Source organism: Aspergillus undulatus (assembly GCF_047715775.1).
Source record: "Aspergillus undulatus strain CBS 261.88 unplaced genomic scaffold BDV17scaffold_61, whole genome shotgun sequence".
NCBI classification, from domain to species: Eukaryota; Fungi; Ascomycota; class Eurotiomycetes; order Eurotiales; family Aspergillaceae; genus Aspergillus; species Aspergillus undulatus.
The window spans coordinates 1-60662 of NW_027396665.1; the positions used below are offsets into that span (position 1 = coordinate 1).

At 51.0% G+C, this 60662-nt stretch overlaps 22 protein-coding genes across 22 annotated transcripts in view; 11 read left to right on the forward strand and 11 right to left on the reverse strand.

Moving 5' to 3' along the window:
* Window positions 1–167: 167 nt before the first annotated feature.
* On the reverse strand, window positions 168–2340 carry aspE (septin). The gene is made up of 4 exons (XM_073755248.1): window positions 2240–2340; window positions 2098–2165; window positions 1418–2008; window positions 168–1375 (listed from the first exon to the last, which is right to left on the reverse strand). Exons 3-4 carry the CDS (start codon window positions 1936–1938, stop codon window positions 250–252), a joined length of 1647 nt encoding a protein of 548 aa, XP_073611697.1. The 5' UTR covers window positions 1939–2008; window positions 2098–2165; window positions 2240–2340; the 3' UTR covers window positions 168–249.
* A 1258-nt stretch (window positions 2341–3598) lies between these two features.
* Window positions 3599–5076, reverse strand: BDV17DRAFT_199451 (uncharacterized protein). Its single transcript, XM_073755249.1, has 5 exons — window positions 5034–5076; window positions 4641–4968; window positions 4536–4592; window positions 4324–4485; window positions 3599–4274 (listed from the first exon to the last, which is right to left on the reverse strand). The coding sequence occupies exons 1-5, from the start codon at window positions 5068–5070 to the stop codon at window positions 3887–3889; spliced, it is 972 nt and encodes a 323-aa protein (XP_073611698.1). The 5' UTR covers window positions 5071–5076; the 3' UTR covers window positions 3599–3886.
* A 2406-nt stretch (window positions 5077–7482) lies between these two features.
* BDV17DRAFT_273265 (uncharacterized protein) lies at window positions 7483–8584 on the reverse strand. The gene is made up of 4 exons (XM_073759002.1): window positions 8462–8584; window positions 8231–8363; window positions 8118–8175; window positions 7483–8032 (listed from the first exon to the last, which is right to left on the reverse strand). Exons 1-4 carry the CDS (start codon window positions 8530–8532, stop codon window positions 7692–7694), a joined length of 603 nt encoding a protein of 200 aa, XP_073611699.1. The 5' UTR covers window positions 8533–8584; the 3' UTR covers window positions 7483–7691.
* A 14-nt stretch (window positions 8585–8598) lies between these two features.
* BDV17DRAFT_273268 (uncharacterized protein) lies at window positions 8599–10323 on the reverse strand. The gene is made up of 2 exons (XM_073759003.1): window positions 10015–10323; window positions 8599–9960 (listed from the first exon to the last, which is right to left on the reverse strand). Exons 1-2 carry the CDS (start codon window positions 10146–10148, stop codon window positions 8934–8936), a joined length of 1161 nt encoding a protein of 386 aa, XP_073611700.1. The 5' UTR covers window positions 10149–10323; the 3' UTR covers window positions 8599–8933.
* A 100-nt stretch (window positions 10324–10423) lies between these two features.
* BDV17DRAFT_273271 (uncharacterized protein) lies at window positions 10424–11622 on the forward strand. The gene is made up of 3 exons (XM_073759004.1): window positions 10424–10732; window positions 10787–11006; window positions 11055–11622. Exons 1-3 carry the CDS (start codon window positions 10511–10513, stop codon window positions 11474–11476), a joined length of 864 nt encoding a protein of 287 aa, XP_073611701.1. The 5' UTR covers window positions 10424–10510; the 3' UTR covers window positions 11477–11622.
* BDV17DRAFT_273273 (40S ribosomal uS4 domain-containing protein) lies at window positions 11600–12680 on the reverse strand. The gene is made up of 5 exons (XM_073759005.1): window positions 12602–12680; window positions 12496–12533; window positions 12408–12426; window positions 12231–12329; window positions 11600–12166 (listed from the first exon to the last, which is right to left on the reverse strand). The coding sequence occupies exons 1-5, from the start codon at window positions 12613–12615 to the stop codon at window positions 11755–11757; spliced, it is 582 nt and encodes a 193-aa protein (XP_073611702.1). The 5' UTR covers window positions 12616–12680; the 3' UTR covers window positions 11600–11754.
* Window positions 12681–12913: 233 nt separating this feature from the next.
* Window positions 12914–13608, forward strand: BDV17DRAFT_284325 (60S ribosomal protein eL21; the record flags this gene model as incomplete). The annotated part of the gene is made up of 4 exons (XM_073760514.1): window positions 12914–12949; window positions 13010–13077; window positions 13136–13183; window positions 13284–13608. 4 exons carry the CDS (start codon window positions 12914–12916, stop codon window positions 13606–13608), a joined length of 477 nt encoding a protein of 158 aa, XP_073611703.1.
* A 6121-nt stretch (window positions 13609–19729) lies between these two features.
* On the forward strand, window positions 19730–20542 carry BDV17DRAFT_273286 (uncharacterized protein). The gene is made up of 2 exons (XM_073759006.1): window positions 19730–20187; window positions 20265–20542. Exons 1-2 carry the CDS (start codon window positions 19962–19964, stop codon window positions 20396–20398), a joined length of 360 nt encoding a protein of 119 aa, XP_073611704.1. The 5' UTR covers window positions 19730–19961; the 3' UTR covers window positions 20399–20542.
* BDV17DRAFT_273288 (WD40 repeat domain-containing protein) lies at window positions 20532–22379 on the forward strand. The gene is made up of 4 exons (XM_073759007.1): window positions 20532–20782; window positions 20853–21224; window positions 21273–22032; window positions 22083–22379. The coding sequence occupies exons 1-4, from the start codon at window positions 20552–20554 to the stop codon at window positions 22292–22294; spliced, it is 1575 nt and encodes a 524-aa protein (XP_073611705.1). The 5' UTR covers window positions 20532–20551; the 3' UTR covers window positions 22295–22379.
* A 660-nt stretch (window positions 22380–23039) lies between these two features.
* BDV17DRAFT_200510 (RNA-binding protein) lies at window positions 23040–25059 on the forward strand. Its single transcript, XM_073755252.1, has 4 exons — window positions 23040–23042; window positions 23231–23816; window positions 23874–24487; window positions 24545–25059. The coding sequence occupies exons 2-4, from the start codon at window positions 23347–23349 to the stop codon at window positions 24661–24663; spliced, it is 1203 nt and encodes a 400-aa protein (XP_073611706.1). The 5' UTR covers window positions 23040–23042; window positions 23231–23346; the 3' UTR covers window positions 24664–25059.
* Window positions 25060–25228: 169 nt separating this feature from the next.
* On the forward strand, window positions 25229–25827 carry BDV17DRAFT_294964 (uncharacterized protein; the record flags this gene model as incomplete). Its single annotated transcript, XM_073762960.1, has 2 exons — window positions 25229–25401; window positions 25452–25827. The coding sequence occupies 2 exons, from the start codon at window positions 25229–25231 to the stop codon at window positions 25825–25827; spliced, it is 549 nt and encodes a 182-aa protein (XP_073611707.1).
* An 802-nt stretch (window positions 25828–26629) lies between these two features.
* On the forward strand, window positions 26630–27878 carry BDV17DRAFT_273298 (sorting nexin-3). Its single transcript, XM_073759008.1, has 3 exons — window positions 26630–26948; window positions 27141–27462; window positions 27559–27878. The coding sequence occupies exons 1-3, from the start codon at window positions 26871–26873 to the stop codon at window positions 27585–27587; spliced, it is 429 nt and encodes a 142-aa protein (XP_073611708.1). The 5' UTR covers window positions 26630–26870; the 3' UTR covers window positions 27588–27878.
* A 1290-nt stretch (window positions 27879–29168) lies between these two features.
* BDV17DRAFT_200064 (Zn(II)2Cys6 transcription factor domain-containing protein) lies at window positions 29169–31228 on the forward strand. The gene is made up of 4 exons (XM_073755251.1): window positions 29169–29350; window positions 29407–29949; window positions 30042–30185; window positions 30263–31228. Exons 1-4 carry the CDS (start codon window positions 29291–29293, stop codon window positions 31130–31132), a joined length of 1617 nt encoding a protein of 538 aa, XP_073611709.1. The 5' UTR covers window positions 29169–29290; the 3' UTR covers window positions 31133–31228.
* An 826-nt stretch (window positions 31229–32054) lies between these two features.
* On the reverse strand, window positions 32055–33325 carry BDV17DRAFT_273313 (telomere repeat binding factor family protein). The gene is made up of 2 exons (XM_073759009.1): window positions 32212–33325; window positions 32055–32157 (listed from the first exon to the last, which is right to left on the reverse strand). The coding sequence occupies exons 1-2, from the start codon at window positions 33201–33203 to the stop codon at window positions 32124–32126; spliced, it is 1026 nt and encodes a 341-aa protein (XP_073611710.1). The 5' UTR covers window positions 33204–33325; the 3' UTR covers window positions 32055–32123.
* A 286-nt stretch (window positions 33326–33611) lies between these two features.
* On the forward strand, window positions 33612–34286 carry BDV17DRAFT_294968 (uncharacterized protein; the record flags this gene model as incomplete). The annotated part of the gene is made up of 2 exons (XM_073762961.1): window positions 33612–33676; window positions 33815–34286. The coding sequence occupies 2 exons, from the start codon at window positions 33612–33614 to the stop codon at window positions 34284–34286; spliced, it is 537 nt and encodes a 178-aa protein (XP_073611711.1).
* BDV17DRAFT_201029 (uncharacterized protein) lies at window positions 34202–36332 on the reverse strand. The gene is made up of 3 exons (XM_073755255.1): window positions 35530–36332; window positions 34991–35467; window positions 34202–34932 (listed from the first exon to the last, which is right to left on the reverse strand). The coding sequence occupies exons 1-3, from the start codon at window positions 36154–36156 to the stop codon at window positions 34621–34623; spliced, it is 1416 nt and encodes a 471-aa protein (XP_073611712.1). The 5' UTR covers window positions 36157–36332; the 3' UTR covers window positions 34202–34620.
* A 5113-nt stretch (window positions 36333–41445) lies between these two features.
* Window positions 41446–42957, reverse strand: BDV17DRAFT_199908 (40S ribosomal protein eS4). The gene is made up of 5 exons (XM_073755250.1): window positions 42798–42957; window positions 42531–42668; window positions 42180–42464; window positions 41717–42011; window positions 41446–41660 (listed from the first exon to the last, which is right to left on the reverse strand). Exons 1-5 carry the CDS (start codon window positions 42809–42811, stop codon window positions 41607–41609), a joined length of 786 nt encoding a protein of 261 aa, XP_073611713.1. The 5' UTR covers window positions 42812–42957; the 3' UTR covers window positions 41446–41606.
* Window positions 42958–43103: 146 nt separating this feature from the next.
* Window positions 43104–44306, reverse strand: BDV17DRAFT_284333 (aspartate-semialdehyde dehydrogenase family protein; the record flags this gene model as incomplete). Its single annotated transcript, XM_073760515.1, has 3 exons — window positions 43104–43909; window positions 43966–44223; window positions 44279–44306. The coding sequence occupies 3 exons, from the start codon at window positions 44304–44306 to the stop codon at window positions 43104–43106; spliced, it is 1092 nt and encodes a 363-aa protein (XP_073611714.1).
* Window positions 44307–44886: 580 nt separating this feature from the next.
* On the reverse strand, window positions 44887–46744 carry BDV17DRAFT_294972 (uncharacterized protein; the record flags this gene model as incomplete). The annotated part of the gene is made up of 4 exons (XM_073762962.1): window positions 44887–45036; window positions 45081–45262; window positions 45311–46364; window positions 46430–46744. 4 exons carry the CDS (start codon window positions 46742–46744, stop codon window positions 44887–44889), a joined length of 1701 nt encoding a protein of 566 aa, XP_073611715.1.
* A 744-nt stretch (window positions 46745–47488) lies between these two features.
* Window positions 47489–51516, forward strand: BDV17DRAFT_201212 (uncharacterized protein). The gene is made up of 9 exons (XM_073755256.1): window positions 47489–47711; window positions 47777–47924; window positions 47982–48076; window positions 48186–48800; window positions 48857–49009; window positions 49060–50244; window positions 50300–50428; window positions 50482–50598; window positions 50648–51516. The coding sequence occupies exons 1-9, from the start codon at window positions 47637–47639 to the stop codon at window positions 51266–51268; spliced, it is 3138 nt and encodes a 1045-aa protein (XP_073611716.1). The 5' UTR covers window positions 47489–47636; the 3' UTR covers window positions 51269–51516.
* A 505-nt stretch (window positions 51517–52021) lies between these two features.
* BDV17DRAFT_300749 (RNA dependent RNA polymerase-domain-containing protein) lies at window positions 52022–56613 on the forward strand (the record flags this gene model as incomplete). Its single annotated transcript, XM_073764123.1, has 4 exons — window positions 52022–52251; window positions 52302–52452; window positions 52502–52952; window positions 53012–56613. 4 exons carry the CDS (start codon window positions 52022–52024, stop codon window positions 56356–56358), a joined length of 4179 nt encoding a protein of 1392 aa, XP_073611717.1. The 3' UTR covers window positions 56359–56613.
* The window catches only part of BDV17DRAFT_201239 (DNA-directed DNA polymerase zeta catalytic subunit REV3), a 5475-nt gene continuing 1426 nt past the window's right edge, over window positions 56614–60662 (reverse strand). The window contains exon 2 of the mRNA XM_073755257.1: window positions 56614–60662. This exon is cut by the window's right edge and continues 1008 nt beyond it. Coding sequence (XP_073611718.1) covers window positions 56869–60662 — 3794 coding nt within the window. The 3' untranslated portion in view covers window positions 56614–56868.

Here is a 60662-nt window from a genome sequence, read left to right on the forward strand (position 1 = left end):
AACTAAATATAAATGATATTACATTGAGTACAGGGGGGCCGCGCATCGTGCAGGTCAATTGCCTTGTATGTAATTCAAAGGGCTGACTCAGAGCGGGGGCCAGATTAGGCAGTCTTCTAGAGAGTTTGGCTCACGATCAGAGGTGCGAGCGTAGCGTCATTGTGGCAGGGCCGTGCAGGAAGACGAAATCGAAAAAAGGAAGGTAATCAAGGGAAGAGGATGTCGAGTGGCTGAGTTTTGGATGCAAGATCAACGAGTTCGACGTCCGAAGTCAGGGCCTGTCCTGCCGCTGTACGTCTTGGACGCCGCAGAAACAATGGTATCGTGGCGGTTCAGGCGGCTGGTTCTCCAGCGCTCATACCAAATCACACGGCTAGCCTCGCGCAATTCAGACCGCCAATCGCTAAAAACCGAGTCCTTGAGTTTGAGGAAGTCGCAGTGCTCCGGATCGTAGGGGTCGGCAAAACCCCAGGGGAACTTGCGTCCAATGGGCCCCTCGCTCTCAAGCGAGTATTTGTCGGGGGACAGGACGGAGAATGGAAGGAGAGGAACGCCGACAGTGTCTCCAGGGGAGGTGCTGCCCTGCGTTGGGGATGCTGGGGCTTTCGGTTTTGCAGTCTCAGGACTTTCCTCATTGTTCTCGCCATCTCCAGGCTCGGCAGTTGGTTCTTCGGCCTTGGGGGTCTCGCCATCGTCTTCCTCATCTTCATCCTCGCCTTCTGAAGAGGTGTAATCTTCCTGGTCTTCAAGAGTAAGGATCTCAAGAGGGTCAATGTTGGCCATCTTCAAGCTGGCCCATACTGCTTTCCTGAGATATGCCATGTGCGCAGTGGTGATCGTATCGGCCTTGCTGATTACGGGCACAACAGTGGTCTTGCCAATGACTGTTCGCAAAACCTGGAGATCGAAGTTCTCATCAAGAACTCCTAGAATGCTTGAGTCAGACGCGCGTGGAGTGCCTTGAGCGGCCCGCTCCGCGGCTGCGATATTTTCGTCCAGTCGCGATGGGTCGAGGATCAAGAATGTACAGTGGATATGTGTGTCCCGGGCGCCGGGTGAACGGACGACTTTCATTTCCTCATTCAACGTCTCTTCGAATTTGCTCTCCAGGAAGCCTGTAACACCGCGCAGCTGGATATCGACGACGTTCTTCTCCAGACCCTGGGAGTCCCAGAGGGTCAGGCCAACACGTTCACCATCAATCTCAGTTTCAAGGTAGTGGGAGGTGTATCCTTCACTAGCGGGGTTGTGGCTATCATATTCCACTTCGTCGTATGATCGAGAGGGGTGTTTATGCGGGGGCAGCGCCAGGGACTTGCGGAGAAAATGGAGGAATGAGGTCTTTCCCGAGTTGCGGGCACCGATGACGAGGACGCTACAAAATTAGCTGAGTTCTCGAATAATATGGATGACTTACTTGTATGGCGTTGGGTCCTTGCGACGGCGCAGTCGCCGCGGGTTATTGACGGTGCTGACATAGCTGCTTGCGTAGCTATAACGGCCCCGATGTGTCATGCTCTCGGTACGCGCGTAGGGGTCATTTTCGGGAGGCACGGGGGTACTCATTGCGCTACGGGACTGACGGGGTTGACTGGTAGGTGAAAGAGGGCTGGTAACATCAGCAACAGGGTCGCGCTTTTCATCGCCGCCAAATGTTTCAATGACCGGTTGGCGCGCAAGGTCAGGAAGGCGCGGGGGTTGTTTCGGCTGAGCCGCCCGCTGGCGCCGGAGTTCCTCCTCCATCTGCACTTTCATCTTCTTGCCGCGGGACTTTCCGCCGATGGGCTCGGTTGACTTGGAGCGACGGAGGAATCCCAAGGATGAAGACGTTCTGCGGGAATCCTTGGCCTGCGAGTGACCATTTTCCGTGGGGAGAGGAGGAGCTTCAATGGGAGGTTGGCCCCGACTTGGGGTCCGGGGTCGTGTTGCAGTCGCCATAGTGATGGCCTGATACTGATAGGGTCCGATCTGTAACACGAAGGGGTCTATCCAGGTCCTAGTGGGGTCCCTGTGAATGAGTTATGTCTCAGATATAGATTCTTCGCAAATGAGAGGTATATCTAGTTGCAACTATCCACTGGTCACATCAGGGCTTACCGGCTGTGTTATTGCCTTGGTTTCGAGTGCGATCTCACGGTCAGTCACGACTTTGACGAAATTCTGCTCTATAGCCTGCGGTTGGAACGACTGGTTCGCGGCTGCGCGCAATTGAGGACCGAGGAGCTGACGGAGAATATACCCTGAGAGTCAATCCCAAGGAAGCAGAGGCCAACTCAATCGGCACTTCACGAGTCCAGCAAGCGGTTGCCGAAGTGAACCTGTGCTTTCGGAAAAGACAAGCGCAAGAGTGTCGAACGTGACGGAAGATCCACGCGACGGTTCTTTCTTGCGGTCTACTTCCCCTTTTTTTTCCCTGGCAGAGACTGCAGGGACAGAGAAAGGAAATTGCCTGCTCACAGCGTCCGGCTGATGCGGCGCATAGAAGTGAGAGAATCAACACAACAGGAAGGAAAAGAAGGAATGGATGGAGAGGAAGGAGGGGAAAGAAGGATGGAATTGGGAGAGAAATGAAACGAAAGGATGACGGGCGAGAATGAAGATCGGCCAGTGAGGACGGAGACGTCGATGCTCTTGCGACTGATGCTCTCGTTGACTCTGTACAGCAAAGCACGATGCCCAACCTCGTGGCCAAAGGAGAAGGCGCGAAGGATGAGGGCTCGGTTGACAGCAGACAGTCAGGTCTCTGTCAGGAATGCGTTGCTACTCTACTCTTGACGTCTACGCAGCATTCAATAATCGCATCAACATCCTTTGTTCAAGCTCATGAGCTCAAGCTGGGTTGATTCAGGGGCAACTGACAAGGAGACTAAATCTAGACTCCCCACTCGCCCGTTTAGACTGGCTTGGCTGGGATTGGGCCATCTTAACCGGAAAAGGAGAGCGCTGCTTTTTTGCTTTTGCGTTTCATCCTTATTTCATGAGACTCAACATGGTCAGACTGCTTGATTCTGACGATCCATCCAAGCAGTTGTTGATGATGTTAAACAGCCCTAGATACTCAAGCAGTTCTGCAAAGGACCATGGTGTTCGGGAACATGTTCCTCATTTTTCCCATGGGAAACCACTTTCTCTCCGCCTGCGCATCCACAATAATTCCAGTTTCGACACTCACAGAGTCATCCAGGCATCTAGAACGGCTTCATCCGGGAGGTGGTCAAAGTTCGTGCGTGCTCACACGTGGGGTCGGTCTTTCTCCGCCTGTCACTTCCTCCCTTGCATTATTTCATGCTGCCTACGATCATCATTATAGATGTCGCTCTTTTCATGCCCCAGCGACTAGATTGCCTCAAATTCGACAAAGACATCGCGCATTGGTGCGGTAATTATGCGCATGAATTGGACGTCGAACTCCTGCGAGAAATTGCCGTGCGACCTTCAGCTATCCACACGGCCGGCACACCGAAAATTCGCTGACTGATTGGCTGCACCGACCACGGACGACCGAGCTCTGAGCCTGTCCCAAGCTTCTCTGTAGAGCACGCTAACAAGGGAGTTTTGCCCAGTTCTGGCTCAGGCTGTTCCAAACTTCCTCCTCATCTGGGCTGCCCCTGACTCCGATTCTGAGCACAGTGCCCAGTCACGTTAGCCTGGGCTTACGCCAGAGCGACCTTACACGAGATACCACAATTGCACAGTGAAGTCCCCTGCAAAACATCATTATTATTCGCTATCATCTCTGGCTCTCGCATTATTTCCAAATCAACCCACAAAAGAAGTGATCGTTGCCCTCTACTCAACTTCGAAAACCTGCGCTCCTTCATAAATGCCCACCGAAACGCCCAAAACCCCCCATGGAACGAGAGACGTCCGTTCTGAGGTCATGCCATCATGCAGAAGCGGGCTGCGATGCAGTGGCATTTTCTGCAGTATTTGACTCGATGCTGTAAGTTGTGAACGGCAGGACGGTGCATGGAGTGCTCGGGCACACCTCCTCGCGCTCGAGGCTTTTGAACTTTGGACCATTGGGCCCGCCGGTGTACTTCGCTTGTCCAAACAGTGACGGTCCTCCCTGAAGCGCGTCATCACCCCATCTCCCGTTGAAGTTCAGCCAGTTGACCGGATTACTGGAGTCGTAAGGCTCGAATGTCTGAGTGTCCCGCGCATAGCTATAAGCATAGGCGCCCAGGGTGGGATCCCATAAGATTCCCTTGTCTGTCTGGTCGACGAGAGGACCGAACGGCAGGTTGAGGCCAGGAATCGTGTGGTCGTGGGGGCTGCAGTTTGCATGTCAGCAACCGGCAGAAATAAATATGAAGGACTCACCCAGCGATGGAGTAGACGGCGTGAGTGCCGTTCCCCGAGTACGCAAGCGGCCGGTCGCCCTGCTTCTCCGTCGCTTCATATGTGAAAGCTTGCCCTCGGGCATGTTGGCTGTACCAGATCGCCTGCGGTTCACCGTCCTGGAAGCGAATCATATTGTGTTCCCTGCGCACACTCGTTAGGCCCAGATCGGGATTTCAAACGGCTTGACGTACCAGTCTCCAACATGATTGCCGAACTCCATCCCCAGGATTGTATTGCCAAGGTTGTATCTGTCCGTTGGTCAGAAGGAAAAGCATCCAGGTCATGACAGAACTCACGAGTAATAGTAGAAGTAGAACGCATCTACTTCGCCGTCACCATGATCATTTACGACAATGATTGACGACACATCGCTCGACTGCCCATTCTCATCGATATCCGCTCCATAAAACCATTCAGGCTGTGGGTTCGCGTCAATGCCTTCTTGCGACGTCAAGTACACGCTTTCGTTGCCCAGTGCGTTGAGTTCGTCCAGGTTATCTAGGGTTAGGGACTCCGGAATGCCAGAGATCGCTTCGTAGTCTACCTGTGGTACGACATGGTCTAATTGTTCGCCGAAGCCAGAAGGCCTATATCGGTCTTCGCTATGCAACCAAACAAGGGGCGCTGGCTTCGTCAGTCTTGATATCCACACCCCTTGACGCCAGGATATTTGTGCGAGGTAATCTCACCATAGTCCAGCACGTAACTCGGAATAGCCGTCGCCATTTGGAGTAAGTAGTAGAAATCCCAGACAGACAATAAATGATGAACTCCGACCCAACTAAGGGTGTCCTCCCTGAATCATATAGGCTTGCTTCATCACCCGGCAAGCCCGTCAGGAACCCGACCAGAACCATCATCAGCCAGCCCAGCAGCGCGCAATGCCAACGCGGCATGCCCGTGGTTACATCGCACCTGCATATGCACATCTGCGCACCCCTCAGCTGCCGGTGATCAGCAACACCCTCCACCTGGGCGTTCGTAGGCCAACCTGACATGGATCTCCATTTCTGTTCCATCCACCCATGATCCCCCGTGCGAAAAGAAGCTACGGAAAGTGCGCGTTGGCGAAGGGGAAGGGTTGCAACGGGGACAGCCAACGAGGATTTTTAGTGCTGACTCGTGCGCGGGAGTCGGGGCGCACTGGATGGACTCGGGAGCTTGTTCTTGAACTTCAGGTGTCATTTGGGTTTGTGAATACTATGTATAAGATCGATAAGCATGATTTGGGGACGCTGGGTTAGATTCCTGGTTTGTTCAGCCGGTGCATGTCACTGCATACTGCATTCGCTATCCCGTGATAGATGATAGATAGACTAGGTAGGGTTTGTCTTAGGTCAGATGAACGGATCATTCGCCCGCCTTGCAACAAGCCCAAAAAACGCCAGTACTAGTGTGCTAAAACGGAGATTTCGATGATTTTCACAGGGAAAAAAAAAAGAACGAGAAACAACTAATCGCAATCAACATTGCTACCACCAGGGTCGATTGGGTTCAGCCGCTTGTCCTCCTCAGTCATGCAAAGATCGCCCCCTTCGGCTTTCCAGAATACCACCGCTTGTGGTAGTCGATTTTGCGTGGATCCGCGTCCTCCGGCGGCGCTGGTGGGTGATCGTGACTAGAGAGACCAAGAAGTTAGGAAGGTAGGTCTAGAATATCAGAGAGCTGGACTGTCATACGCGGAATGGTCGCGGCCGGACTGCTTCACTTTATCCGACTTGCCCTTGGGCCCTGAATTGCGCTTGCGCTTGCCCGCGGGAGCGTTCAGGTCTGAACTTCCGGATGTGATGCGTTGATGACCAGACTGGGGGTCTGCGTGCTCCTTTTTGATTCCTGTTGGATAACAGATCAGTAGCTCCACCATATAACACCCAAACAGTCATTAGGTGGAGAAGAGAGAACCGACTCTTTCGGTAGACATCTAATCCTTATTAGCATCGGTGAAGAGAGGGCCAAAGGCAGAAAAAAGAATGAGATATACCCTGAGAACTACTCGAGGAAGTGAGGGTTTGAATTGAGGGGAGTAGGCTGTGGGGGAAGGTCTGAGTCGAAGCGAGGAGGTGGTAGGTGAGAGGATCGCTGAGAAGAAGGTGATGGATGGGAGAATCGAGGGGAAGACGTGGTCGATGAGCCTGGTGTTGTGAGTCCTGCTCTCCAATTCTCTTCACTCAGCCTTCCCTAGACTGCCTCTTTATTCATCTCATCCTAGCAGTTCTCAAACCAAACGCTTCAAACAAGGTGAGTAAAAACGATCCATGAGCATCAGACCTCAAGCATCAGACCTCAAAAGTGCTAATAGCTCACCGTCTTTTCTGTCAGCACACAATGCGCGACCTACCCCTGGCAGGAATGCTAGCCAACACGAAGGAGATGGAACGAAAGGCTATCAAGATCGATTTGCTCAAGGACACGGACGAGTCGAAGAAGTAGGCTGAGGCATCATCCCACGAGACGCTGTCTAAGTTCGATGAACTCTTGGACAGACTGAAGGAGAGAATCATATTCAAAATGAAGCTCACCGTACAACATCAACCCATTAAATCTTAAGAGGAATTTCGATAGAGTCATTGAGAATTCTATCGAGAGACTCGACAACTCGAGAAACCCTGCTCAGTGCCGACAACGATGCTGCTGTTGCAAAGAAGCAGGTCTAGGAGATGGAGTCCACCCTTCGTGGCCGACAACTGCAACCAAAGCCAGATCGGACCTAGATACCCCCATTGGTGAACCAGTCGTCTACTCTACAAACCGTGCTATTACATGCTCTACAAATACTAACCGAGTCGATATTTCTTCGTAGAACGGTCTAGTCAGAGCCAAGATGTTCCAATGAAGGATGTTTGATGGGATGGGGAGACCGCGGAGCACATCGAGGACTGTTGACGATGGCCTGGCTCGCTAAGTTCGCTGGCCGTTTTTCCCTTTTGCTTCATTCCTGGTGGTGGTTCTGTCGACAACCCCATGACAAATGCCTGCAAAACAATGTAGCACAGTGCTCATAGTTCTAGCCAAATCGTCCATGGCCTATGGTCTGGGTGACTTTTTTCGCACTCTCCTCACCTCGGTTATACAATTTCAGTTTACGTACGTAGGCTTTGATGGGTCAGAAATCGAGAAACTCAAATTTGTCTTTTGTATCTAGATTCCAACCACGCATTCGGAAATCTCTATTCTAGCTCTGTAGACGTAGCTTACGCTCCTTCAGTAGCATCACCATTTTGGCAGCAAAGTAACGCAAAGCGGTTGGCTTACGATTTTTTAGACTTTTCCACTTTCCGCTCCTCCTCAATCCACAATTTATCCCCTGAAAGAGAGACTACAACTCCCCCAGAACTACTTTTGAAATCCTATAACTTATCCCCCTCCCTCTTCTCCTTTCCTCCCTCAGCATCGGCTTTCTCCTTCGCCCGCGCCTCAGCAATCCTCTCCCTCTCCTTGAAAATCTTAAAAAGTCTCAAATCCAAGGGAACCCGCTCGCCTAGCCAAACCGCCCGCTGGGTATGATTCCGCTCATCCTCATGCGGCTCCGTATTCGGGTGAATCAATACGCTTAGTGGACCGCGTGCTATGACGAGCCAGGGCACAAAGGCGCCGAACTGTGCGGGCGTGAAGAGGTTCACTTCAAACATGGCGATTGGGTGTGGGCCGACGGGTTTATCCCAGAATGTGTAGATACGGAGCTCGGGGACTGAATTGGACATCTATGTATTAGTTTCTTACCTAGGTAGGGGAGTTGGAAGAGGCGCAGGTGGCTGAGGTTAGAGTGAGCATACATTCCCGTCTTATCCGCTCCCAGAGTGCCCTTGCGTAAGATACTTGGTCTGGGTTGTTCTGCCATTGGCATTGTTAGACAAGGCACCAAAAGAAGTTGAGGGGGAAGTCCAACATGAAAGTGATAAATATGAATATCGAATCCCCCGCGCCTGTCCTTCGTCAAGGGATCGGGAAACTCTTCGTACGCTTTACTGAGTATCCCATGCTGAGGGTTCTTCAGCGACTTCCCGTCCTCGTTTCGCTCCCTGTGTTGCTGGTTAGCAGCCATATCGACGTGTGAGGGGTAGGTATTTCCGTCATCCTCTTCTCCGATCACACCATTCTATCGGTGCGCGAGACTTACTCGGGGAGTGGCTCTAGGTTTTCGTAGCCCTCGAGGGGGGACGGGAATGTAAATGCAAACTGGTCTGTCATTTGGAAGGTGGATATGGGTCGGGAAACAGAGAGATATGGCAGGTTGCGAAAGTTATAGAAATGGTTGATCCTCAGGGCGTTTGTATACGGGAAGTGGATCAACCGGCAGCATATTTCCGCTGTCTGACAAAGTGCGGAATTCGCCCATGGATATGGCTTGGAATTTCTAAGGATTGAAAATACTAAACGCAATATTCCTGCTACTATAGGATTCTACGGGTGTTCGAATATCTGTTGATAGAGAACTTTGGTCCGAAATAGATGCATGGCATGGGACGAGGGGCACTAGAAAGATATATATTTTAGTGTGGATCTGTGACTTGCATAGGCCAAACTTAGAAGACCATTGTAATTGATTCCCAGAATTATAATTGATATCAGGGCGAATACAACGTGATGAGCTACCACGAGGCCTTGACGTTGATATGTCCGTCTTCATCGACGAATTTTCCGCGATCCCATTCTCGACCCTCGCCCTTCGAGGACCACTTGACGCTCTCCATCAGCGCTTCGTCATTCTCTGCTGCCGTAGAGGCGCTGCTCTTCCATCTCTCTACAACGTCACTGTTGAAGCCTGCTTCTCGTAGCCGATCCTCACCTTTCTGTTTCCAGCGAGCCCGATCACGAAGAGCTTCTAGCGCGAGTTCCCAGTCATCATCTCCGGTCATCAGTCCTGCTACAGGTCTGCGAATCAACTTGCTTGTTGGAGATTCGTCATCCTCCGGCTGCACGTCGAGAGACGGATCATAGTTAGGAGCAAAATGAGCGTCAATGTTGCTGGTGTTGGGTCTGTATGCGCCTCGCCCGCGAGAACGAATGGGTGCCTCTTCCTCAGGTAGAGGGCCAACAAGATCCTCCAGCGGATCCGAGTCATCGCCTGATGCCTTGCTCTGAGTAGACTTCTGACTCTCTTTGTCTCGCACATATTCCTTATTCTTGCGATTCTCTCGTAGCTCTGGCAAGCGGGAGCGCGAGCGCCTTCGGTGGTGACGGCGACGGCTGTAGGATTCTCGGCCATGCGGAGAGCGACTTCGCGACCTGGAATATGATCGATACCGGTGGCTCTTCCGAGAGCGTCTGTGTCGGTGGTCACCATCCCGGTCACGTTCCCGTCGCGATGCGCGTGGCCGGTCCCTGTCTGAAGAGGCCGATCGACTTCTTCGCATCCTCCGGTGAGAGCGATACCTTTCCTCACGGTCTTCCCTGTCGCGTCGTGAATCCCGATCGTCGGTTCTATGGGAACGACGGTGGCGATCTCTGCTACTATCGTGAGCCGAAGCCGAAGCCGAAGCCTGGTCCCGTAGCTGTCGCATTCGCTCCCTAGCCTCCCTTTCTTCCTTTCGTTTCAGGGCCGTATTGTGATTGTCCGTTTCTTTGATGATGTGCCGGAGAAACCGAGTGTTGGGCTTGGGAGCATTGCCTGCAGGCCTGTGGCAACTATCGATTAGATCCAAAACATGACATTCCCGCGAGGTCTTGTACCTTGTCGGCATGTAAGCCTCCATTCCCAGAGCAGAGTACTTCATGGAGCTATCGCGAGCCTCTTTTGCAAGTACTTGCGCAACGTAGTCATCGTTATCCGGATCACCAATTGCTTTCCCTAGTCCTGGAGGCATGGTGGAAGGTTGACTGTCAGGGAGTAGCGGGATGTGAAGAAAACCAAGTGTTCTGAAGTTGGGCTACATAGCCCTTGATTTATATGTATGATGGAGCATAGACAGCGCCGGGTAGATGCATGAGAAACTGGGCAGGCGCGTGTGTAGGAAAGCACATTTCACGTTTTGTCTGGAGCTGAGGATGATACTGTTGGTGACGGACCCGCTCACCGCCTGGGATAAAGGCAGCGATGTTTTGTTTACGCCTCCACCCACATTCTGCCGCGGGGTGGAGAGCAATCGAGATCAAACTTGCGCGACATTGACTGCGTCACTTCTTACCCTATCTGCTTCAACTGACAAGGCACCACCCTTTGATCTAAATGACCGGACTGGACGCCGCGCAAACACGCAAGCAGCTGCAACAGCTCGAAGCGGAATACGGTGATCTCAAGACGAGCCTTTCCATTGTCCGAATCAGCGAACCGATTTTCTCCCCAGACACAGAGGCTTCGGAGCAGTCTCCTTCGAAGCGCAGGTCAGATGTCTCTGTTCTTGATACTCCGACGCCAAGTTCTCTTGAGGCAGACTTGACGCATTACAAGGTACAAGCGAACACCAACAATTCGAGCGCCGCGGCCGTCTAACATTGAGTCCAGGAATTATTCTCAAAATTACGCTTCTCGTATGTCGAACAAGTAACAAAAGAAAAATTTCTACGAGCTATCGTTGGCGATCCACCTCTGGTTGTCGGTCACAATGAGAACGTGGAGTTAGAAACACAGCTGGCGGAAGTGAAGGCTGAGCTTAAGGCGCGAAAAGAGGAAGTTCGCTTGATGATAGAGGAGATGGAGAAGATCGCTCGGAGTCTTGCAAATCGTGAGTAGGATATCCTTTCCCATGGGATCCGCCTAACAAAAGTCATAGGCTACAATAACGTCCAGCTACAAATGACCCAACTCGCTACGCTTCCTGAATCTATCGAAAGCCTTGAATCCACCATCGCGGCGCTTCGGGCGAAGCAAGTGGCCAACTCGGATAAATCCTCCTCTCAGAATCTTCCCTTACCTGCGACCTTATCTCTCCTTGCGGAACGTGAAGCTGAACTTGAAGCGCTCAATCGACAAATCGCTGCAGCTCAAAACACCCTGCCACGCAAGACCCGAGAGGCGGAAACTATGGAGCGGGAGCTGAGTGTCTTGGAGAGGCGCAAGTCGGAGGCTATAATGCAAGCGCGGGAGGCCCAGAGAAAGAAACTGGAGGGCGAGAGTGACGGCCTTGAGGAAGCAGGAAGATGGTATAGGAGTGCGGAAGAAGCGCTCAAGAGCCTGGTGGGTGTGGAAGGCTGAATGGTGAAACATAACGACTTATGATACTGGGCGGCGTTCTGGGTTGAGTTGCGATATATAGGGCTAGGGCGTACTACGTTTATCACCGATAATTACGATTACTTTGGAAGGGAAAGGTGCAGATTGGTTTCGAACTGAGCCGTAGGCTACCTAATTGTAATTTTTTGAATTCGTCAGAATTAGGTCGTACAACATTATACGCGATGCTGCAGTGACATCGAAGCCCCGTGGATACATTGTCCATAACGAAACCTATCCATACTCCTATTTTAAATAATCTATTCCTCATCCTCCTCCCCCTCGTCCTCACCACCGCCAGCAGCAGCAGCAGCCTTCTTGCGCTGGACACGACCAGGGCGGCCACCACCGAAGGGAGAGGTGAGAGAGAAGTCGATGTGCTTCTGGGAGTCCAGGCGGACCATGTAGGAGGGGACGTTGACGATCTGCTTGCCGACGCGGATGTGGCGCTGCTTGATCAGGACACGGGCGTGGTGGATGGACTTCGCGAGACCGAGCTTGTAGACGCAGGTCTGGAGACGGCGCTCGAGGAAATCCTCAACCTTGAGGGCAAGGACGTAATCGAGCTTCATGCGGGACTCATCGAGCACACCGATGCGGACAAGACGACGAATCAAAGCGTTACCTTCGAAGAGACGCTTGGGGTCCTTCTCGTCGAGGGTGAGGAGCTCACTATACACAAGCTGTTGTTAGCCCGGCCAATCCTTCCAATTTTTCCTTCCTAGAGCAAACATACCGAGCAGCACGACGAATCTTGGACAGGGTAAGCTGGACACGCCACACCTCACGCTTGTTGCGGAGGCCGTACTCGCCGACAATCTTGAGTTCCGAGTCACTGTGAAAACAGATTAGGAACACGAACACACGACATAAACAGAAGCACGCTTCTGATCAGTGGCCGGAGAGTACTAACAGACGAGCCGATTCGAAGGCTGCGCATCGTTAGCTAATTTATCCTGAAAATCGGAATTTTCTTCCATTTCTTCACGGAGTACACTTACGACGACGAGGGACCTTGTAGGTCTTGGAGTAGACGCGCCTGCATAGAAAAATCGAGAATTAGATTCATGCGCTCGTCGAGATGATCTCGAGGCACTGTATACTCACGGGACGGGGGCCATGACTGCAGATTTCGCGCTGTCGCAAGGGTTGTCGGATACTCAGCTGAACGGTTTCTCCAAGTTCGCAGATTATTGAGGAAGTTTCTTGAGGAAGATGAGTAGCCGAGCGTGGGCCGAGTGGTGAGCGCCGTCCAATGATAGCGGAGCGGCTAGGGCAAGCCCTTCTTGCTGTGGGGTGGACGCACTACCAGCGCTTCGGGAAGCGAGTCGCGACACCAGACTTCGTAGAGGGAGGCAGATCGAGGGACTTCTTCGTTTTCGACAAGTTTCAACTCTCAACGCCAAAAAAACCGTCAAAATGGGTCACTCCCACGGTCTCCGTTCCGGCACCCGGGTATGTTACAATGAGGAGGATATTCGACGCTTTTTCTGCGGTCGCTAACGAGCATTGCAGTATGCCTTCTCTCGCAACTTCCGCGAGAAGGGTATGATCCAAACCTCGACCTACCTGAAGACCTACCGGTACGACGAACTCCGCAGAAATTGGAAATAGAGGGCTTGGGACTGATTGAGATACTAGGGTTGGCGACATTGTCGACATCAAGGTCAACGGTGCCGTTCAGAAGGGGTCAGTGAATTTTCCCGAAAGTCGAGAACCTGCAACCACGAGCAATCAGGATGATCGGTTATCGGCTCAACCGGGGTTATATGCTGATTATTTTGAATAGTATGCCCTACAAGGTCTACAACGGTAAGACCGGTGTTGTCTACAACGTCACCAAGTCTGCCGTCGGTGTCCTCCTCTACAAGGTCGTCGGCAACCGCTACCTCGAGAAGCGCATCAACGTCCGCATTGAGCACGTCAAGCACTCCCGCTCCCGTGAGGACTTCATCAAGCGTGTCAAGGAGAACGCCGCCAAGAAGAAGCAGGCCAAGGAGCAGGGTGTCCACCTCCACCTGAAGCGCCAGCCCGCCCAGCCCCGTGAGGCTCACACCGTCGAGGGTGCCGCTCCCGAAACCATCACTCCCCTGCCTTACGACACCCACATTTAAACGAATCGAATGGTGGAAGCGGGTTGCTTGGTGTTTTCTGGGTTTTTACATCTCCTGTGTGGAGTTTGCATTTGTGACGAGAAAAAATTGAGGGTTCTCGAAACGGGCACAATTTCTATCCTGTGCATAGATTCCCCAAATGAAACAGATCTTCAAAAAGCATTCTCGTTCTTGTCTTGCTGGTTCCGGCATGTGAAGGTGCTCAATTTCTCATCGAGCCGAACCCGGCTCGTTTGGTCCGATCGGTCTCCCGGCGAGCCGTCAAGCAATGGACGATATGTCACGCATTGTATTAAATGAGGCGAATAAACTCTCCAGTGAGAAATAAATCTCGCTTTCGACACTGCTGATTGATCCCCACGGAAGAATCTACTGAGTTCACCCCAGAACCCCAGAATCGCTCAGCCCCGTTGGATCCATCCCGTGCAACGTCGTAGACCCTCGGAATTCCTTCAGTCTATATCACCCCTTATCATTATTACGGCACGAACCTAACGAGGCGCAGTCTGGCTTTGCTTCGCTGACAGCTTACAAGAGAGCTACTAAGCAGCAAAGAGAGAGGCTTGTGTCAACGACCGAGTAGACCAGCTGCGTTGTTGGTTGCTTTCTCTCCACACAAGGTCATGCATAAAATAAAACCTGCCGGGACTCCCTTGCTCGTCAGTATAGAACCCAGTGCTATATGAATCCGTTCGCCCGGGCCCTGACACTGCCACGGCGAACTGTTCAACTGCAGCGCGGATGGGTTCGTCCATAACCTTGGTCTGACGTTACACCCTCATTCTTGGGGAAGAACAACGCAGCAGGGCAACAATAGTACGTGGTAGTAGGTAGGTGATGTTCAGTCCTATAGAGTTTGAGGCGGCCAATGGGAGATTAAGTTGAGGTATGGGGCACCAAAAATCTCCGTGCGATTGAGTTGATTCCTAATATTCCCGCTGGTTCGTGATGATTACTGACGACTGCAAGCCGCAAGCTTGGTCTGGCGGCTGCGATGGATCAATTTTCCCGTGACCTGTGACGCGAGACAGAGAATCGCCCTCACACGGTGCCAGGAGTGATTATGTGGCTGTGTACTTGTGCAATCCGTTAGTGTGGCTGAGTCTGCTCTCTGGAGGTTCTCAGAATCTCAGTTCGGCTGTCGTATGGAGTAGTAAGAGCCTCATCTCATCACTTCGTCTGCCGCGATCTGCGGAGGAGATCTGGCCGCGATCCCGCAATAGAGAGCACATTACGTACTCTTTTGTTCCGATACTCATGCCAGCTCATAGGCCTACATCATTCCGTTACATCGCTTCGAAGACACGAGCTCGTTACGGGTTGTCGTTTAGGGGATTTGGCCTTGAGACCCAAGGCAGTTTTTGCCTCAGCTTGAGGCAGCGAATCCTGGTTTTGTTCTGTCATGTTTGAAATTTCTCCCTCAGGTTGCGCGGCCACCCGCCTGTTGAAGGGATACGAGAATCAAGCAGACGGGGGCAAATGCTGGAGATGTGGTAAGACCTCTGCTGCGTCACTGAACATCAAGCGTAATGCTAGTGTCTTCAACAAAGGATACCGTCCGTATGGAACCGTGACGTAGGGTGTATGGTCTAGAGCACTCGAATGGTATCATGGAGACGAGAAGAGGATGACTGTTTCAATCTGGGCTGGGGTATGTATGGCTTGCAGGCTTGTTGCAAGTTGCAATCTCCAGAAGAACCGCGTTCTAGACCGTTGGAAGCCGTGATTGTTCTTGCTCACTCCCCGACCGAGAGTTAGCAAGTGTGTAGATCCGGTGGCGATGCTCGTGGTCATGGTCAGATATCGACCTCAGAGTTCTCGACTGCGCATCGTGAGGGGTGGGAGGAAGCGCAAGATTGGAATGCATGAGGAAGGAGGTGACCAGTGACCACTGACATCACTGTACGGGAAGAGCCGCAATCTCCGTCAATCTTCGATTGGGAAGTGGACCATGGATCCATGAACAGGGCGTGGAAAGCTTTGTTTACATTTTGGATGCTGTACCTGGCATTGTTTCTCTTAGGTTTAAATTTGGACCCTGGGTGGCAACGAGCGTGAGACTCGAGAAAAGACTCGGGGTCAGGGACAGAGGTTCGGGGATAAAGCTAGAATTAAGTGGCGAATATCGCAGGGTCAGATGAATGTAATTACTGAAACAAACCAAAGGCTGAAATCCCCGTTGTTGGCCGGTTGAGTCGTTGACACGATGGTTCACGATCCCGTCTCCACCGCCGATCTTCAAGTATCCGCGTAGATAGGACCGAGAGCAGATGACTGTTGAAAAATCTGCATCTTCCAGCTGGGTCGTATCCGGAAATTCAACCAGGAGCAGGGGGCTGGATCCTGAGGTACGGACTACATTGATGCCTACTACCTAGACCACTTCAGAGAAGAATGAGGCACAGCCAAGTTGCAAGCGCCCCGGATCCACACATACTCTTCATGCCAGCCAAAGAAGCTTGAGAGCTCTCTTTGGAGGACGTCGAGAACAGTCGCGACCTCTCGAGCACGGAGTTAGAGCAGAGACCGTCGGGTAGGAAGATCGAGATTGCCGCCCAAATGGTGATACCGGAGGTGGCGGCCAGTTGTAGTATCATGAGCGCTGCGGAGTTGAGCCCTTGATAACCCGCGCTAAAGACAATACAATTGCCTAGTATATGCCAATGCATGCAGAGGCCGTTCCGGCAAAACACATCCATCCGACTGCAGGAGAAAAGGGGGGACCAAATGGAAGCGGACTGGAATGCGAGTGCTTCGGCGGTAATGGTTAATTCGAATTACAGTTGTCAGATGGTTTGTAGCCTCACTGTTGATTCCCACCGGGCGAAGGAGATAAACCCAATGCACTAATAGAACGGTGCAACATGCTAATTAATCCTACTTACTATGTAAGTGATTGGCCTGGTACTCTGTTTTTGACAAAAAAACTACACTTATTTGGTTAGCAAAGGGTGCCAGTTCCAAGCATAGGGCAAAGTAATCTGGTTGGTCCCAGTATACACTGCCTCGCTTCATCATGGCGGTCGGTCGTCTTGACTTCAAAAGCTATAATTTGTACCTGCGATAAAAAGAGAGAAACTCTCTTCTTGTCTTTTGGTGGACAAGGATACCCTTTCAACCTCTTTCTCTTAATTTCAGCGACTATCGTGATTGTTCGGTCAGTCAGCACCAGACGAAACAACCAGCGACGGTGCTGCGCATTGGAGTTGCCCGGGCGTCCTGACCACTTCTCTTGTCCTTTGCAAGTCCATTTCTCTTATGATAAGTTTTTTTCTGTTTGCATTTATTCCAGTCTGGAGACGTCGTCACTGCTTCCAGACTTCTTTACCCTTCTCACCCCGGTCGAGCATGGTTGTCTAGCCTTGCCTTTATATGATCTGCTTCCCATCACCCGCCTCGGTTTCGAATTCTTCTAGAGAATCAGCCTTGCTCCTCCGAATCATAATATCTCTGACTTTTCCGAACAGGCTGTGTACTTGGTTATTCTTTTCTTCTCTCACAGCTTGGTCACTCCTTGGTTCAACAACAGCCGTCTACTCACGTTCATTATACATCTTCTCGTCCCTCCTTCAATACACCCTACTTCCACTTTTTCACCTCTTCTCTTGATAGGTTGTTCTCGATTAACCTATTCTGCCTTCTGAGCTCCGCAGTGATGGCCAATAGGAACTCAGAGGCCTATGGCCTGCCTGGTATCAGCGGTCTCGAGTGGGATTCAGCCCTTCTGGATGCGCAAGGCTCTGCAATCTATGAACAGATGGACTCGACTCAAGGTTCCAACGTTTCACCTTCGCAGCCATATCCCAATAATTATTGGGATCAGAGTTTCACGGCCGGCTCTTCTCAGACATTACCCAATCTTCAATCAACCCGGAACGTTCCTACGTACTTCAACAGCGCATACCTTAGTCCAAATGCGGCGGGCATGACTGCTCCAATGGTGAGTGCATTAATGAAGCCGCCTGTGCGTTTGTCGGATACTGACATTGTTTCTCCAAGATCCGTACAGCCTCCGAAACCTCTCAACAGACCCAAAGTTCCCTTTATCCGTCGACGGGCGGGACAGGGCCGACTCCGTCCCCGCAAAGCATGGGAGGCCAGTCTCCTCTGAACACTCAAAAATATCAGGGCAGTTCTGGAGAACTAGCACAACCCGTGATGTCGCCTATTTCGCCATTTGTCGGGAATGATCGATCGTTTCAAACCCTTCTAAGCGCGCTTATCCAGATCATCATGGAGGCTGGACGAAACTTGTATCCTGGCTGCCCAACCCCCAGTCATGCACTCTTGCGTTCTGTTAAAAAAAGGTTTCAAGAGGCAATGGACAAAATTGACGAGATGATCGAGCCCAATTACAAACAAGACAGGAACGCGGTCGACGAAAATAAACAGTTCCAGTGCCTTCTCTGTACGCGGAAGCCAACGTGGTGCAAGAACAGAGGCACCTTCACTCGACACGTCCACTCGATGCATCATCCCGCCGAATTGTATCGCTGTCCTTATTCATCTTGCAATGAAATCAGGTTCACAAGGAAGGACAAGCACCACGGCCACATGAGAGCCAAGCACGCCGGAGTACGATTAACCCCAGCTGAGTTGGTAGCAGTCACCGAGCCCGCCGAGCCACCTCGAAATTGTGTACTCTGCGGAAAGCCTGTCAATACCTGGACCGACTTCCTCAAATGTCTATGCAAGCATTGCTTGATATCCGATGATGAAGACAATGGCTGGGATGGTGGTGACAACGATGATAACGACGATGACGGCAATGGCGGCGATAATGATGGTAGAAACCAGCATTATTCCTCACCAGGCAATGGATACTTCGGTAATGCAAATGGCTTCGGTGGCTTTGGGCCTGGCAACTTCAATAGCAACCAGTTTGATGGCCCCAGTTCATGGAACGGAGGAAGCTCGTATCCATCTTTCGGCGGCGATTACGGAATGTATGCGTACTCCGACCGATCCAAGTCTCAAAAAACAAGCTCTAAGAGCGACGCGACTGGGCTTGAAAAAGATACCCTAGAACTCAAGCCAACCGAGCCCATCGGCGGGAAGTCCCGCGGCAAGAAGATTGACCCTTCCGCAACATGGATTGATGTTGACGCTCGAATGCTTCAGGCCTTCAGAGCAGAGTTCTCCCTTCGGCTCAAGGACACCGTTTGGACACATCAAAGTGGCCTAACAAAGCAAAACTCTGACGAAAAGCAACTTTCTGACAAAGTAGTAGCGGCGGACTTTTTCGATGTCGAAGTTAGTCGAGACTTCCAGCGGTTGCGATACTTCGAATGCCGTATATTTGAAAACCAGCTGCAAGGTTCTTTTCTGGCCTATATCCACGAGACGCTTGTTGATTCCCAACTTGCCATTGTCTCGTCAACCCGAGGTATGTCCAGCACACTTGCTCATTCAATGAAGCGCACATTTGCTAACCTGACCTTATCCAGACATCTTATACCGCAAAGTCGACTTGGATACCGAAAGTCCGCCAGAAATTCCTGCTGACCACATCTTCTATTTGGCAAAGGAGAAAGACCACCCGTCTTCCGAAGCGAACCTCGAAGCGACGAGGCGAACACCCAAGACGCGAGCGCATCTGAGAGTCCGCATCCGAGCGATCGCGGGGATTCTTGCGCTACGCGCCGCGGTCTCGAAGACAGAACCCACAGTCGTCAACAGTGAAGTCGGCGACGGCTGGGAGCTAGGAATTCCGATTTCTTCGCGCGCGACCCAAGAGGAGGCAGTGAAGCTGCTGGTTTGGTTGGTGCAGGTTATTGTGTTCTTTCTGAAGATGCCCCCAAGGCCCAAAGTCTTTGTGTTATTGGAAGAAGGCTCGCTCGACGTACCAAATTCATTGGTCTAGTTTGTTTTGTGTCGTTTCGCTCTTTGCTTAATTAAACCCGGTTGATTGTTTTGGCTTCTTTTTGTATACCAAATGGGCGCTCGGTTTGACGTTCTTTAACAGGGTTATGCGCGTGTATTTTCGATGAATCATGACATGACACTTTCGGGGCAATATATATAAAATTTTGATGATTATGCTGATTCATGTGCATTGTTTGCTGACCACCGGGTACAAAAAGGAATGAGGGTGTTCCTGGCATTTAAGATGGCGGGGTTAGGAGTTAAGCTCGCAAATCCGAGGACAGATGACATAACGCTTCTGGTATCGATAAGCGTCTCCAGCTCGACTCTGGAGAGATCAATTCATACCCCCCTTGACCTCCTGACCGAACTGCTGGCCAATTGTGAGACTGTGTTTGCATTCCTGTCTTGACCTTGTTGTTTGTCTGATATGGTCGCTGCATGCTAATATTTCGATCGCTTGTTCCTACCCCTCATTTTGGCCGACCATGAGTTCTCCACCTACCGCTGGCGGCGACCGACGGGACCGGTCGCCGCATACAGGCTCGGGGAATACATGGCACCCAGCCAGAGCATGGCTTGAGGAAGACGAAACGGGAGAAGAAGAAGATGATGATATGGACTTTGAGCCTGATTCCGAAGATCCCGAAGATAGACCCGACGAAGAATACTTCGACCCTAATGACGACGACGAGCTATACGCCGATACTCTTGGTATTGTTGACCATTCTCCTTGAATCGGTGCATATTCTTTGAGTCCAACACTAACGATTGTGTTCCTTTTTCTCAAGACCCTCGATTACATTTAGGCAATATACAGATCGAATTCAGCATGGATGACGACGATCAGACCGGCAGCGGCCATCAAGCAGGATTGCCGACTCATGGTATATTCTCATTCTTACTGCTTGGTCTCAGGTGCTGACTGCTCTTAGTCTCTCCCCAGCAGTTACTGAACCTACTGGCTTCCAATGGCCTACGAGATATTTTCCGTGTTCATGGATTCACCCCTGGTCCAGCCGGTTTCGACACCGCTGGTTTCGATTATGATGACGATGACGATGATGAATATGGAATAATGCTATCCGGAAGGCGACCCCCAAGACGCCGAAGAGGGCCACCTCAATATCCCAAGGTACCAAGCGACGAGGGCATGAAGCTGATGAGATCGGGGAAATTTGGGACGGACTCCAACTACGTTGATGACCGTATGAAACGCAAGAAGTCACTGGCTGAACGGATAATGTGGCGAGAGCTGGGAATCGAGGGACATGGGTTGCAAAGGAGGAAAGTTTCATCGATAGTGCAAGTAAGTTAATCTATCTATCTATCTATATATATATGACAAATCAGAGAATCCTGGCTCAAGTCACCTACAGGACCTTATACCCAGTTCTACACCAGATAAGATCATTCACTACGACGAAAAATGCTATTCAGGGCAATTTTCAGATGACGGTAACTTCTTCTTTTCTTGCGCTCAAGACTTCAAGGTCAGGATGTACGACACATCCAACCCATACGATTGGAAGTACTACAAGACGGTAGACTATCCTCTCGGCTCGTGGACAATCACAGACGCGACCTTGAGTCCAGACAACAAATTTTTAGCTTATAGTTCGCTTCGTCATCTCATTTGTCTTGCACCAACAGATCCGGCAGACTCTTCAGGCCCGACTATCTTGGACCTTGCCTCACCCCCCGAAAGAAGGAACGGCGGACGGGACATATTTGGAAGGGATGGATTTGCTGTAAGCGCGCTGATTGCACCATCACTATGCTCTTCTAATTTCACCTAGGTGTGGTCAGTAAGATTCTCAGGGGATGGCCGTGAGATCGTTGCTGGTACCGGCGACCGTTCCGTGATTGTATATGACCTTGATACAAGGCAATCCGTTCTTCGTATACGAAACCATGAAGACGATGTGAATGCAGTTTGCTTTGGAGACAAGACATCGCCTCATATCCTCTACTCTGGATCTGATGACAGTACCGTTCGCGTCTGGGATAGGCGATCCATGGGCGATAGGCGAGAAGCTGGTGTATTTGTTGGACATACTGAAGGCTTAACTTACGTCGACAGCAAGGGTGACGGTCGTTATGTTCTATCCAACAGCAAAGATCAGACTATGAAGCTATGGGACTTGCGCAAAATGATGTCTACCGCCAAATTTGACACTCTCGGACCTCCTAGTTCCGGAACCATGTTCGACTATAGATTCGATCCCTTCCCACATGAATACTGGGAACCGCACCCGGATGACTGTTCTGTTGTCACGTTCCGAGGTCACCGTGTCCTTAGAACTCTCATCAGATGCCACTTCTCTCCGCCGGGTAGCTCGGACTCCCGGTATGTATATAGTGGTAGTGAAGACGGAAAGGTATATGTGTGGAATCTAGATGCGACCTTGGCTGGGACGATGGATGTTGAGAAAGCGACATATTTTTCGCGCCCTAGAATTCGTCGTTCACGGGGCTTTATGGGTAGAGGTGACACCAACCGATGGAAAACATGCGTACGCGATGCTAGTTGGCATCCAAACGCGCCCGTCTTAGCCGGTAAGCTCTACTCTTTCTTGTAATATGGCTACCCGACTAATTGTAAACAGCAACGTCATGGAATGGATGGGGCGCCTCGACGGGCACTTGTACTTTACATACTTGGAACAATGGTTCCGATCGGGATGAGTGCGGCCTAGACCCAGTGGGTAAAAGTACTTTCGATCCTGAGATGAAGGTCACTGATCTAGCTAAGCGAGGTTCGGACGAGTATGACTGGGAGAACGAGCAAGCATGGGATGCATATGAAGCATCCTTATAAGCCGATGATTATCGTATATACGGGCATATCTATACACATGTGTACTACGTTGTCGGGAAAATATAAAAACATGTTTTGGCAAGACTTCACGGCGCTCTAGCAATCCTACTTATTGAGCGTATACTCCATAGTTACACATCAGACATCCTTGCTGAGTCAACGGAAATCCCGAATAGACAACCAGGGAAGGGTGGCACCGGAGATACATTTTTGCGGGGCCGAGTTTCAGCGGCGGATGCTCAAGCTCCTTCGCGCTGGGAGCTCATCATCGTCCCTTCTAAGTCCTCGCCTCGCGCCGCGCTCCACCTCAATCCTCACCCTTTCAACACGCCTTACAAGGGATATTCTCTCCTGGATCACCGCTTCCCACCTCATAACCTGCTCTCTCCCATCATTCCAACTCCGAATCACCGGTGGCCATCGTTCAGGAGATACCAGCTGGGCGGTATTCCGGGGTATTCTAGTGACCCTACAGACGGCTTGGTTTCCTGCTCTATATCTTACCCTTTTATCGCATGTGCTCTAACTGAAGGGCTTTGATCGGACCTGTTCTTGGGCTGTGCTACCGAAGACAGCCGTTCCTGTGGAATAACCTCCCATCTCTCATATTGATCGCACTGCCCATCCTATTCTACCTGTATTTGGACTCCACAAACAAGAGGGATCCCTGTGCTCTAACTTCAGAGCCATTATATTTGCGGCCTGGTGAAGACTTTTTTTCCCCTTGAGGCTTTGTTCGCTTCGGATTGTACGTATCATCGAGTTCTTTCTTTGTGTTCTCGTTATATTATGGCCCCTATGTTTTGAGCTATGGTGGTTTCAGCGCAAGCCAGCGGTACCCGGTTTTACTACCTGACTTCCCTCGTGCATCTTGATGCCATTCGTGTTGGAATAATCAATGGTTATGACTTGCTAATTGGTGGCCTGTGTCTGCAGACATGTACTTGCACTGATTCCCGAGAACTGAAACTGAAGAAAAGAAAAGAGAACAAGGACTGTATTTTGACCAGAAAAAATCAAGCAATCAAATCTTGCTTTGGGACCTAAACACAATGGCTACTGAGGATGATAACTTTGATATTGACATCTATGGCGACGGTAGTGGCTACAACGCCAATGACCAGGGTGACTACAAGCAGGAAGATGACATGAAGCAGGAAGACACAGATCTCATCCTCGATGCGCCGGACCACAACCAGAACAGCGGTAACGCCTCCACAACAGACTCCGGCACCATTCAAGAACAACCCACTCCCGCGACAAACGGCGGCAGCGTAACACACTCAGATACAACTAACCAGCAACAAATGCAAAAAGACACAACACCCCAACAGGGTGTCAAACGCAAGGAACTCGATGATCGCCCAGTTGACCCCGATGCCACACCTGCCCTTCTTATCTCAGAACTACATTGGTGGACTACAGACGATGACATCCGGGGTTGGGTTCGCGAAGCCGGATGCGAGGATGAGCTCAAAGACGTAACGTTCAGTGAGCACAAAGTAAACGGGAAGAGCAAAGGGTAGGCCGTCAGCCTTTCTTCTAATATTATTCCCCTCTAACGCCTGATTCCCAACAGCCAAGCATTCTTAGAATTCACATCCCTCCCCGCCTCGTCCGCAAGTAAACACCAGATCGACTCCCTCACTGCAACAGGCCAGAACGGACGCAAATTCGTTGTTCACTACACCAGTCCCGGCCCGAACCCCTTTCGCACACTTCCCAAGGACAACCCCATGCGCAAAGACAACGCACGTGCATCCGGGGGATTCAACTCACCAAACCAAAACAACGCCAACTTCGGCATGGGCAACATGGGCGGGGGAGGTTTCCGCGGAGGCAGAGGAGGAGGATTCAATAACCGTGGAGGGATGTCGAATATGGGCGGCGGCTACGTCAACCGCAACTTCCAGAATCCCATGGGCGGATTCAACAACCCCATGGGTGCCGGTGGGTTCCAGGGTAATCCCATGGGTATGGGCAACTATGGATTCGGTAACCGTGGCGGTATGATGGGCGGAAACATGCGCGGTGGACCTGGGGGGATGCGCGGCCGTGGCGGCGGTATGGGCGGTGCACCGAACATAATGGGCATGCCTAACATGGGCCCTATGGGCGGAATGGGCATGAACCCCATGGGTGGTGGTATGAATCCGATGATGGGCGGGATGGGAGGTAATATGGGCATGCAAGGTACGATCTAGCTTTCTACTTCGCCGTGAACCAGATGTCTAACCGGGCATTTGTCAGGTATAGGTGGCTTCCAGGGCCCAAACCAGGGCTTCAGCACAGGATTCTTCCCCCAGAACCAGGGAGTTGGTGACGGCTCATGGAACCCGCACGGTACCAAGCGCAGTCGACAGGAGTAAACACCACACTCTTCCATCATTCTCACTGCATCGGCTTTGTACTCCTTCATTTCACTTACAGGTGTGCTTCGGCGGTCTCGCGACAATCTTACGCCGTATCTCGATTTTTTTCTGCACTGTATCTTTCTATCTAGCTTGGGACTCCTTTGCTCTTTTCTTTTCTGTATTTGCGATTTATTTTCGGGAAATTGGCTCTTATTGTTCTGCATGGGTTGCTTATTCGTTTCCTTCTCTTCGGGCATTGCTCAGGGTGTATTAAACAAATCAAAATCTTTTCTTGATTAATCTGCTTGCTCCTGTGCACAATTGGTCTCTAGTGCGTCTTTCTCTCCGTTAGGGCACTGCTAGATTTGGCGTTGCTGGGTCCAGCCATGGAGCCGTTGGTTCTGACCGGTCTCCTCGAATGATATAAGTTGACAGAGTTTAACCCTCTACTAAGCAGGATCTCAATCTAGTGGTTTCGTCATGACTCTAACTCTCCTGGTACCTGAGATTTGCACATTTCTGTCGCGACCCCATCACACTACCTTCCGTCCGAGCCTAGTCCCAGGCACAAACCGCGAAAATGGATCTGAGCCAGCCCGTCTATGGAATCGGTTTCGAATACTGCAATGGCGACTTCTGCGTTGTGATTCTGCCTCATCACCGCCATCGCCGATGCACCGTTCGCGAGCTCATCGCACTCTTCAACTCCGCGCGCAAGGACGACAACACCGTTCACACCAAGCCCCTACACTGGTATAGAGCCCAACTTTTGATTATGATTTATTGCCATCAGATGACACAAGGACAATGGCTCAGCGGTTATCAGATGCGCTCCGCTACCACAGGTTGCACATTCCTGAGCATCTAAGGAAGTTGGAGACGGAGTTGAAGAGGGAGTGGCAGAGGAATGTGCGGGAGGAGGCTGAGGATGCAGTCCGGTCTAACCCGAAGTCAGCAGATAGGAATCCCACTACTAGCAGCGGGAGACAGGAAGCGAATGCTGTATCTATTGAGACCGTGAGGCCGCGCAGCCACGAGCTTGGTTTACCGAGTGTCCGGGCAGGGTATCCGTTCGCGACTAAGGGCTCGACTGGCGGAAACCTGAATTTGTCCATGTTGAACTTGAGCATCAACCACTTTGCGGCGATAACGCTGTTGACAATGGTCAGAGTCATATAATCAGGGACGGAAAGGATGGAAAGACAAGGACCTCGAAACAGCCCGTCTTTCCAAAGGACGAAGCCGCAAGAAGTGCAGAACCAAGAAAGTGCGACCCTCCAGAAATGAAGAGTAAGCAGGAAGATCCTGGGGCCGGGGGGAGACAGGCGAGTTTCAAAGTCCAATATGAAATGACAGTGCCAGCTGACAAACAATCAGCAGCACGCGTATGCTTTAGCTCACATGGCCCTGGGCTATCTCAACGGATCTTACAAGATCGGCGCTCAGGGCAATCAAAACTTGCAACTCAAGGATGATCCTTTGCCTGGAGAAGAACAGCATATGGGGCGAATTTCCACCCGGCGACATGGAAGGGGTCTTGTCCATGCGCGAGCGTCCTTGGGATGTCTCAACCTCAGACCATGGTGGCTGTACCTTCGAATGGCGCGGTGTTGACCAGATAGATGGCTGCACATATGCTAGCTCCGAATGCTGGGGAGAAATGAGATTCCTAGGCAGCGACGATATTGAAGGGACCTTCTATAGCGTTTATCTCCGATGACGTTGGGGAGCGGTTTGACTGTGATTTTTGGGCCATCGGACCTCAGGCACGGCTCGCGATGCGTCCGGAATTAAGGACGAGTACTTCCGGTTGGGATCGAAGGGGGCTTGACTCGGCCCTGGAAATAAGATGAAGGATGCAAATGCTAGAAATGATCAGGAATCTCAATGTCTTTGAAGGCCGTATAAATAGTAGCCAATCACGTGCCGCGTAGCGTGGTCGTCATGGGCGTCATTTTCCAACACCAATTAATCAAACTCCAACGTCGTGATACATTTCCTCTCCACAGCGGCTCTCTCCAGCTTGTCCTTCGCGCTGGCTCGTGCTCGATTTACATACTCCGTACAGGCGTCCCGTATTTCCACCAATCCACTGTCAATTGAACATTCTTGGACAGTGAGCACAGACAGGACCGACTTCCCCGCGCACCAGCGATAATCCCCCACCTCCTAAGTTCGCCAACGCTGCTCGACGACCAACATCGCAGTCTCGATTTTTCAAAATGCAGGCCGTACCGGAGTCGCGACAGCAAACCTTCGAGGAGATCTACGGGCCTCCCGAGAACTTCCTCGAGATAGAGGTAAGGCTTCATTCCAGATCCTCTACCCCACGTGCCCGTTTACCCTCAAGCTCAAGCCCGAGCCCAAGCCCAAGCTCCCACCATTCCCAACTCGGACAGAAACAAATCGAACGCCTACTTCTTTGAAATCAAAAAATCCCCGTTCAGGCTTCAGTTGTATTTGATCGCAACGCTAACAATCCCCTCATCCAGGTCCGAAACCCCCAAACCCACGGCACATCCCGCAACATGTACACCTCCTACGAGATCGTCTGCCGCACCAACATCCCCGCCTTCAAGCTAAAACACTCTGTCGTGCGCCGCCGGTACTCGGACTTTGAATACTTCCGCGACATCCTCGAGCGCGAGAGCACAAGGGTCACAATCCCGCCGCTGCCGGGGAAAGTGTTCACGAACCGGTTCAGCGATGACGTGATTGAGCACCGCCGGGAAGGCTTACAGAGGTTCTTGCAGATTGTTGCGGGACACCCATTACTCCAGACGGGGAGTAAAGTGTTGGCTAGTTTTATACAGGGTTAGTGCTCTTTAGCTTGTGGTGGTTGTCCGTTCCGGATATCTACTTTGGTTTACGACCTTCGAGATCGGAGATGATACTAACGTGGTGATCCAGATCCAAACTGGGATCGCAATGCTTGGTAGTCATGATCACCCGGGGTAGCTTGGCGCCGTGTTAGTGTCCTATGTCTTTCTGTCGCCATTCCTCGACCGACGATCCAGTTCAGTTCAGACAGCGTTCCGTTTGTTTTGAATCCGTACATACCAACAAGTTATGCTGCGACATTTGGTTTTTCCTATGTCTATGATTTCCGTGCTGTTTCTGTTATTGGTCGCGAATTCCTTATATGCTCCATTAGTCTATAGTCCCAGCAGTTTATAGTTAGTTTAGTTAGTTGATACCGTGCTGATTAGTCTACTTAGCTTGATTTGAGTCCACTCTGTCTTAAGCATATCTGCATCTGAATTATCGTCCAAATTCCACATACATAGTCTCAGGTCAGATCTCCCGCCTCGGGCAACAGACTCCACAGGGCCACCGAAGATCGGTCAAACTCAATGGGTCATTGTGTCAAGCTGAAAAAAGCGTCTGATCTACTCTGACTCTTGAGTATGTTCAGGTCCACAGCCCAGGACTCCAAACACAGTAAGAAGTTAAGAAATGGCCCCAATCCGCCCAGCCGCGTGCATGGCTGAACCGAGACAACGTCTCTGCCCTTCATTGGCTGCCAGCCCAAAGCATGACGTAGAGACTCCCCTGAGTACGGCGTAGGCTACTTGGCCTGAATGAAGGTTCTGACTGGTTCTCGGTTAGTATTGGACCCGTGTCATATTATAGTTGCTCCTGGTAAGCCGGGAATTCGGTGCTTGGTAACGGTGCGTTCGAAGTACTGGGGTTGCATACTCTGTAGTACCTAGTTGCTTGTGCAAGATCTGGATTCACTGTTCCAGACCGACTTATCCAAGGAGCTGAGTACTTTCTTTCCCATCACCAATACGGTTCGTTTTCCCCTTTGACGAAGGCAGCAACAATGATTGCACCAATGGATGAAGCTTGAAGGCAATAAAGACGGAGGTCGGAGGTTCCGCACCCCGGACCCTGGTAGGCTTACACAGAGTACCCTGGACAGCTGGACAGTTGATACGGGGCGGCTCCCCTCGTAGAAGCATACTCAAAGGGAAAATCGGCAAGGGCGGGAACCTTTCATGGAGACAAGACTGCCTATCTCCATGCCATGGCCTGACCTCAGTCACGGTGTCTTGCTTCGATCTATTCTCGTCACGATCGCAAACCGAAAACGACCCCAGAACGTGGAAGATCTATCACCGCTTCTATCTGCACGACGAACTGCTGCTGCCCACATGTAAAAACGGCCCCCAAACCACACCTCTTAGTATCCTGTGCCAAGAACGCCGCCAGCAAAAAGGGTGCCTGGCAAGCAGACTCCGCCACAGAACACTCCTCAGGTCAGGCCTCCCGGGGAAGGTCGCCTGGCCTTCCTGAAGAAACGAGAGGCTGTCCAAGCAGGGATCGACAGCTTGATTGCTAATCTTCGCTGACTTTGTTTCTTGAAGACAAGAACTCGATGCGCAGAGTGGCATTATTCATCGGTCGTGAGTGTCAGATGTAACACGCCGGCTTCACTGAGCCAGAATTTCAGTACCTATTTATTTGATGCCCGAGAATCTCCTTTTTCCGTGAATTTCCAACGACAGACGCAAAGGGCTCAAACCATTGAAGTCAATCAGCAGATCTTCAGGCTTTCCATATCATTTCACATCTGTTCCCAATAGAATAAGATTTCTACGTCGAGTTAGGGCTAGGAGCTTGCGAGGTCGGACTGAAAATGGTATATCCCGGCGGGCCCAGCAAAGGGTGCTACACATGTCGTGCCCGCAAAGTCAAAGTTAGTCATTCTCTTCAGCGAAAGAAGTAAAGAGCACAACTGATTGGAGAGAGTAGTGCGATGAAGCGAGGCCTGTCTGCAAGCGATGTGTCAAGGGTAACAGGATATGCGGCGGATATCGCATTCTCGACGACACCAAGAAGACGGTCACCAGACGGTCGAAACAGAGTTTGGGAAGGTTTCAAGATGGGGACTCAATAGCTCAGCGGCTCGCGACTCTCGCCCTATCGCCCGCCAGTCTCTTGGGTGAAAATCGGGACCAGGAGCGGGCGAATTTGTGTGCATTCTATAGTCGGCTTGTTTGTCTCCCGCAGGTGCAGGGCTTGCATGGTGGGCTCTTATCAGCGACGACCCTTCCGGCTATTCTTGCCAACTTGAGGCAGCCTGTCATGACGACGTCGCCGCTCCCGTCGGCATTATCGGCGTTACTCTTGACCCTTGCTTCGGAGAAGGGCAATGATAAACATCAAGGTGCTGTGACCAAGGCGATGACATGTTATGGCAATGCCTTGAAACTCACTCGCCGGTTGATGGAGGAGTATGATGAGGACCGGAGGGGCGAGCTTGTTATGACGGTTTTCGTTCTCGGGATGTACGAGGTAAGAACGCCCCTAGCAGTCCGGTCGCTCTTTCCAGTTGGGAGTGCCTTTGTTCTATCGGGCGGCCAGGCAGCTGATCCGTTGCGCGGAAGGACTTGAACAGTAGCGAAGACCATGTCAGGACCACTTCCAACTCTCACCTTGAGGGAGCGATGGCGTTCGTCAGGTCACAAAAGTGCGACAGCTTCGGCGAGGACACGAGTAGGAGGATATACAGCGCGCTGCTAACCCGTGCTGTAAGTCCGCCCTTGCCCCATGTGAACTTGCTGTTGCCACAACCAAAGAAGCAAAGGACTGACTAGCTAGACCACAGCTCCTAACTTGTTTCGATGATATCGGCAGCAACACTCCCTTCATCTTCACCCTCAGGGATCTCCAACTCCTGCACGCCGGTCTAGCAGCCGAGAGAAAACTCGACTACCTCAACCTCTACAACAGTGCCCTCCTCATCGTTCATATACAGCTTCGCCAGGTCGAACAAGTCTTCTGGCTGTCCTACCACTCCAGCGAGGCCAGCACCGTCGACGCTGCCTTTCAAGCCACCGCCCTTCTGAGAACGATCGCCTCAATCGAGGACCAAATTGCCGAGTGGCCAAACCTTCTCCCCCCGGAGTCGAGATACATGTCCATAAAGCTACCGCCGGATGATAGCACTGATTTGTGGAGTATAGATGCTCATGTCTACCCGTCGTTCCAGGTGGGAAATGACTGGTCGAGGTATCGCATGCTCCAGATCTTGGGGTGCAGCCTGCGCCTGCGAGCGTACCGACTCATGGGCAATCCTCTATATGATTATAGCCACTCTGGGTACGATTACGCGGATGCGCAATTACCGAGCCTGGCAAGCGATATCGCGATCACGCAGGGCAGGATTCGTGAGCTGGCAAATGATATTTGTGCCTCAATGCCCTACCACCTAGGGTACAGGACAACTTCGTCATCAAAGCTGCGCTATCCGAACGAGTCGTTTCATCTCGGGAGGTACCCACGCCTGCTATCGGCGAGTCATATCATCTGGCCGTTATATGTAGCCGGCATTGTGGAAGGTGTGGGAGCTGCGCAGAGATTCTGGATATCCCGTCAGCTGGCCTTCATCAACAGTGAGATGGGAATAGGCAAGGCGGCCGTTCTTGGGGAGCTAGTCAGAAGAGCAGCCTTTATGGAAACGCAGAGCATAGCTTGAGAACTGTACTATGCCTTACCATCTACACGGGTCACGACTTAGACTGCTCTTCTTTACTAGCCAGGGTGGAAATATAGATCTTGTTGCTCAAAGTGTTTGAAGTTGTATTGTAATCATAACGTGGCGGCCATTGCTGCCGTCATGATAGCTCATCCCATATCAGTGGAGGGAGGTCTACGCTGTCATCATTGATGGTGCCCTCATCTAGAAACGGAAACCCTAGGGAAGGTAGACCCGTTGAGCTCTCTCTACCTGTTGGAGGAAGTACTAGCGAAGGCAGGATTGGCTCTCCTACCGCAGTGGTACTTGAGTTGAAGCCATCAGGCTTACCGGGACGGTCATCGGAGGAGGCATGCTTGAAATCCTGAGGGTCCAGTTCGCCTTTGAGTGCACGGTTTGCACCGTCTTGCTGGGCACTGCCACGAACAGAGCCTCCATCCCGATATGCATGGGGGAACTTTGTTCTAAATCGGTCCCGTAAATCAGTCGCCCTTCGATGACCAAGATCCAGCTCTTTGTCCTGCTGGATGAGTGTCCACTGAAAGCCGTGGATGGCATAGCCTTTCAGCAAAGCCTCATCCTCTGCTGGAGTGAATGGGCGCCGCAAACGACGCCGGGATTTGGTAGGGTTATATGACTCTGTTATACTTAGGAAACCGAGCGCTGAGTCAGGCCCATTTGACAAGTGCTGTGCCTTTTCCGACAGCGGAACACTTTGACAGCGAGGTTCAGGACTGTCTTGATGTGTCTCGCACGAAGAGAAGCTAGATGAAGATCCGCTGTGGGTAAGATCTGGAGGGCCCGCTGAAGGCCCCGGCGCGGGCTCAGCCGTAGGAACCTGATGAGTAAGGGCCTTCTTCGCCGATGGGTCGCATTTGCTTCGTATTAGAACTTTGGCGAGAGCATCGCGAATGTGTTGTATGGCTTCGTCAGGATCCGCCGTCCTAGGTAGAAGTCAGATTCAAAGTTAAGTTAGGTAGAGAGTCAAATCTCACCGATAGGCGGAAGGACAGCAGACGCGGAACCTTGACAACCATCAGTGGGTGCTAAATCATATGTCGGACCAGGTTATTGCATACCTATCTTTCAAGTTTGACGCGCTCCGCTTGTTAAAATTCGATTCTTGCTGCGCCAGGATCTCCTTCCAGTTACCGATGCCGCACGAAATGACGCCACGTAGCAGAGCAATGGTTTCGTCGTCGGTCCATCTTCGAATGTTCTTTCGTGAGCGACCTCGCGTTTTGGGAGAAAGTGGCGCGTCAGTGTCTTCAGCGGGCTTTGCCTCTGTGCTCTCTGTAACGTCTCGTTCATGCTTTGATTGAGCAGCCTTGTCATTGTCGGAGACAGCCTCGCAGGGACTGGGCTTCTCAGTAACAGGAGAATCCAAGATGTCCGCGATGCGTCCCTCCCTTCTTTCACCACTGGTAGTATCAGAGGTGAAGCTCGTAGTTAACAGCCCTGGCTCCACATAGATACTATCCCGCGACGGCTTGGTCAGCAGCTGCGTGATTGAGCCGGCCTCGATGGGCGGAAGCAAAGCAGCATTCGGTGGAGGCTCATTCAACCCGTTGAGGATAGCAAACGGGCCAAACGGCGGAGGCCGTTGCTCCTTCTGCGTATGTGGCATGGGCAACTGCACATGCTCTCCAAAGGACTCAGGCTGGAGATCAATACGCCGCCGCTTGCGCGATTGATGACCATCGTCGTCGAAAGAAGAATAGGGAAACCGCTCAAGGGCACGAAGGTTGACGAATGCCGGTAAGATCGGTCGTGGAGGCGGTTCCAAGAGTGATTCGGGGGTAAAATCGTTCTTCAATCGAGCTGGGTTCGTTGTGCCCTCTATCAAGTTCGCAGCGCCGGTGGGCTCATTGAGAGGGGGTAGAGTCCCTGCTGGATTGCCATTTTTCGGTATTGTACCAGACTCCCGGATCCTGTTGGCGTTTGGCTCGAGAGTCAGAGGGACCCTTAGATTGCGGGATGAGACCGGCTCTCGAAGAGGAGCAATACGGAGGTGTGGCAGCTCGCGAATCAGAGATTCGTCAAAACTGCGGGTAAAGATGTTGGAATCCATGGCCGGAGATCAGACTACGGGAAGCACGGATGAAACACCGATCATGAAAGACAACTCGCACCGTGTGAACTTTTGAAGGCTCCAGACCCAGACATCTTGCGTGGATTCTGCAAACTATTTCCTTTCGAGAGTGGTGGTCAAGGAGGAAGCTCCGATGTGAATGTGACACCCGGAGAAGGCAACCACACATGTCATGTGAGCCATCGCGCTGAGTCAGCTGTATAAAGCGTGCATAGTATTCACTTGTTCCCACTGTTTTGTTCCATCAGGAGATCTCCTATTTCCAAATGATCCTCGCTTGCTGCAGCTTCAGCTCGTTACACCTCGCAAAATTATTTCTCTTTCCAGTGTAACCCTTCAATAAATCTGAAACTGACAGTTGCCGTGTCCAGTGCAACAGCCACAATAATGCCCAGCACAATCTTCCCAACCTGGCCGCACCTGGTCTTTGCCGTATTCGAGCCCATCTCCCTGTACGTATCTACCTGTCTGCCCAACCAACCCCCTGAAGTAAAGATAACATTGTAGCCATGGTCCATAATAAGCCACCCTGGGCCCGTGAGCCTGCACTATGTACATGACCGGCCAGCGCTGACCGAAACCCACTTCAGGATCGGCGGCTGGCTCTGCCCAATACTCGACCTGCAAGGATTCGTCCTCGATCAGGTTCCCAATAGTCCCTCGCACTCGGGGAATCCGTCGCCGTCAGCGTCAGCGGCAGCGGTGATGCCGGGGCCAAAGGAGGTAGAGATCCACGCGACATCTGTTGCCCTTGCGTACCAATTGGCGAATCTCTATGGCCTGCTGGCTGTTCTCGGCGCCGGCGTGCTCCATGCTACGTCGGAGCCGAAGGTGCTCCGCAATTACCTGGTTGCCCTGGCCATTGCGGATATCGGACATGTTTACGTGACTTATCTTGCCATGGGGCCGGATGTGTTCCTCGATGTGGCGAGGTGGAATGTGCTTACCTGGGGGAATGTGGGTGTCACGTTGTTTCTTTTTGCAAATAGGATTCTGTACTTTCTGGGTGTGTTTGGGTATGCTGGGGCTGATTCTGTGGAGGGCAAGGAGAAGCGGAGCTGATCTTACGAACTTCTATCTCGTGTTCTGTTCGATGCGGGCTTGCTAGTGTACTGCAACCCCGTATGTGATGCGGTCTAGTCCGCTAGGGGTACATACTGATCATATTAAGACATTGTAAATCAAAATACATGTGCGTGTTCGACAACAAAAAACGGGTAAGCCCGAAAAACAGTTCAAGTAATAAGTCCTTAAGAGGCCAACCATCTTCAATTGCAAGCCAATCTCATATGTGAACCAGAAAAAAATCGCCATGCTGTACACCGGCCATCCAATCTCAGCGCATATTGTTGCAAGCATATGTTGTGCATTGTCTCGCATAGATTGTGTTCGCTTTTCATTGTTGGGGGATAACGGCCCTCATTTGCGCCTGTAGATTCTGGAGAACAGGCTCTCCATACTCGCAAGCCTCGCGCAAGTGAGGGATAAGGAAGGGGATTCCAGCAGCTGTTTGGTACTGTTGACGATAGGCGGCGTAGTTTTGGGACGGATCGAGGAGGTAGAAGTACTCGGGAGGGACCACCTGATGCAGAGCCAAGGCAGTGTTTCCGTCGCCTGTGAGAATTGGCACAGATGCTGTAATGCTGTATTTGTACAGCCCATTTAGTAGGGCGGTCAAAGTATGGTAGTTTCGCTGTTCGAAGAGGGTCTGGTAGGAGGTGTTAGCTAATTGAATGCTCAACTCCATGAAAAGCCCTCAAGCCCACCGTCAAAGACTTCTGTATAAATCCCATCAAATCAGGCAGTGCCCTGCAGCAGTCCCAGACCTCTATACTGAGGAGCTCCCAACGAACTGACAGGCGATTAGCCAAATTGTAATCAAAATCTTCCTCTTCAACAAAGGCAAGAAAGACTTGTTCGTCGTTTTCGGTCAAGTTACGAGCAAAGTCCACGTAGTCGTCCGCAGTTCGAATATCCTCAAGGAAGGAGTGGGCAATACTGAAAGGTTTTGTCCAGTTCATTTTCCCGGCACGCAAGTACACCCGTTCGAACCGAGCCCCAAGCACTCCGAGCACCTTTAAGATTGCGGCATAATCGGGCGGAAGCTCTTTGAAGAGACGCTGGATGGGGCCAGCAAAGAATTCGAAGCCCGGCGACGAGTTAGGTAGGTCAGTTTGGAACCCTGCACCAAGTAGAGCCCGAACTATCGCGCGGTGGGCAAAGGGACTTCGGCTGCGGAGATACTTTGGAAACACAGTCAGTCAGTATTGAGAAGCACCGTCGCAACAGGGTTTGAACCACTGACATGTTCAACACTCGTGTATTTCTCAATCTCTTCAGGGTACGCCAATAGGTGACTCAACATATGTGCATAGAAGCGCGTATGCTGCTGCAAAAACCATTCCACCCCCTTTGACGGGTAACCCAGGGAATATGCAACCAGTTCCTCATAAGGTATCCGGGTGAAATGAAGATAGCTTTCGCTTTCGATCGCTTCTGCAATGACCAGAGCGTCCAAATCAATGTCCTTGCGGGCCGGAAGCCAACCCCATAGAATCTTCGGCGGTACAGTTGGTTTACATCGTCTAATGAACATGTCGGCCTTCTGTTCAAGTGAAAGGCCCACACTTTCTTCAGAGCTGACAACCTTGGAGATGATATCATTAACATCAGGCACGCTGCGAAGTTTGAGGGCCATATATGGAAGTTGCCTATCGGTCAGAAGCCCATATCGGATGATTCTTTGCATCGACTCGGCGTCGGGGCCCCAAAAGATACTTTTCGCATCTTCCTCCCACCATCGATAGGGGAACCTGACCTGAGGTCGCTCCTCACTCGCTCGGAATACAGAAGGATAGCTGTCTTGACCGAACGTATACAACGCCGCACCGGTTGCGCCCCCGACGAGGACCCGGGTCGACTTCTGAGACATCTTCGCTCGAGCGTAGCAACCAAACAAATAAGGGTGTAGGCGTAGCACACAGCTGACCTCCTGCGCTTGTTGCGGTCACGCAATACTTAGCACTCTGGCAAATATGCTATCACCATGACCAAAAGGATAGTTAAAGAAAAAGGAGAAAAGGAGGCGAAGGCGAAGACAAAAGAAGCCACCGGATGAAAGAAGAGAGCGTGCCGATACCTTTTTGTCTTCGTGTCCAGCGTTGTGCAACCGAACGATTCGAGGTTTGAGAATCCTGGAACCATGCACCTAGTGCGGGTATATCAAGATACTATTGAGGCACAAATTAATCTCAAGGTGACCTCCTTGGGCAGCAGTCGAGATATCTACTTCCAGTGATGACGGACGAGGTGGTAACGGGTAGGGCCAATTAGAATGAAAAGAAGTGAGCCACCGTTGATGGTTAGGAGAGTCGACGATGGTCCACGATATCTGAGACAGAAAATGTCATGGGCTCGGGCTGGAAACGGAGCATCAAGCGGCTTTCTATACTCGGCAAGTGTCAAGAGAGAAAGGGGGGCCAATCCGGCAGCCAACCCTGGTGCAGCAGAGCATATGGTATCGTCATGGTTTCCTATCATTCGTCACCAAGTATGCTTCCGACTTCGCCTCTCCAATTCTATCTGATGATCCTCGCCCATTCCCTCATTACAATTCTTGCCACGCTAAGCATGGATTGCAGCTGAACCGCGACTGGCGATGGAGATGGTCGTCAACCCATCCCTCGGCGCTGGATGCGGAAGAAATGGATGGCCAGTGGCGCTGCTCTTCGCAGAAGATCATGTCGGGGATTTCCCAGACCACTGGGTCCCGACAGTCAGGTAGCCTGGTTTAGATTGGGTTCTGGAGCCATCTGGACGGGTTTTATTTGGTCAATTGGGAGACCGCATGCCCGGAGCTGAAAAGGATGCAGGCGGATAACTGCTGCGCATGACTAAGAAGAAAACGGTAAAATGAGCTGGTTAATCAGTCCTACTCCTCGGCATACCCTCACGCTAGGGCTACCAAAGAGGAAGGAACCACTCGGTGCAGGTGGCAGTGAGAACGAATCAATCTCTTCATTTGTGGTAGGAGTTTCGTGCTCTGTACACTGACCCAGCGTGGCTTCGACACCAAACGCCTCTGAGGAAACGTTAAGGAAGCCTCTGTCTCCTGGCGCACCACAATCCATACATTCCACTGCATGGTGCAGAGTGCAGACGCCAGTCGAAGACTTGCACTGACGAGCGATGATCGAATAATTCTCCACATGGTAAAAAAAGCAAATCGAACCCATTTCTTCTCCTATCAGTCGTTAGTTGCGGGAGAACATGCGTCTTGATACACCTTCCGGAAGGAAAGACGAATCTAATGCTACGTAATACTAGCAATCATCATCCTCATGATCCGGTCCATTTGACAATAGGATAGCCTGTTGAAAGTTGACAATTGGACAAGCCTGCCCAACTGTAACAGTTGATCTTACTCAGGGGCGTGGGAAGGAGAAGCGGTCAGAACCGGAAAGGCCTACAACACCTCCCACAGAGATGGATGAATGGCCGAGGGGCAACCGCAGGGAACTCGCAGACAAAGATCCCTGTAATGTCACTGAATTTCCGATCAGCGCCTCATCGAGTTCCTGGTGGAAACCACCCTATGAGCAGAGATGATGTTAGTGTTGTAAACTGTCTGTCCGTTCTGGCGGTGTGCCGGCTTTGTCTGAGAGGCAAATTGATGCGTTCGAGTTGAAGGCGGGATACGGAGTGGTACGTCGTACGCGCAGATTTGATGGCTTGAGCTTGATGCTGGAGCAAGTATGAATCCCTGAGGGAGCAGCTCAACGTCGTTTCAATACAGCATCGGTACTATTGACTAGGGTAAGGATCCAAGGCTGTGATAATACTAGTAATAATAGTGATGAGGGGCAGATGTGACTCTCCTCCGTGAGGTTGATCCATCCACAAGGGCCCAGCAGGAGTGCAATCATCCTGGTTCACACTAGGAGGCACGCCTTATCAGCCAGAGCCCTGATGGACGAAATGAGAGATGTCTCCTCTCTAGTGAGCGGCGCTTGTTGCCCCGGGGCTGCCGCTAAATTAGCGGCCATTCAGGCATTGCTCACTGCTCGGTGCTCGATGCTCAGTGCTCGCACTTCAATGATAATATCCATGCTTCACTATCAAATTGACGATCCGAAGCGCCGTAGGGCCTTCTGTTCACAGTAGGTGGCTTTAAATCGAAGATGGGCCGGTCAGTCCAGTTGACTATGGCAGCAAGTTGCACACCCATGAATTATGTAGGCTGGATCCCGAGCGGCCTTCCCGCAAGTCTATATCGTACTGTTCCCCTCTTTTCTTAGATCCGACGACCCACCGCGAGTTTTTATTTGTTATTTCTTTTGGCAAGCTCTGATTTGGTCGCCGGGTTTCACCACCTGAGCATCCTCGAATGACTTGCTGAGACTCTTGTGACTCTGGAAGTTAAGGCAAAGCGGAATTCATATATCATCTGAAGGTGGAAGCAAACTCAAGGACAAGCAAACCGAAGTGAGTGCCCTTGAATGATCGACAGATCGGGTGTAATCTCAGCAATTCCTCTCGGAGTTCCGGAAATGCAAGATTCGTTTTATCTTGGCGCCAACATCGGATTATGGACGGTGGCATCAAGCAGCAATAACAACCTTGGAACGCGCCAGAGATAATCGATGGAGCAGGGTCACCCTGTTGGCTGCTCCTGGCATATCTTTCGGCTTGCCTCAAGCCCTCGGCTTCAACAGTAAACGCTCAGTGTGGTGTGGAGACGGCTCCATTTTTTAGATTGAAGCTGCAATCGGAGTGGCCGTTTTCACATTACCATACAATAGTAAGAGTATATGGTCTTACCTGCTGGGGCGATCGTCCTTACTGGACGCAAAAACTCGATGGAAAGGAGCTGAAGTGATGGCAGTGGGAGACAATGAACCGTCAGAGCCCTTCGCAGAATAGCTCCGAGAATCCAGCCTTCTTGGCTGCTGCGTAAGTGGGGAGGAAGTGCAGGTGAGGGACGCTGCTGCTGCATGAAGCCATGGAATACGACTGCATCAGTACAACTTCGTACTGGCATATCACGCCGGTCCAAATCAGGCAGAGAACCTACCGGGTAGCAGAATGTAGCAGAAGATACGTTGTCAGGAAGTCAGAGCAAGGATTGGACCCCTTGGGGGCAGAGTTCACCATGCGTCGATGGCTTGTATACTCTGTAGGACAAATCGAAGAAAAAGTTCGACGGTCTTTTGCGTGACCGACAGAGCCATTCCAGAAGCGGCAAATTGTGGCGTTGCCTGGTAGATTCCTTTGGCGGGTTTCAGCAGTGAAAGTAGAAGTAGGAGTGTGGAAGATGGACTCGGTGTTGTTGTCAGGAAGGCGCGGGTGATGAGGTGGTGTTGGTCTTGACTGACTCTCAAGATGCAGTGGTTGGTGCACAGAGCACAGAGCACACAACGCCCAAATCTAGGCTCGGTTGGCCACAGCCATGACAGCTCGGTACCATACCTGCATGCATCCTCGCACCTACAGTTGCTGCGGATCAACGGTCGGGTCTGCCAGCCTCGAATCCAAGGGCAGAACTGGTGTGGCGTGCTTGTTTGCTTGATTGCTTGCGTGGTGCCAGGCCGCAGCCGCCAGCGATGCGTTAGAAGTATACTTAGAGACGTCAACGTCTACCACGAACTGAAGCTGTACGAGCTGTCTCGACGGAGTCCTCTCAACTCAGAGGTGCTACAGAACTGCGGCTGGAATGTCCTCGAATGTCGTGTGTGCAGTTGCCAACAGCGCTTCTCTGGTATCAGCACCCCCATTGGCCGTTCATCCAACACCCAGGACATAGTCACCCCACCTCACTCGCACTTAAGAGCCTGAAGCATCCAAGTTTGGTGAAATTGAGTTTGCCCATGCCTCCGCGATGCGTGATGGACTAACCATGCGAACACTCGTCACCCGGATCCTCGAATCGCACACATCACGCTCGAACCGCTCGTCTCCTGCTGAGTTTGGTAATCCGATCTGCCAATATTCTCAATTCGACTTGTCATCTGACTTGCTTGTCAGGAGTATAGTTCTCACAATTATCTTGCCGTGCCCCCTGGCCAAAATGCTTCCATTGCCGGCATATTCACGGGATACCACAACCGGAGATCAGTGCAGAATCTACAAATTCAAGAATGTATATCCTTGTCTCCCGAGACTCAACGGTGCCCGAGATTTAATGAAATCTTGTGCGGAGCCGTCGTCACAGCCCTGCCACCGCGGGCGGAGAATTTTATACCCGTCAGAAAGACGCTCCGGCGGTGCCACTCAGGTACCCGGGACAAAACGAGATAAAGATGACTCGTCAGTTCTTGTTCAATCTATTTCATGCTCGGGCCTCGCATTGACAAATTCATTGAGGCAATTGCGGCTTGATCCATGCAACGTCGTTCTCTAGTTGCGCCTCGGAGGATGCACGAAGATGGGGCTCTCGTATCGGAAAAGGGTCAGAATACGCTTTGGGCAAAGCATGCTATCGTCGCTCTCCCTTAATTCAAAGAATGTGAAGGGCATGACTTTATCGTTCTGCTGCCGTGTGGGGAAACCCAAATCATCTGCATCGTGCATAAACGCCGAGATGTCCCCGACGTGTTCCCCTCCTACTCGTAGAGCGAAGCATTAGATCCTTGCTAGCCACGCTTCGCGGCCATGATTCACGTCAAATGCGTGATTCCATCAGTCACGGAGAATGGTTCCTGGCGCTACTTGAACTAAGAAGCAAGCGTCCCAGGGATGAGGACATTGGGGCATGCCATTCCAACATTGCATGCTTCTCTTCTGCGGCAATATGAAACGTCGGCAATGATAGATCAAAGAGCTAGCACGGATGTGCTTCGTTTGTACGTCAGAGGCAACCTGGAAATTTGGAGTCAGACAGAGTCCAGGCTAAGGATGACGAAAGGACATGGACCTCGAGTGAGACCTGTCGCAAATGCGCGACAGCTTGACAACGGCCTTGGGCCCCCCCGCAGCAGCCAGGACAATTTTGCCACGAACGAGTTATATAGGGCACTAGAGAGTAGCCAGAAAATGGAAGAGCCGAGGACGCAAGATTTTTGACAGTGGTAGACTACGTAAGTGGATGATTGAGAAGCTCCTTGGGCGATTGGAAAACACTATGGAATGGATATACTTCAGAGGTATCATCAAAATCAAGTATCGAAGGAACTCCTCATCCCATATTGATCTGCTCTCTAGGAACGGCGAGCGCCTACACAGAAGCAAGTTTGGTTGACAACTTTTTGTTCATTCATAGTAGCAGACGTCATACAGTCCACAAAGCAAGACAAGAAGCTGTCTCCCTCGGCGGATTTTTGGCTTGTTCTTACATTATAGAAGCCTTTTACTTGCCCGTAGCCTTGATCACTTACCGGACCGCATTTACTGGGCAATGGCGTAGGCACGGCGACGGTCACGCTCCTCAGCGATGGAGAGCTGTATGGCAGGTTAGCGAGATATGTTAGCGTTTCGAGATTAGTTGTATAACATACCTTGACACCCTTGCCCTTGGGGAGAGAGATCCAGGGCTTGTCCTGGCCAATGACGAAAACGTTACCCTCACGGGTAGCGAAAGTGTTCTCAATGGCGTCCTTGACGTGGACAATGTTGAAACCACCATCGTGACGCTCACGGTGGGTGACAACACCGACACGACCCATGTTACGACCACCAGTAACCATGATGACAGCACCAGTGTCGAAGCGGGCGAAGTCGGTGATCTTGCCGGAGGCGATGTCAACCTTGACGGTGTCGTTGACCTTGATGGCGGGGTCGGGGTAGCGGATGCTGTAAGAGGGAGATTAGCACGTAGTGTCCTCGAGATCGAATCCTTACTATGTCCCAGCACAGCAAGGATCCTCCACAAATGGGAGAAGTTCATTCGTCCTCCGCCGATCAACCAAAGCTTGGTCCAACGACTGAATGACGCGGAACTTGTGGAGAGCATGCACTCACGTTCGCGCATCGTGCGTAACCAAGAATGGGATCCCGCCCTTGCCGAGCTGCACCTTCTTGACCTTGCAGAGCTTGTACTCAGCCTCCTCAGCCTGGATGCGGTGGACAGTGAAGCGGCCCTTGGTGTCGTAGATGAGACGGAAGTTCTCGCCGGTCTTCTCGATGCCGATGACGTCCATGAAACCGGCAGGGTAGGTAGGGTCGGTGCGGACTTTGCCGTCGACCTGAATGAGGCGCTGCATCATGATCGCCTTGGTCTCGCGGCCGTTAAGAGCGTACTTGAGACTATAAACCAAACACACGTCAGTTTTGATTTCCTCCAATCATTTTGAAGGTCATTCGATTTCGTACCGGTTGCGGATGAAGACGATCAGGGGCAGGCAGTCACGGAGCTTGTGAGGACCGGAAGAGGCCTTGGGAGCATATGTTCCGGACATCTTGTCCAGGAGCCAGTGCGAGGGCGCACTCAGGCGCTTTTGGTGCTTCTTACTATAAAAAGATGGCAGTCAGCATCATATCACAACCGGGATTGTCACCCAAGGCGTTCTGTCGCGATTCGAATTTCTCGACAGGGCCGAGGTAACGCAGAGAATAATGTCATTGCTGTGGGAAACATACGGTCCGCGAGGCATCTTGACTGCTTTGTCGACTTGAACACGATAAGTTGTCGGAAGTGTCGCGAAGAGAAGAAGCAGCGAGAGCAAGGACTCAAATCTTTGATAACCGGTCCACTCACGAATTTCGCTTAGCGGGCCGGGTTGTGTGCGAGTGCCCTAACGCTAGTCCCAAATCAGCCCCACAAGCGCCTTTCCTATTTAGAAATATGAAGTTTACATAATCAATACATGTAGATGGAGATCGTTCCGATGATTGGAATGACAATGATATCTCACGCTTTCTAAATGGCTATATATTCTTGTTTCCCTAGATGTATCCCTTGATAACTGCAACCTCAGCGTTGAGGATCGAAGATCCAGCAGCACCGATGACGGTGTTGTGTGAAAGGGCCGCGAATCGGATGTCGAAATAACCACCTTGGTTTCCTTCACGAACCCGCCCCACGCTCACGGTGTATCCTCTGTTGATATCGCGGTCTAGCCTGGGCTGCGGCCTGTCAGGCTCATCGAACACCTTGATTGCCTCAGCCGGGGCTGAGGGGCACCCAAACTTCTGAGCTTCGGACTGGTATTCTCTCATGGCTTGCACCACTTGCTCAGCGCTGGGCGCTGGGCGGTTCTTGAATCGCAAAGACACGAACGCCATGTGGCCGTCAGTGACACCAACTCTGGTGCAAGTAGCTCCAATTCTAAGTCCCTGTTGCTCGTCAAAAGCAGTGGCTTCCGCGTTCAAGGAACCGAGAATCTTCTGAGCCTCATTTTCGAGCTTGTCTTCCTCGCCGCTAATGAACGGAATGACGTTGTCCATGATGTCCATACTGGGAACGCCTGGATAGCCAGCTCCAGACACAGCCTGCTCAGTGAACACCTCCACCTCCTCAACAGGTCCGAACTTGTTTTGAAGAGCCGCAAATGGAATAACAATCCCAATGACAGCACAGTTGGAATTGCAGACCAAGAAACCCTTCTTCAAGCCAAATTGTTTCCGCTGGTGGGGGATGAGATCGAGGTGAGTAGGGTTCACTGTAGGAACAACAAGGGGAACGGTGGGGTGTTTCCGGTAGTTCTTCGCATTCGAGAAAACAGGGATTTCGGCCTTGACGAACTCCATTTCTAGTAGAGGAACTATATTAGTACTTTCCGAAGCGCAATTCGAATGTCCATCATACCAAGGTCACCGGCAACATCGCTGTTGAGACCAGAGAACACGAGGTCACAGTCACTGAACTGATCTGCCTTGCAGTCCCGAAGTACGAGATTGGCCAGCTTCTCGGACATCGCCCTACTCTGTTTCCATCGCACGGCATCCTTGTATTTCTTCCCCGCTGACCGTTCTGATGCGCCAACGGCGTGTAGTTCTAGGAAGGGGTGGTCTGCAAGCAACAGAATAAAGCGCTGGCCTACCGAGCCAGTGGCACCGAGAACACCTGTTCATCATGAGCATTCGCGAAAATGGTATAAATTGCGCGAAATTTGTCGTACCGCACTTCTTCTTGGGGAACGACGCCATCTTGATCTGGATTTGGGATTCGAGATTCGTGCTAATTAAGAACAAGTTAGTCAATATAGGTCTCAAGCCAAAGATTCTGAACGGTGAAGATAGAAATCCTGAAGCGCAAAGCATATAGACATCAGAGGTTTAACATATGAACAGTAGACTACTCTCTCTCTGAAGCCCCGCGCTCACAAAAACTTCTGGAAATGCTCAAGACCGGGAATAGGGAACTCAATGGTTCAAAAACTGGCTCGAGGAAACAATTGACTGCCGGGATCCAGGGTTGCTCAGCACTTACCAACAAAGTGCGAATTGAAGCCTTGAATGTTGAAAAGAGATACTTTGTGGCAATCCAGGACCTTGGGCGATATCGGGGAAGTCATCCGCCCCGCGATGAGTCAGCCTTTCTCAGCGCCCCGTACACTTTAATTGGGCGGACGCTCCACTATGATGTGAGATCGCCGGAGTTTTCATACCTCGCCGGAAAAGTAGTTTAGTACCTTGGTAGTAACCAGGCATCACTGTGAAGAGGGGTCGAATGTGGCTTCTTTTTTCTATGTACCTCTATTGAAAACATTTTCCATTTTGGGCTTTCTTAATCATCTTGTGGGTCAAAGATCTTTCCTGGGTTAAGCAGCCAGTGAGGGTCGAAAGCCTTCTTGACATTTCGCATAACCCCAATTGTATTTGGGCCGAGCTCCTTCTTGAGTGATGACTTTTTGCCTAGCCCAACGCCATGTTCACCCTGTTATCATCAGTCTTGTTACAAGTAGAAAAGGATTAACTTACCGTGCAGGAGCCCTCCATGTCGAGGGCGCGGTCAACCATGTCGTACACCACTTTTTCAACGCGTTCCCTCTCGTCAGCAATATTGGGGTCGTACATTATGCTTGCGTGAAAGTTGCCATCGCCGATATGTCCGAGGATACTAGCGAAGATACCGAGATCGTCGAGCTCCTTTTTAGAGACCTCTGTGCCATCGTTAGTAACTTCCGAGGTGGTTGTCGCTGCTAACACACCAATGATATCCGGTAGCCGTGAGATTGGAACGGCAACGTCAGTAGACCACACTTCTGAGCCTTCTTTTCTCAACGCCATCATACTCCATAGAGACTGCTTCCTCGCCGACCATAAATCATGTGCTTCCCTTTCGTTCTTTGCAAACTCAAAAGCATCGGCATTGTTACCCCGGGCGAGATTTTTGGTCAAGCTGATGCTGTCGGCAACACCTGCTTTTGTTCCTGAAAATTTAAAGAAGAGCGTAGGCAGTGTCTTCCACACCTTTCCTGTCCCGCCGGCTTTGTTTATCACTTCCATCTGAACATCATCAAGGATTTCCATGCATTGGACTGGAATGCCCTTTCTTATAAGCTGCATGGCAGTGGATGCAGCGTCACGAATAGTCGGAAATGAGACAACTCCAACCCGAGTCTCCTCTGGTATTGGGGCCAGCTTGAGAGTAGCTTCGGTCACAATACCAAGCGTTCCCTCGGATCCCACAAACAAGCCGGTCAAGTTATATCCAGCTGAAGTCTTGCGAGGACGTCTTCGAGTCTTCATAACGCTTCCATCAGCTAGAACGACTGTGAGATTGATTACCCAGTCCTTCATGGTGCCGTACCGCACGGCGTTTGTCCCACTGCAATTCGTCCCAATCATGCCGCCAATCATAGCAGATGGACCAGGGTCGACAGGGAAAAAGAGACCGGTGTCTTTGATCTTTTCGTTCAGCTCCATCCACTGAATAGAAGGTTGGACCACAACATCCATGTCCGCTTCATGTAGTTCAAGTATCCTGTTCATCTTGGCAAAGTCGATTGTCAGGCCACCGTGAGGAGCTGAGAAGTTTGCTTCGAGACTAGACCCTCCAGAGTATGGAATCATCGGCATCTTATATTTGTTGCAAACTCGCGCGATTTCTGAGACTTCCTCGGTAGTGGAAGGGTAGGCTATCGCGACTGGCAGGCGATCTGCATTGACACTTGACCACTCTGAAAACCCATGCTGGTGTAGATCATCCTCGTCTGTGCTCACCGTGTCCGCGCCGAATCTCGCTTGCAGCTCAGCAATGGCCTAATCGAAGAAAGCAACCATCAGTGATAGCTCAAGAAATTGACTGAAGATCCAATGTCTTTCACCTTTTCAAAGTCTTTCGCAGAGCCATATTGTGGGATGTTAGTGCCCTTGTTCCGCGACTGAGTTGAACTTGCGAGCCCGTAGCCGATCCCAGCCGCAAGGGCAGAGATAAGGAATGTTCGGCCCGATCCTCGAGCATTGGACGAGCTTCCGGTAGACGATTCAGAGTTCGAAGCATCGTTCTTTTTCTTCTCGTTCCTAACAGCTCCAGCGCCAGAGCTGTTCAACCGAGCGAATCTGAAGAGCTGAGGACTTGGCCGGTGGATGATGCGGGGGCTTGCGGGGAAACCCCGAGCCAGAAGAGCAGGTGCTCGCATGGTCTTCATCGAACAAAGCAGGGTGTAATGAGCTGAAAAGCAGCCAAAGGCCCTTCAAGTGGTCGGCAGATGTGAGGTCTGCAATGTGGGCTTTTCAATTCCTCCTGGAGGTTTTTTGGCGACACTGTCAGCCAGCGCAAGGAGGAACTCCATGGGTGGAAATAACAGCGACCGCGGAATTTGGCCGAGTGGAGGAGCCAAAGGCGAATTGTAGTGTAGGATGGCGAAATCGCCCATCTTCCAGTGGAATCCTTGTGGTGGTCTATGCATCCCCCACGCTAAGCTGATCAACTACAGGATGTCTTGCAAGGATTCCAAGGAGTGGTGGTGGTGGCCCCGTCGGACCGAACTCCGACTGCGGATGAAGGCTTCCCCGCACGAGATAAGACAGCCCAGTTTACATACATACTGGGCGTGCACATTGATTCCTCAGAGAGAGATATTGTACATACTTTCCTGAGAAAGGCAACAATAAGTTCATGCTCTGTAGGCATTTCATTCTGAGGACAAGACATCCGGTCGAAGTTACGCAATACCTAAGACCTTTGGGACATTGTATATATCTTCGAGCTGGCAGGTGCTGTTCATACCCAAAACACCCTTGAGAGCAAATTCTACCGACACAAAATTTTATATCAGAAAGAGACTCCTACTTACACCGTTCATACTCATAGATTTTCAGATTGATGGTGAGGACGCCCGCGAGTTGGATGATGTCGCTGACTTGTCTGTTGGGTCGAGGCCGTTGGTGGGGCAACCAGCGGCAGACTTCGCTCATATCAACAAACTTCGCTTCTTGCCTCTGACAAGGACTCAACGACAATTCGGTGTAGAAGCGAGGGCTGCCCTCGGTATTATATATAACACATTGGGACAATCAGATAAGACGACAATGCCAAATACACTTTTCCTCTTGGGCCGTGAAGTGGAACGCTTGGTGAATGCGCCATATGCACCCTCACTCCAGGTGAACCCCACCACCGAATGGATCAATCAAAGGTATCCATCAGCTGATAAAATGGCTGAGTCTAGAATCTATATAACTTGATTCAAAAAGTGACACCGAGAGTGGTATACGCTTGGGTAGCTCGAAAGCCTTGTCAGGTCAGGGCGCTCGTTGATGTGCTTGTTGACAGCCTCGCCCGCTCCCGCTATGCCTTGCCCTTACTTACGACTTTTGGTAAGTTGACGTGTCAAGAGTACAGTTGCTCTTGGTCTAACATTATCTCTAAAATAGCACTTGCACAAGAATTTCGAGACAGCCTGCTTCAACGTTACCCGCATCTTCTTGACCAATTTCTTCGAAAATCCATTGAAAGCAGTGACATTGAGGTGAGTACGTAGGTATCTTCGAGACCTTACTTCTTACTCAAACTACTCAAACCCGGCTTGGATGGATATGTGCTCCATGGACAGTACTGATACAGTCTGACACCCGCAGTATCTCGAAGTATGCATTGCACTTCTCTCTTCTCCTCTACCATGTGCCATCATTCCACCCGCAAGCCTTGCACAATTTGTCATGCAGATGATCGAGAGAATGAGGTCAAATCCGTGCGTGGATACCGTCCGACCACTATACTCAATATCCAGCTGTCTCCAAGCATCCGGCGTTCTATTCGAGCTTCCGCACGAAGTGATGTCGTGCTTCCAGACGGAGCTTACAAAAGCACTTCGCAACCTTGACGACCACAGGGAAAATCTTTTCTGTCTAGCAACTTTTTCAAAGCTCGCGTCTACCTCTCATGAGGACGGTGGAACAGGAAGCGGGATCGGGGCCCCGGCATGGTTGCAGAATATTAGACATTTTTTCGGTCCCAAGAGAGGCCTGAAAACAATGGACCTTGTTGTCCTGCGGGTCATTCTCGCTTGTTCTTCTAACTATGGTAATCTCACAGTTGAACAGGCGGCCGAAAGTATCCGTCTTGCTATCAGAATCTGTGACAGTGTCGACAAGGCACAGCGAGAGTGCTGGATTGGCGGAAACCAGATGAAGGTCGCCAAGCTTCTCGAAAAGATTAACCGCGATAGTATTGACCACAGTGTTCAAATGCTGGTAAGGCACCAAATTGATGACTCCCGCGGAAATAGAAGTGGCCGCTAACTTTTCAGGGTGCGTCATTCCTCATCTCTCTCGTCCCTGGCGCATCATTGCCGCCGGATTTGACGAGACGTTTATTGGATCGCCTCGTGTCAGAAGAAGCCTCAGACGTTCTAGAAATCCTCCCTATCCAAGTTATACCTCGCTTAGTGATGGCACATACCGTGCGTGTAGAAGCTCCCGGCGGACGAGCGTCAATGCTAAATGTTTATAGGCCTGTTCAGAAGAAGCTGCTTGCGAGACCGTGCTGCAGTACCTCAGTTCGACCTTGTCGAATAGCCCGAGTGGTGCCGCAGATTCGGCTAGGTTAAAGATCTCACAACTAGTCCTTCAGGGACTGCAATCTTCCAATCTGCGACTTGCGAGTACTGTGTCTGAGAGGCATGGAAAAACGATCAACAAATTATTGAGCAATTTCCCCAGACAGCCTTCTGGACTGGGCTGTCTTGGAACTACCATCTGCTACGACTCGGTCTTGAAGTTGGAAAATGATCTGTTGTCCGACTTGTTTACCTTTTGGGTCGGACTAACGTTGCCAGAAATGCCAAACCCCTCCGGGCTCACCACGCTGGCTACCTTCATGAATAGAAGCAAGCTATTGCTTTCCGGATCCAAGTGTGCATCGTCGCAGAATAAGCCGCTGCAATTGCGGGCTGAAGTTTCATATCTCAAAGATCGTCATGAGTCGGATGTTACGAGGAATGATTGGAGAGCTGGTGTAAGAGATGTGGTGACAACAAACTCTATGAAGATGAATGACAGCATAATGCAAAAAGTCGAGGATATCTGCTACGATCTGGAACAACGCTGCGGCAGTATTGAGGCCCCTCTGAGACTCGCCGAGGAACAGCGCGATAGCTATCGCTTAGAGGCAGAGCAGCTGAAAGAGCAGGTTCACAACCTAGAATATCAGCTGCAGCAAGCGTCAAACACAATCACCGGGCTCCGAGAGGAAATGTCTCAACTTGCGACACACGCCAGCTCGGCGACTGACCGCGTCGAAGAGCTGTCCGCTAACCTGGCGCAAGCTCGACATGAGATCGAAGAGCTACGACGTACCTCGCAAGACACACTGTCCACCGAAAAAGAGTTATCTAGGACAAGGGAGCTCGATATTATTGCGACATTGACTGAACGAGACGAGCGCATAGATGAACTTCAAGAAGCAATCAAGTGCCAAACAGAAGCAAACGAGCAATTGAGAGCGGAATTAGCCTCGGTATCAGAGCAAAAGGACAATTCTCTTGAGGAGTTATCTGCGACGAAGCATGAGATCTCAGCTTTAAAAGCTGAACAAGAGCAAAACCGAGAGTCTAACGCGCAAAAAGACAGGAAAATTGAGCATCTGTCAACTGAGAAAGGAAACGCCGAGAGATTGACGCAACATTTGCAAGAGAAGGTTTGTATTCGTCAAAAAAGATCTTTCGGTTCGGGGATGCTAATGATAATTATAGCTGCACGAAGAAGCGTCCGAGGTCCAAAGCCTTAGGACTGCCCTCCACAATACCACCGCGGGATTCAGAGTAGAGCTAGAGGAGTTACGACGGGAGTCAGAGATACGAGCCTCAAGGATGGCTGATGAGGTAACACTTTCACCTTGGCCGTTCTCAAAACTTTCTTTTGCTGAACTTTCTAGGCCGCGGAACGAACTTCAGAGATCATATCTCTGCAGCGCACAGTGCGCGACACGAAAGCAGAGGCCACAAGGGAGTTGCAATCGAAAGACAAGCGGATTCAGCATTTAGAGAGAAAAGTAAGAGTGAAAGACCGTCCTGGGACATCGAGTTCTGACGTCTGTAAAGGTCCAGAATCTTCGAGAGGAACGAGCAGCAAAAGCACGCGAATCCTCTGAAGCGCAGCTGCACATCAGTCGACTCATGGGGGTAATGGGCTTCAAACCCGAACAGCCGGAGACCCTAACCTCAGGCAAACAGCGTCCTCGCCCGTCATCTCGCCAGTCGCAGGCCGCCCCGATGCAAACGCAAACAGACTCGGGGGCCGCAACCTCCGATTGTCACGAGGAAGATCTTCTCGCCACTTCAACAGAGTTCAGTACGCCGCAACTGGGTGGCCGTAGCCCTAAGCGTTCCCGCAACAATGCTTTCCCTTCGGCTCAGCCATCACCTCCCCGCTCGCATGCGAGCAGCAAAAAATCGAGGGACTCGACTCCTCGGGCCGGGTACAGGAAGCACCAAGAACGAAAACCACTTGGGGAAGCTGATCACAACAGTCAGCCTAATTCGCAGTGCACGGAAGCCTTATCATGCGATCGCCTCGAGAGTTTCCGTAATGGCCAGCTCAATTACCAGCCAGACCAGAACCATCTCGACGGCATCGATCTGGATTTGTCTCTGGAGTTTTCAAAAGATTTTGTCTTCACCAGCACCTCTATGTCTGAGCTGAACGGCTACGCACGCTCATAAGGGTCGTTGTCTTTCGTATGAAGTCTCAATTGTAAGAAGCCAAAAAATTTGTACGTACAACTTGCCCACCACGGCAATTATACATAGATATCCATCAACTTAAGAATTTAGTTCTATCTAAACAAGGAAGCCACGGTGGATGGAACACTTCGGACCTCTCCCTCGAGGGCCAACGACCTGGAGTAACTGTTCAGTTTCCTGCTCAAAAGACATACACACCTTATGCATATTTTACTCTCATTTGCATAAGTCCATATTTTTGTCTGGCAGGTGCCTGCAGGAATCTCGGCGTCCACACAACACAGAAATTGAGCTTTTTTTCTTCCTCCTACCTGGCGAGAGAAGAGAACCTTCACCTGCCTATTTCACTTTCACTTCCTCTCTCCCATAAGAGCTGCAAGACATTGACTATCTCTCTCAGCCTCTCAATTCCCCGACTAGCGAGCAGGAGCAGCAGCAGCAGCAACATGATAACCCAGAAAGAGCTAGCTGGGTCTCAGCCACGCTGCTCAATCTGAACAGAGAGCTGCCCGTTCAAACTCTCTTCTTTCTTATTTACACTGGCCAGCAGCAACGAGAAGAATTGACCTTTCAGGTTGATTACTTCGACTCCCTGAATTTCACCTTCACCCGTCTCTTCAATTACCTTTTCCTCGGTGACCCTTGCCTCTAGCATCAGCTGGGCTTTAGTCCTTCAGTCCCTCTTTCGCTCTACCGCAAATTCGATTCTGCAGGCATCTTACAGAGTTGATGATGTCTACGCCAAAATCTCGTCCGGGCCCTGTACCTCAAGCCCCTCGCCAGCAGCCAATAGCAAAATGGAAGACGTGGGAGTCTGTGGCCGTCTTCCTCAATAATGTTCCCAAAGAAGTGACAACACAAGACCTTTGGAGATCTTTCAAGGAGGAAGGTAACATTGTCTCCATCGATATCTGGGAAGACTCCCATGGCAACAAAAACACAAAAGGCAAGATACGCTATAGGTAAGCATTTTACCCCGGTATCGCTTCTCGTGTCCCTAAACTCCAAGCAGGCCTCCGCCGTCGAACGACTTCTGGAGAACCAATTCCAGGCGTATCACACTGCATAATGGGACATCGATTTCCATACAACTCGCTCTTGACAGACCACCCGAACGGATTCCGAGCCCAGTCCGTGAGGGCTTTAGCTTTACGACAGAAGTTGTAAGTCAGAAACCTACATCAGGAGCCACCTTTCTCATTCATCACCAAGAAAATACCAATCTCTTCAATGGATATCGGAATTCTCGTGGACGAAACAACAATGCTGCCGATGCGTACCGTGGGGCTGGCAGGGAATGGAAGTGCGTGTCTCGTCTTGAACTTGAAGTACAAGGATTTGCTGGTGTACTTTGAAGTTTCAACACCAAGCGTCGGGCATCGACTGCCTCCGCAGGAATATCGCCTCAAGGTTCCATTTTCGCAGCTTGATAGGATTTATCAAGTAAAGGAACCCTCGACTCGCGCTATCTCCCACTTCACTTTCCTTGGCTCTCCGCCCATGTACCACCGTCGAATCAAGAGCATCGAAAATACATTCACAGAGCAGACATCGTGGCAAGAGTCGGATACTTGGTTCAGACAGGTCAATATTGTCTACAACCCGCAAGAACTAGCCAAGCTGCCCGTCAGCCTGCGGAGGCAAAATCCTATTATCGACATCGGTGAGTTGGAAAACGCGTCTGAAAGACTGCCTTCGACCAAGTTGGCTAACAACAAGTAGGTCGTTGGAATGCGTTTCGGATCAATTACCCCAAGAACTGTGACGATGGTGGGAAGTTCAGCCGTTTCTGTGATATTCTACGCGATTATAATCTTGTCGTCGAGGAGACGGAACGCTTTACCATGCGTAGCAATACCGAAGAACGGCCGACGCCCATATGGAAATGGATTGATCTTGACTCCAATACTTCCGCTACCTTATCTCCCTCCCTGCAAGACCTTATTGACTCCTCACATATTCCCCTGCCTTTTACAGTTCGCTACCAACTGGAAGTATGCATATCGCATGGTTTCCTCTCCGAGTTCAACATGACCCAGGAGTTTGCATTGAAGCTAGTTGAACTGGGGGAAGTGCAAGCGAAAAAGCTTCTCGAACACATTACTCTTCAGAAAAAAGTCTACTATAACCCGATGGATATCTTTGACATCAAATTCTCCAAAGGAATAACGGCTGGAAAGATACCGTCTTACTGTTGCCAAATGCGCTCTGCAAGGATCACTCCGAGCACGATTTACTACAACGTACCTTCTATGGACATCTCAAATCGTGTTACACGGCATTACATCAACCTTGTCGATAGCTTTCTCCGCGTCATGTTCACAGATGAAAAGCATGTTGGCCGCATCAACTCTACTGCCGATAATACCATGGATGAGGTGTTTACTCGCATCAAACGAGCGTTAGCCCATGGAATCACCATTGGAAGCACGCGCTACGAATTTCTAGCATTCGGGAACTCCCAGTTTCGAGAACACGGAGCATATTTCTTTGCCCCAAAAGATGGCGTTACTGCTGCGAGTATCCGCGCCTGGATGGGACAGTTCAGTCACATCAGAAACATCGCTAAGCATGCGGCAAGACTAGGACAATGCTTCTCTAGGACCCGTGCAATCTCTGGGTGTTCCGCCCATGTCAACAAGATTGATGACATCGAAAGAAATGGATACACTTTCTCAGATGGAGTCGGGAAGATATCAAGGTTCCTTGCCCAAATGGCAATGTCTGAACTCAAGATAAAGACGCCCACTGGGGAGCCTCCGTCAGCGTACCAGTTTCGCCTGGGAGGCTGCAAAGGCATGCTCGTCATCTCGTCAGACGCTCGTCGTCAGGAAGTGCACATCCGGCAGAGCCAATTCAAATTTGCCGCCCTCCACCAAGGATTGGAAATTATTCGTTGGTCTCAATACTCTGCGGCCACCCTCAATAGACAACTGATCCTTGTACTCTCCACGCTTGGTATTACTGACGGGATTTTTCACCAGAAGCTCAAAAACATGCTACGAAACTTGGATGAGGCAATGGAAAGTGATCCAAAAGGAGTCTACCTGCTGAGAAAGTATGTGGACCCCAATCAAGCCACGCTTACCCTCAGTCAGATGGTCCTTGATGGCTTTCGGAGGTCAAATGAACCGTTTGTGGTATCTCTTTTGACTTTATGGAGGGCATGGCATTTGAAGTACGTCAAGGAGAAGGCAAAGATAGTCATTGAGAAAGGTGCATGTCTCCTGGGTTGCATGGATGAGACCTCGACTCTTAAGGGCTACTTCTCCGACCGGATTCCTAAGGAAGAAGCCTCCCCCGACGAGAAGCTGGCGGCACTGCCTGAAATATTTGTGCAGGTACAACGTCCTGAGGATGGTGGCAAGTACGAAATAGTTGAGGGATTGTGCATTCTGGCCCGCAACCCTTCTCTTCATCCTGGAGATATCCGCGTAGTTAGGGCTGTCAACGTCCCCAGCTTGCAGCATCTGAAGGACGTGGTTGTCCTGCCCCAGACCGGAGACCGCGATGTCGCAAGCATGTGCTCGGGTGGCGACCTTGATGGGGATGATTACGTTGTAATCTGGGACCAAGACTTGATACCAGACAATTGGTTTCGAGAGCCCATGAACTACACTAGCAAGAAGGCCCATGATCTCGACCACGACGTTACCGTTGACGAAATAACCTCGTTTTTCGTCACTTATATGAAGAACGATTGCCTGCCGAAAATTGCTCTCGCCCACCTCGCATGGGGCGACCGTCTTGATGATGGCGTCAACGAAGCAAAGTGCATCGAACTCGCCCAGCTTCATTCAGATGCAGTCGACTACAACAAGTCAGGCAACCCAGCCGTAATGAAGCGCGCTCTGCAACCTCAAAAATGGCCCCATTTTATGGACAACAAAAAGGTCAAATATCACTCGGGCAAAGTCCTCGGTCAGCTTTATGATGCCGTGGAAAAAATCGACTTCGTTCCGAACCTCGAAATGAAATTCGATAAGCGGATCTTGAATTCTCACTTCGAAGTCCCCGATGAATTGCACGAATTTGTTAAAGGCCTCAAAATTGATTACGACACTTCCATCCGTCGCATCATGGCACGACATGAGATCAAGACAGAGTTCGAGGTGTGGTCGACTTTTGTCCTGAGCCACTCGAACATGAACAAGGACTTCAAATTCCACGAAGATATAGGTGATATTTCCTCCGCACTACTAGAAGACTTCAGGGAGCGGGTCTATGAGAAGCTCGGGGGTCGAACATTTGTCTTAGTTGCCCCTCTCGCCGTCGCCATGTATCGCACCACACATGAGGAGATGAACGCGGCACTGGAGAAACACCGGGAGGAGAATCCACCAGATGAAAAGCTTTTCAATGCCACGCCGGCTCCGAAGGTTGAACAGCTGCCTCTGATCAGCTTCCCTTGGATATTCTCGAAGGTCCTCGGACAAATCGCAGTTGGTCATTACGAGCACCCAAAAACTGGAATTACTCTCTCGACAGGCCAGGACCTCGACCAGTCTGGGGACGTCGAAGCCGGTAAAACGAGGCCCGATGGATCTAACCACGACTCCAAAGGAACAAAGAAGGCTAGCTCTGACTATCAGCAGGATGATGACCCGTTCGGTCTCAACCTACACCAGGAGCCTCGCAGCGCTATCACCATTCCAAACCACATTAGGCTCCCTAATGATTCTAGCATTGATTCGCTGGAAACCCTCCTCGATTTTGGCCTCTCAAACGCGCCGAGTACGCCATCTCCATCGCTTGTTCTTCCGTCAGCGCCGGTGCATGAAGAATTACTGGATTTTGATCGTGATCCTGCTGAGGGCGGTTGGACAGCTAACCCTGAGGGAGCCACATTGGATCTCAAGGAGAACCAACCAGTGCATGAAGGGAGTGGCAAGCAGGACGGTGTTGACAATGAACAGCTGAAAGCTGCCACCGCAGCTAACCAGCAGCAGAGCCAGTCCGCGAATGAACCCAACAAGCAGAGCCGTATCATTGAAGTGGTGGAGGAAGAGTCTGACGGCGGCGATGATCTTCCCGGCATAGATAAGCTCAATAGACTGACTGGCCTTTAGCCTTTGAAGAGGCTTCACTTGTTCTGAATGCAGCTGTTCCAAGCGTTAGCGGGATTTTCTGAGCTTTCAGTGGCATTGAAGTCCTTTAATATTGCATACTGCTAATTGAATGCTAGTCGCGATATAGGTCTCAGCATGAGAACTAAGAATGTCTATTTGTCTATTCGTTGAATGAGGGTTCCCAAGAAGATCCCATCCGTAGTAGAGTACAAGCAAACGTATGACAAATTGCGGTAGCCAAAGTTAGAGAGGACTGCTGTTGCTCGGTTAACAACATGCCATTCGAGGAAAGTGCGTCTTGGTCGTACCTTCCCAAATCATGGTGAAAGTTTTCGATTGCTCCTTCCTGGTTCATGTGCCTTCAGGTCGCGCCTTCCTGAGTCGTAATCCCCGGGCGTTCCTTCCTATTTTGTTGGTTTCCATCGTACCTTCCCATGTCTGGCCTCAGGTCGTACCTGCCCCGGTAGGTTGAAGTAACCGTCTCAGGTCGTGCCTTCCCGATCATGTGGACTACCATTTCAGGCCGTCGCCGCAATTATCTTGCAGAAGATCGATCACAGGGCCCAGCACAGCGTCAGTATATTTCAAATGGGCGACGCTTCTCGTTCTTGCATAGAAAACAGGACAATCCAAACTGTCGCATTTCACATCATCTCCAAACGGAACGTCCATGCAAGACCGACAGACACGCTCAAGGTTAGCGACCTTCTGCTCAGCCTGTCGCTGGCGTAAGACAAGATCCAGCAACGAAATATGCGGTCTTTGCATGCACTCTGCGCAAACAGGTATTTCAGCATCGAAGAGCTTAGTTTTGCAGACGATGCAAGCCGAAGCTTTCATGTACGATTCGAGAGTTCTGATGCTGTTCTTCGCGCCTGCGATGAGAGAACTCGTTCCCTCGACGCGACGGATGCGATGGACTTTCGGCATCTCGTCGTACCATTGCCTGACGTTAGCCCCCACGAGATTGAAGATGCGTTCAAGAGGCGGAATAAGGTTCTTTGTAATGTAATATTCTGCATCGAGATCGAGCTGCGCGTCCCGGAGGAGGGTTTCGGGTGGTACGCAGCGGTCTATGAGCCTTGACCCTGGGGCTCCGGTGACGACGACGTAGGGCACGCGTTCGCCATACTGGGGTTCTGCGCGGGGGTCTTCGAGCATTTTTTTCGTGCTGATGAGGGCTCCGGCGGGGAGTGTTCCGTTTTCGCTGTAGGTTCCTAATTTCACTGCTCGGGCAAAGCAGAAGTCCTGGACTGATACCCGGCCCTGCATGATCTTCGTGCACTGGCTTTGGAAGTAACTTTTCACCCGGCTTAAATCCGCCGTTCTGAAGAGGAGCTTGAGTGCCTTTTCTTCGATCTTCTGCTCAGCCGGGGTGCCATCTCGACGGACAGTTTCGATGCCCTTGGCGTCGAACTCGGGTTCCTTCTGGTCCCTATGTTCGTACTTGAAGCCAACGTACCGTTTCTTTGCGAGCAGCACACATGGATGATACACTTTCTCGAATTTGAGCCTGATTGGGTGTGGGTTCATATCTGTGACAGCCTGGGCGATTTCTTCACCAATGTCAAAGGCCTGGTCTCGCGTTCGGCCTTTGAGGTAAACGAAGAGACTATCTGTATCTCCATATACCACTTCAGCTCCCCATCGCTCGACGGAATGAATGAGAGCAATCGCCTTCTCAAGTGTCTCCCGTCCTGATTGAACGATGCTGTCCGCAATTTCGGAGCAAGGCATTCTCCCTGAAAAAGAAGCCGAGGTATACCCGTATGTGACATTCGCAATCAGCTTGAGTGCAAGCTGTCGATTATTCAGGAGGCGCTGCAGCGCTCGGTCATCCTTGTCCATTTTCATTCCGGTCTTCACCATCACACGGGTCTCCAGTATCTCTGCAAGCATCTTGGCAAGAAGCGACTTCCGCACATCTTGTTTTGTATAGATCATGCCATTTGGCGCGATGTTAATCTTGTCTTTGAGCAGCTCCAGCAGTCTCGGTTGCCGATTATAGTCCATGAAACCCATCTTGTTTCGTCCCCTCCACGAGTGAACCCTCCCGAGGAAAGTAGAGTAACAATAATTATAAGCGATCATGATGCTGGGGTATAATGACTGGAAGTCCAGAACAAGAAGTGGGCTCGTGTAGAAGTCACTCTGTGGTTCCATAACCAAGGGCAGGCACTCGAGAGCATTTTGTTGGCCAACCTGCTTTCTACTCGGCGAAACAAGCATAAAGTTTTCCGGCTTTGCGATTCGAAACATAAGAGACTCAACCTTGAACTGCGATCCTCGCGAGAACACAGAGTAAAAGTCGATACCAAGCAGTCTTGCCTGCTCACTGATCCTCGGTATCAGTTCATTCGCATCTAGGATCTCGACGTTCATTTGAACGCGCGAGACAAAGTAATTGACGACTTTCATGAAATCCCGTGGTCTATCACTTTGATACCATGTAGTGAGATCGCGGAAGGAATAGTGTGGAATCCGTCGGTGTAGGAGATGAAAAACCACGTTTTCCATAGTGTATTGTAGCAAATTCATCTCACTCCTCATGGCACGCCATATATTAATTATGTGCCGCCCAGTGATTCGTACACATGATGTGTGCTCAAAGCCCCATTTATCAGCTTCTTTGCCGAATCGCCCATGAGCTTGCGATTTCACACGCGATAGCTCATCGCAAAGATCAAAGTCGTACTTCTTCCTAGCTCTTTCAATCACGTATCCCCAAGAACTATTATGGACCTCATACCCGGTGATTATATCGGGGTCGTACAGGCGCACGATATCAATCAGGCGGTTAATTAAGTCGAGTTCTGTGAGTTCATGCTCCCAGTCGATCTTCAGTGCCTTGGAAATCTTCAGTTCGGGTCCCTCACCCTCTCCTTGGAACACGACACCGGTATTGGCTCCTGATAGAATGCCGCCGTCATCAAGACAGCCTTCAGAGTTGACGCACCAAAAGAAGGAAGCTATCTCATCGTCTTCTGGATTCGGTGCAAGCACTCCACGAGTATTGACATGGACCTCCAAGCTCATGGCGCTCATATACTGAGCTTGATGCTCAACGCTGCTGGACTTTTCCTTCTGCGAGTATTTGAATCCATGGTCATTCTTTTGCGTTGGACCTTCAATCTGTGACAGCGCCTTTGCTCTTGACTCCTTCCTCACTCTTCGCTTTTTGGCCTTTGTGGTCAATGTCAGAGATTGACGCTGTTCTTCTTCAAACCAAGCGATAACCTCCGAACGACTCGGAGGCATGGGAGCAAACTCCCAAAACCTGGCCGTGGACGCGACACGTAACTGACGGTCCACTTCCTGCCAGTCACGTCTTTCGTTCGGCGCTATATCCTGCTCATCTAGCATTGCAAGCGACCGCCCAGAAGGGTCGAAATCAGGAAGGTAACGTAGTGTAGTACCTTCAAGCCGAAACTCCCTCCCGGCGTAGTCTCGTGGGCGATCAGGTACGTCGCTATCTACGCTATAGTGCGCCTTTTGGTAGACGACATTTGGACGGCCGTAAGCCTGGATAGTCGAGGAAACTTCTTCGGAGCTCGGGCAAGCGCGCCGCAAGCAACCCAAACTAGTGTTTGACGGTATGTTGAATGCTTCCAAGATTGATGCTGCGAGCTCGCCCGCGACGATATCTGATGTACTGCTGAAATCAGTCACGGTAGATGAAGGTGGTTGTAGCGTACTTGAGCTTTTGCCAGAATTGCTGCTCTCCTCTACTACCATGCTCGACAACTCTTTCGATGCTGATGCCTCCTGGCTGAAACGTAAAATCGTCATAGGGTCATTAGGATTTTTGACAACCGGAAAGTTCAATGTGCCAGTTTGGCCATTGCCTTTGGGTCGAACCGTCGCTCGCGAAGAGAAGCTTTGTCGGTCTGAAGACGGCTGCTCTGCAGTACTTGAAGTGCGACTCTTCAGAGTACTGCTTCGTTCCGGGGGTGCCTCACACAGTGAAAGGTCAGACTGCACTCGGCCCTGAGAGGAGACGCCTGGTCTTTCAATATGCTCCGGTAAAGCGTTTGACGCAAAGCCAGTCTGTTCCATTTTTTGGGCATGGTGTTCCAGCCTTTTTGCTTCCCAGAAAGTGAGCCCTGTATCCGTCCGCGGACCATAGGAATCACGGGAATTAATTAGTTCCGAATCAGATTGATCAAGATGAGGTGCAAGTGCGTGCGACTCATGGCTTTGTGGGTCAACACCGACGTTGTCATCCGAGTGCATGGCATTTACATTATTCACATCCTGCATTTGATCCTCATCATCGGAGAATATATCGACCATGCCGCCATCCG

Coding starts and splice junctions, on each gene's coding strand:
- BDV17DRAFT_273313 (XM_073759009.1), bottom strand. CDS start 33,203: ATGGATTCCAACATCTTTACCCGCAGTTTTGACGAATCTCTGATTCGC. Junction 32,158..32,211: donor GCGTCAAACTTGAAAGATAG/GTATGCAATAAC, acceptor ATGGTTGTCAAG/GTTCCGCGTCTGCTGTCCTT.
- BDV17DRAFT_200064 (XM_073755251.1), top strand. CDS start 29,291: ATGGTATATCCCGGCGGGCCCAGCAAAGGGTGCTACACATGTCGTGCC. Junction 29,351..29,406: donor GTCGTGCCCGCAAAGTCAAA/GTTAGTCATTCT, acceptor TGGAGAGAGTAG/TGCGATGAAGCGAGGCCTGT. Junction 29,950..30,041: donor TCGTTCTCGGGATGTACGAG/GTAAGAACGCCC, acceptor GTTGCGCGGAAG/GACTTGAACAGTAGCGAAGA.
- BDV17DRAFT_273271 (XM_073759004.1), top strand. CDS start 10,511: ATGACCGGACTGGACGCCGCGCAAACACGCAAGCAGCTGCAACAGCTC. Junction 10,733..10,786: donor CAGACTTGACGCATTACAAG/GTACAAGCGAAC, acceptor CATTGAGTCCAG/GAATTATTCTCAAAATTACG. Junction 11,007..11,054: donor CGCTCGGAGTCTTGCAAATC/GTGAGTAGGATA, acceptor CAAAAGTCATAG/GCTACAATAACGTCCAGCTA.
- aspE (XM_073755248.1), bottom strand. CDS start 1,938: ATGGCGACTGCAACACGACCCCGGACCCCAAGTCGGGGCCAACCTCCC. Junction 1,376..1,417: donor AAGGACCCAACGCCATACAA/GTAAGTCATCCA, acceptor CTAATTTTGTAG/CGTCCTCGTCATCGGTGCCC.
- BDV17DRAFT_273265 (XM_073759002.1), bottom strand. CDS start 8,532: ATGACAGACCAGTTTGCATTTACATTCCCGTCCCCCCTCGAGGGCTAC. Junction 8,176..8,230: donor TTCATATTTATCACTTTCAT/GTTGGACTTCCC, acceptor TGCCAATGGCAG/AACAACCCAGACCAAGTATC. Junction 8,033..8,117: donor GGAGCGGATAAGACGGGAAT/GTATGCTCACTC, acceptor TGTCCAATTCAG/TCCCCGAGCTCCGTATCTAC.
- BDV17DRAFT_201212 (XM_073755256.1), top strand. CDS start 47,637: ATGCCAAATACACTTTTCCTCTTGGGCCGTGAAGTGGAACGCTTGGTG. Junction 47,925..47,981: donor GCCCTTACTTACGACTTTTG/GTAAGTTGACGT, acceptor TCTCTAAAATAG/CACTTGCACAAGAATTTCGA. Junction 48,801..48,856: donor ACCACAGTGTTCAAATGCTG/GTAAGGCACCAA, acceptor CTAACTTTTCAG/GGTGCGTCATTCCTCATCTC.
- BDV17DRAFT_273268 (XM_073759003.1), bottom strand. CDS start 10,148: ATGCCTCCAGGACTAGGGAAAGCAATTGGTGATCCGGATAACGATGAC. Junction 9,961..10,014: donor GAGGCTTACATGCCGACAAG/GTACAAGACCTC, acceptor TAGTTGCCACAG/GCCTGCAGGCAATGCTCCCA.
- BDV17DRAFT_199908 (XM_073755250.1), bottom strand. Junction 42,465..42,530: donor ATCGTCTTCATCCGCAACCG/GTACGAAATCGA, acceptor TTTGGTTTATAG/TCTCAAGTACGCTCTTAACG. Junction 41,661..41,716: donor CCAAGGGCAAGGGTGTCAAG/GTATGTTATACA, acceptor CCTGCCATACAG/CTCTCCATCGCTGAGGAGCG.
- BDV17DRAFT_199451 (XM_073755249.1), bottom strand. CDS start 5,070: ATGGCGACGGCTATTCCGAGTTACGTGCTGGACTATG. Junction 4,486..4,535: donor GGCAATCATGTTGGAGACTG/GTACGTCAAGCC, acceptor GAGTGTGCGCAG/GGAACACAATATGATTCGCT. Junction 4,275..4,323: donor GCCGTCTACTCCATCGCTGG/GTGAGTCCTTCA, acceptor TGCAAACTGCAG/CCCCCACGACCACACGATTC.
- BDV17DRAFT_200510 (XM_073755252.1), top strand. CDS start 23,347: ATGGCTACTGAGGATGATAACTTTGATATTGACATCTATGGCGACGGT. Junction 23,817..23,873: donor GTAAACGGGAAGAGCAAAGG/GTAGGCCGTCAG, acceptor GATTCCCAACAG/CCAAGCATTCTTAGAATTCA. Junction 24,488..24,544: donor AGGTAATATGGGCATGCAAG/GTACGATCTAGC, acceptor GGCATTTGTCAG/GTATAGGTGGCTTCCAGGGC.
- BDV17DRAFT_201029 (XM_073755255.1), bottom strand. CDS start 36,156: ATGTCTCAGAAGTCGACCCGGGTCCTCGTCGGGGGCGCAACCGGTGCG. Junction 35,468..35,529: donor AATACACGAGTGTTGAACAT/GTCAGTGGTTCA, acceptor GTGTTTCCAAAG/TATCTCCGCAGCCGAAGTCC. Junction 34,933..34,990: donor TTATACAGAAGTCTTTGACG/GTGGGCTTGAGG, acceptor ACCTCCTACCAG/ACCCTCTTCGAACAGCGAAA.
- BDV17DRAFT_273273 (XM_073759005.1), bottom strand. Junction 12,167..12,230: donor AAGATTCGTCGTGCTGCTCG/GTATGTTTGCTC, acceptor GCTTGTGTATAG/TGAGCTCCTCACCCTCGACG.
- BDV17DRAFT_273286 (XM_073759006.1), top strand. CDS start 19,962: ATGAGTTCTCCACCTACCGCTGGCGGCGACCGACGGGACCGGTCGCCG. Junction 20,188..20,264: donor GCTATACGCCGATACTCTTG/GTATTGTTGACC, acceptor CTTTTTCTCAAG/ACCCTCGATTACATTTAGGC.
- BDV17DRAFT_273298 (XM_073759008.1), top strand. CDS start 26,871: ATGCAGGCCGTACCGGAGTCGCGACAGCAAACCTTCGAGGAGATCTAC. Junction 26,949..27,140: donor AGAACTTCCTCGAGATAGAG/GTAAGGCTTCAT, acceptor CCCCTCATCCAG/GTCCGAAACCCCCAAACCCA. Junction 27,463..27,558: donor GTTGGCTAGTTTTATACAGG/GTTAGTGCTCTT, acceptor GTGGTGATCCAG/ATCCAAACTGGGATCGCAAT.
- BDV17DRAFT_273288 (XM_073759007.1), top strand. CDS start 20,552: ATGCTATCCGGAAGGCGACCCCCAAGACGCCGAAGAGGGCCACCTCAA. Junction 21,225..21,272: donor TTGGAAGGGATGGATTTGCT/GTAAGCGCGCTG, acceptor AATTTCACCTAG/GTGTGGTCAGTAAGATTCTC. Junction 22,033..22,082: donor AAACGCGCCCGTCTTAGCCG/GTAAGCTCTACT, acceptor AATTGTAAACAG/CAACGTCATGGAATGGATGG.